This window comes from Cervus canadensis, chromosome 5 (genome assembly GCF_019320065.1).
Source record: "Cervus canadensis isolate Bull #8, Minnesota chromosome 5, ASM1932006v1, whole genome shotgun sequence".
Taxonomy (NCBI): domain Eukaryota; kingdom Metazoa; phylum Chordata; class Mammalia; order Artiodactyla; family Cervidae; genus Cervus; species Cervus canadensis.
In genome coordinates, this window is record NC_057390.1 from 15,727,045 (window position 1) to 15,799,133 (window position 72,089).

Sequence of the window (72,089 nt, forward strand, 5' to 3'; positions counted from 1 at the left end):
GTGAAAAACATAATCAATTATATTCACAAAATTAACAGAATAAAAGAGGATAATAACATCATTTCAGATGTTGCTGTTGTCCAGTTGCTAAGTTGTGACTAACTTTTTGCGATCCTTTCAATAGATGCATGCAAATTAATTCACTTCTATTTGTATTTATGAATGAAAATATTTATGGATATATATTCCACAAGAGAGTTACTACTAAATAAGAAAAGGAAAAGTGTTTACTCAACCTGATAAAAAAGGCATTGGTATAAAAACTATAGCCACCCTCATACTTAATGATGAATTCTCTCTCAAGATTAGAAACAAGTCTCTACTTTCCAAATTCTGTTCTACATTATAAGACTCCAGCCATTGCAACAAAGTAAGAAAAATAAAAGACACACGGATGGGTAGAGAAGAGCAAGATCTTGCAAATATATTTATGGGCAGATAACATCCCTATATAGGTAAAAATTGTGAAGGGCTCTACAAAAAATAAAATAGACCTAAGCAACTAAACAAGGTCACAGGTTTAGAATTTCAACACAAAATATCAAATGGATTTCTATAAAAGCAATTAAAATTTGAAAGTAGAAACAAAATGTTATATAAAATACTATAAAACATGAACTTTGATGAGCATATTAAGAGCATATTTAAAAATGTAGTCAAAATTTATATATGAAAACCATAAAATACTTAAAATACTATTGAAAGTAAATCTCTAACTAAAGGGAGATATATGCTATGTTGATAGATTAAGAGATTCAATATGTTTACCATATCAATTTTTATAATTTTAGAGCAGTTCCAATAAATATAGCCCACAAGGTTCTTGAAGAAACTAAAAATCATATTTTGAAATTTATATTGAAATATAAACTTTTAAAAGAAACTGGGATGAAAAATAACTCTCAATAAAAGGACAAAATTGGAAAATAATTCTACCAAAATTGAAAACTTAGTATAAACCTCCCATAAACATGTTGTATAGTATTGAAACAAAATAGAATATATATTAAAAATGTAAATGTAGAGATTATTTTTAAAAAGACATCAAGTTAATTCAATGCAAAAGAATAGATTTTTCAATAAATGCTGATTTTTCACAAGTGATTATTTATTGTGTCAGGTCTAAAATATTGATCTACCTCCACATCAGATGTGTTTGTTCTAGAATTTTTCCAGGCTTAAGTTTAACGTCTAGTTATTTGACTCATTTTGCATTATTTTTTGCATAAAATAGTGGCTGAAGTTCATTTTTTTCTTATATGGACAATCTAGAATATATAATAGTGTTAATTAGCATTATTACTAACAAAATGTAAAGATTTCTTTTATAGGTACGTTGTGGAGAAGGAAATGTCAACCCACTCCAGTATTCTTGCCTGGAAAATCCCATGGAAAGAGGAAGCTGGTGGGCTACAGTTCATGAAGCTACAAAAAGTTGAACACTGCTGAGGACAGACACACACACAGGTACTTTGTATATATATGCTATATACATATATAGCATATATATATATCATGTAAATATATTTATGTATAAAAGTTTATGCACACAATTTTATATACTACATAAATTTGTGTGTGTATGTGTGTGTGTGTGTGTATATATATATATATATATATGTATATCTGTACCTATATCTAGAATATATAAACCATCTTTACAACAACTTAGTAATAAGAAACTCAGATATCATTCTTAAATCATGCAAAAAATTTGAAAATAAACTCCCAAGGGCAAATAAACAGATACATGAATGGCCAATAGAATATTTTTTTAAAATGTTCAACATCATTAGTCATCAGGGAAAAGAAACTAAAACCTCAATAATCTACCACTGCACATGTCCTAAAATGACTAAAAGGTAAAAAAAAAAAAAAAAAAAAAAATCACGCAAAGTGATAAGAATGGTGAACAATTCTTGTGTTTGAATTTAGACCTCCCTTCTTGAGCTTTAGATATCTCTCCACATGTTTAATGTTGCCTAGGGTTCCATAATGACCAACACAAGGATTCCTGAGATGATTTAACTGGAGTCATTTATAGTTTCTGTTCATTCTATAAGTACTATGATAATTGCAAAAAACTGGTTTGACATCAAGTGTTTTAAAACCACTGCCATAATTACGTCCTCATTGCTTTTGGCTGTCTTGGCAATGGATACCAGGTTTCCAATAATACCTTAGTATGGATTAGACAAAAGTTTTCTTTCCAAAATGAGTGCACAAGTTAACTACATCATAGGCTGCCAGGCTGGAATTAAGCCATCCTTGCTATTCACAGGACATCAGCCTTCCTAGAAAGCTTGGTTCAGATAGAATAAGAGGACTCACATGTTTTGGTTGCAAGTGCAGGGAATACAATTCCCCACTCAGGAATGAAAGTTTTATAAATGCATGTCTCCAGAATACCTGCTTCTAAGACAAAGCTTTAACAGCAAAACAGATAATTAATTCACTGGAGAGAAAATAGCATCTACAAGACAAGAACATTTATGGAAATCTCTTTAAATATTCATGCATCACAAATGAAAATATCTTTTCTGTTTTCATCTTCAGAGCAAGATTCATCAAGTGTGCAACGACACATTTGCATATGTTTTTACCACTCTTTCTGCCTCTTGTCTGCAGGACTAAAACTACTTGTTTTGGCCATTTCCCCATAATGTTCCAAACTAATGCATTCTAAATTCAAGTCCCAGATTTTCTTTGTAAACTTTATGAGTCTTTAGGCTAGAAGAAAAGACTTAGACTTAAAAAAATGATTATATTTCTACTTTGAATAACCTGAACAGGGTCTTTTGGAATATGTCATATATTTCATACTGAAAGCTACTTATCCCAAGATGAGGTGGGATAATTTGAAAATGGAATTAGTTCTGAACACTTTGAAAATCACTAAATATCATCTAAGACCAAAAGGTAAGTTTTTTCATAGTGTCAATCATAGAGATTGTCATTTTCTGTATACAGTAATCATTATGTTTCAACAGTTTTCAAATACAGTAATAGAGCATTTTAACTTCACCCCATTCTTCAAAAGGTAGTTTGTAAATATCATTAACATAATTTTACAAAAGAAAAAATTATGGCTCATAGAATTTAAGAAATTTTTAAGATATAGGTAAATATCAGATACAGTTCTTTGGCCATGAGATACTTCTTTTAATGATTAAGACTAATCATGTGAATGAAAATAAAGCTTAAATATAATTTACACATATGTAAATAATCATAAATATTAAATGATATAAATGATCACTTGTTCAGTTCAAACATGAAAGTGAAGAACCTTTCCTGGGATTAATTGCTCTGCATAATAAGGGTCTCTATGACTTCATTAAAAGTAAAATTGGAGATGACTCTTCCTCACTTTAATTGGTTAATCTATTTGTATTATTGCACAAAATGTCAATTTTTCTTACTGCTGGGTTCATAAATAGAAGAATAAATGAAATGCCTTTATGTGTTCTCCATAGTGTGGTGGATATATTCATACATGTTTCCTCAGTCACTTTTTATAACAACCTGTGAGGTAGACACTATTGTTCTCACTTGATTAGAGGAAACAAGGATGGAAGCTGCAAAGAAATGTACCCCAGATCAAGGAGTTGTAAGTAGGGGAAAACAAGATTCTTATCTGGTCTTTCTGATTCTCAAAACAACATACTTTACCACTAAGACTGTGATTTTCAACATTTTGCAGAAGAACCTGTGAGATAATATTTTATAGGGGACGTGGAGAGAGAACAAAAAGGCTAAGGGGACACAAAAATAAAATAGATCTGCAAAGAAAGCAGCACCGTATGTTGTTGTTCTGTGTTCAGTTGCTCAGTCACGTCCAACTCTTTGTGACCCCACGGACTGCAGCATGCCGGGCTTCCCTGTCCTCCACCATCTCCCGGAGCTTACTAAAACTCATTAATTAACTAAGATTTGAGGATTCAAAAAAGGTATACTGTGTGTGTATGTGTGGATGTTCTTGTGTTATTTGCCTGATATACACTTGCCTCTAAAGTTATTAAAGTAATTCAAGTCATCATGGTCATATCAAAAGAGTTTACTAGTTAAATACTGTTTATTATGACACAATATAGAACATGAGTTAAAAATCTGAAGCACAGTCAGTATTCACTAAGTTTTAGTTAATGATTATTATTATGACTAAAAGTAGTCTTTACAATTTTTAATCCTGTGCAAAAAAATGAAGTAATACTATCCACATAGCTTGCTATCATGCCATGATGATGTCAGTCATTGAAAGTATGTTCGTTAACATTATAAATTTACTGGAATTAGACAACACATTACTCATTTGATTACAGTAACTGTGTTATTTCATTTCCTTCTCATCAACAATGCTCTGTTACAATTTATGCCACCTATTACAATCAGTCTGATCCTGGGGTTGCCTTATCTGTTCCCCTTCACTTTCCTGAACCTCAACCTGCTTCATACAAGTCACACAAAGACCTCTATTAGAGTTATATCCAGCATTCCCTCTTTCTCAAATGCTTCTTCATCCTTCCACTAGTATTCCAGTTACTTTCCCTGGTTTCTCATTTTCTAAGATTAAAAGGAAAACTCTTTAACTTTGAATTGATAGCGTTTGCATCCACTTTCTATTTCTTTTTTCAGGCTTAGTTGCCACTATACATGAGACCTACTCCTTCTACTAAGGCCCTAAGTCATCTTACCTGATTCAGTGTATACAGATCCCCTCTTGCCTCTGTGTTCACTAAGTTCCTCATGATTCTAAGCATTATCTTCTCCCAGAAAAGAATTTGAGCAATTTTTCAAGATATCAGAAGCTCTTTTTTTTTTCTTTTTTTTTTAAATCTCAAATAAACTCATAAGGTTACAAAACTCCATAGAATTTAGGTATTTATTACCAGAGATAAAGAATTCAAGGTTGCATTATGAAAAAGTGACATTTTTTTCATGTAATGTAATTAACCATAATATGAGATACATGGAGAAAAGGAATAATGTAACAGAGTTTATTCTACTGGGACTCACACAGAATCCAAAGATGCAGAAAGTCATATTTGCTGTGTTTCTGGTCGTCTACCTTGTCTCTATGGTAGGGAACGTGCTCACTTTGGTCACCATCACCACCAGCTCATTATTGGGGTCCCCCATGTACTTTTTCCTGGCTCATCTCTCTGTTATCGATGCCTGCTACTCCTGTGTCAATACCCCTAAACTCATTATAGATTCACTCTATGAGAAGAAAACCAGCCCTTTCAATGGATGCATGACTCAAATATTTGGGGAACATTTCTTTGGAGGTGTTGATGTCATCCTGCTCACTGTGATGGCCTATGACCGCTATGTGGCCATCTGCAAGCCCTTGCACTATACGACCATCATGAATCGGCGGCTGAGTGGACTGCTAGTGGGAGTGGCATGGGCGGGAGGCTTTCTTCACGGAACCATTCAGATCCTCTTCATCTTCAGCTTACCCTTCTGTGGCCCTAATGTCATAGACCACTTTATGTGTGACCTGAACCCCTTGCTCGATCTTGCCTGCACTGATACCCACACTCTAGGGCTCTTTGTTGCTGCCAACAGTGGGTTCATCTGTCTGTTAAACTTCCTCCTCCTGATGGGCTCGTATGCGGTCATTCTGCATTCCCTGAGGACCTACAGCTTGGAGGCGAGGCAAAAAGCCCTCTCCACCTGCATGTCCCACATCACAGCGGTCATCTTTTTCTTTGCGCCTTGCATATTTGTGTACATGAGACCTGCAGCTACTTTACCTATTGATAAAGCAGTGGCTGTATTCTACACTATGATAACTCCCATGTTAAATCCCTTAATCTATACCTTAAGAAATGACCAGATGAAAAATGCCATTTGGAAATTGTTTAGTCAGAAAGCTATTTTAGATGTAATATAGATGTACCAGGACACCAAAGTCAATTGAACAGAGGCAAAGTTCAAAAGTATATTTTTGACCAAAGAAAGCAACTAGTATAAATTATAAATTCTACGAAGTGGGCAGAATAAACTGGTGTAGAAATGGGACCAAAAAACAGGCTTTTGCTAATTTGGAAAACTACCAAATTTTTACCTATTTATCTAACTTCATTAATGTTTATGGATTCAAAACTATTTTTCTAATAAAACAAAAGTAACAAAATATGCTGATATTTATTCATCATTTCAATTACAATCCAAAGTGTAGACATAGTTATTATCACCATATTACAAGTGAGTCAACAAATGGCAAGGAATATGTTTCAAAGCAAAAATACTGAGGAACCAGTAACCAGAACCTATGAACTGTCAGACCACGTTCTTAAATGCTGTGAGGTAGGACCAGGCCATAATGATCAACAAGCAACATAGTTACATTTGTTAACATTTATAGAAACAGTTCTGGTGAAATATATATTGATATAGATATATATTATACCTTAGCATATATACTATCATGTATATATGTATACTTAGTTGTTGTTATATGTGAATAAATGCTAATGATTTTAATTAATAATACTGACCATTTTTTATGTGTCATGGCTGATGGTTTTATGTCAAGTAGTGTGTTATTGTGATGTGTAACTATTCTAGGAATATAAAAGCAATGGACCATTTAATATCTAACTAATAAATGATATACCATATTTCAAAATTTTCTATTGCATTCAGAATCACTTCTAATCACTCATGTAACCATATTATCCTGATAACAAATCAGAAGGACGGATGATTCAAATAAAATACTATTTAATGTCAGATGGGAATTTCAATTTATTAAGTATATAAATAGTCATACTCCATAAAGTACTGCCTACTTGCTAACATTTTTTTACAATTAGCCCAATGTCTGGTTCATAATAAATGCTGAATAAATAATATAAGTGTAAAGAGAGATGAATAACACTAATAAAATGAAGATAAATAAGGTTGTGAAAGAGGTTAGGAAACTTTTTCTACTTTTACATGTTTCAGAGTCTGGGATGAATTCTAGTTTTATCTCCTTGGAAACCACAATTTTTATTTATTCCCACTTACACTATGAAAAAGAAAGAAACTAAAGCTGTTTCTGTAATCAAATGAGCATATTATTTACCTTTTATTCTTTGTGCTATTACCAAGATTTCATTATTGTGTTACTGTGGACTTTTTCTGTTATCTGTTAATCAGTTTGCTTTTGGGTAACATTATATTATGAAAAGTTGTGGGTTTTTTTGTTTGTTTGTTTGTTTTTAATAAGTAGCTTCAGTTACATATGAAGTAATTTCAGCATAAATGTATTCCATTTATCACTTTCATCCTTCATTCATTAAACAATAAATACTTTTTGGTCCAAGGAATGAATAAAGCACATTAGTATCTGCTTGGGTTTCAGTGATAAAGTGGAGAAGGAACGGGCACCCCACTCCAGTGCTCTTGCCTGGCAAATCCCATGGACGGAGGAGGCTGGTAGGTTGCAGTCCATGGGGTCACGAAGAGTCGGACACGACTGAGCAACTTCACTTTCACTTTTCACTTTTATGCATTGGAGAAGGAGATGGCAACCCACTCCAGGATTCTTGTCTGGAGAATCCCAGGGATGGGGAAGCCTGGTGGGATGCTGTCTATGGGGTCGCACAGAGTCGGACACTACTGAAGCAACTTAGCAGCAGCAGCAACAGTGATAAAGAGAAATTCAAGAGATGCCTTCACAAAGTTTAGGACCACTGAGAGACCCCCAAAAGTATAGGTGGTTACAATGCAGTTTTACAAAAAATAAGACAGTGGAAACACGGGATGCCATGAAAGCATGCTTGATGGATATACAACAAAGACTTTGGAATCAGAAAGTTTACAGAGTGAAAAAGATGTCAAAAATGAAACTCAAAGTATGAGAAAATGTTTCCAGAGTAAATAGGCACCAACTGAAGTAAGGGTGTTCTTGGAGATGGAATATATAACAAAGGCTAGAAGGTGAATATAAGAATGCAGGAATCCTGATAATTTTGATAGAGTTGTGAAATCAGCTATTCATTTAATTTTTTTACTGTATTCCTGCTATATACCAGGAAACATGCTGGGCATTTAGCTTATAAAGTGAAAATAGCAAGAGATAGACATAGGGAAGTTAAAGAAGGGTCTCATAATTGTGTCAAGGCCTGATGCTATGTACTATGTGGAAAAGACTGAATGGTCTTTAAGATAGTAAATGATGCAGTTAAAGTTGAGATTTAGATGATGACTCCAGATACAGTACAGAAAATAAAGTGAAGGGAGCAAGACAGGCAGCAGTAGAGCAGTTAGAAGGTTACTATAATTATCTGGGTATGAAATGATAGAGGCTTGAGCTGCAGCGGAACCAGTGATGACACGGAATCTGGTGGCCAAGTTGCACCTGGTCAGACCTCTCTCACTGGGCCAGTGTACCCAGGAGTAGCTGCCGTATGGCTGAGCAGCTAAGAATTCACAATCCCATTCTTTCTGTGCAATTGCACCAGAGAAAATTTGAACTGCTTCACTGGGGATTACTCTCACCATCCCAGGGTCCAACACTGGCCAATAAATGACTGGATTGGGGGTTAAAGGCTGGTCCTCCTGCCTTAAGATGGAACAAGTATCATAGTACAATAAATACTGCAGAAGTCCCAGGGTTCCTGGGTAAATCCAAACACTAACTGAGACTCTATTCCTTTCCCCCTGTACTAGAGACAGCTTCCCTCAACATTTCTCCTTAGAAATTACTTTTATAAATTTCCCTCTCCACATTTGCACCTAAGAAAACCAAAGTAAAATGGAGAAATAGAGAAGGGTTCCAGAAATATTTCAGAGATATAAGCAAAATAATTTCATATATAAAATGAAGATTTGAGAAAGAAGAGTCATGATGAAATCCAGATTCTATCATAGATCACTGGAAGTTTGAGTAACCCAGGAAGAGGGAACAAAAGAAAACCAAGTCTTCTTTGCCAATAGAAGAGATCTCCCCACAGCCAGAGGACCTGACCTCTCATCCGCTATCTGAAGGACTAGCCCTGCATTGGTTGAGGAAACTGCAGCCATTGTGAAAGACAGTGTTACATTCCTGAATAAGTGAAAAATAATATTACCCAATGATCCAGCTTTTCCAGTTCTGGACATATTCCCAAAAGAATTGAAATCAGGAATTCAGATATTTGTAGGGTAGTAGCACTACTCAGAGCAGCCAAAATTGTTAAGGAACCTAAGTATCCATCAACACATGAGCAGATAAACAAAATGTGGTAGACAGTTAAAACAATACGATTCAACACTTAAAAATAATGGGTCTCTGACACATGCTGCAACAGAAAATATGAGGATGAGTTAAAATATGCCATTCATTTTTCATAAACTTTGTATTTTATAAGTGGTTTATGTTTATAGGCAGGTTGTAAAAAATAACATAGTTTTCATATACCCTATATTCAGTTTCACCTGTATTCATCTTATGTTAGTATGGTACATTTGTCACAACTAATTAACCACTGATATTACATTATTTTTAACTAAAATCTGTAAATTAATTAGATTTATTCATTTTTATTGATGCTGTATTTCTCCTCCAGAATCTGATCCAGGAAACCATCTTACATTCAGTTGTTAAGTTTCCTCCAGCTCCTTCAAAAAATGAAAGTTTCTCTGACTTGTCTTGTTTTGGATGACCTTGACCATGGTAGTTTTAAGGACTAGGCAGATACTTTGTATAAAATTTTGCATGGGACCATTAGACCAGGGTTATGGTTATTGGGAGAAAGACCAGAGACATAAAGTTCCACTTTCATCATATCATATCAGTGGGTACATACTCTCAATGTGACTTACCACCGTTGGTGTTAAATTTGATCATCTGACTCAGGTAGTATTTGTCCCATTTATTCATTATAAATTTACTCCTTTCCCTAATTCCATAGTGTTGTCTTTGGAATGAAGTCACTTAGATGTGTGCCCAGCTGACACTGAAAACCTGGAGCAACTGAGTACAAAGTATCTGCATACACTATTTGGAATTTTGTGTATTCTCCTCCATCTAGTAATTGGTACAGTTATTTATATCATTATAACTCATGGGTATTTATTTGATACTTTGGATTATATTTCAGTTGTCTGTTATTTGCTTTGTTGCTGAAATGTTTTTCCAGTTTGGGCATGGGGGACATCTTTTCTTTGACTTCTGTGTTCCTTTGGCTTATTCTCATCACTGTGCAGATGTGTGTGCTTTAGCATTTCCTTACTTTCTGTTGCTGCAAGATGCTCTGGTTCATGTTTACATTCCTTGCTGCAGACCTAGAATCTGCCAGTTTTTTTAAGAAGTCCTAATTCATTACTTGAAGAATGTTATCAGTAAACAAGACCTGTGTTCTGGATGACCATCTTTGTTTTAATTCTAGTCCAAAGATGACACTTAGGGCCCATGTAAACATCTTTAATTGAAGGTATAAGCCATATTTTTTCCATAGGTAATAAGACAAATTGAAAATTAAGTTGTTTATCACATGTGGTTCATTTCTCTTAATTGGAAGGGAAGGGACACTTTAGGGAATCACCTTCTGCAGAATTCTATATTTTGCATCATACATATTTATGTACTCCTCCAAGGAGGCAAAAGAGAAGTACTTCCCTGGTCAAAGTCTTGTGTGAGAGTGGCTTTCAGAAAGTGTGGGATGAATCTGGAATCCACTTAGTCTGTCTTTTGGCACACTGGCAAGGACCTAAGTCTCCTTGTGAGATCAAAGAATTCCTGTTCCAGATGAACAGGTTTTTAAGATCATTTAAAATGATTTTTCATTTGAGTCAAGGGTGTCCAAATTACCTTGGGATGAAAAAACAACAAATGAACATCCTAACTTCTGCATAAATTCCTACAAACATGGTAAGATCTTAAAAACCTCAATGGCATCTGAATATAGTATAGTGTGAAACACTACTAGACTGTATGTATAGGTTATTTTCTTAAAGCTTCCATTCACTTAACAGATACTGGTTAAGACCCTACTCTTTTCTAGGCACTCAAATTCAGTTGTTTATGAACAAAAATTCCTGTCCTTACTTCACACTTAACTTCCTAGCATACAGTGCTGTTGTCTTATTTTGTTTATTTTAAAATGTATTTTTTGATGTGGACCATTTTTTAAATGTTTATTGAATTTGTTACAATATTTCTTCTTTTTTTTAATGTTTTGGTCATGAGACATACAGGTTCTTAGCTACCTGACCAGGGATAAAACCCCCACTCCTTGCATTAGAAGTCAAAGTCTTAACCACTGGACCACCAGGGAAGTCCCTGTTATGCTCCTAATAATGGGTTAACCAACAATTGGTATAAGTAAAACTGCCACCTCTTATTTATTCAGTTCCCGTCACATATATTTTAAGACCATTCTCATCTTTTGCTCTCAGAGAAAAGGTTGTAATGATGGTCTTTGATCCTGTGAGTAAAAGTATCTGTAGGCAACGGAATCACTAGACCCATATGCTGAGTGCAGTTGTGATATTATAAATGTTGAAAATTATCCCCTAACTAGTACAGCCACTATGGAGAACAGTGTGGAGATTCCTTAAAAAACTGGAAATAGAACTGCCATATGACCCAGCAGTCCCACCTCTGGGCATACACACTGAGGAAACCGGAATTGAAAGAGACACATGCACCCCAATGTTCATCACAGCACTGTTTATAATAGCCAGGACATGGAAGCAACCTAGATGCCCATCAGCAGATGAAGGAATAAGAAAGCTGTGGTACATATACACCATGGAATATTACTCAGCCATTAAAAAGAATACATTTGAATCAGTTCTAATGAGGTGGATGAAACTGGAGCCCATTATACAGAGTGAAGTAAGCCAGAATGAAAAACACCAATACAGTATACTAATGCATATATATGGAATTTAGAAAGATGGTAATGATAACCCTGTATGCGAGCCAATAAAGGAGACACAGTTGTATTGAACAGTCTTTTGGACTCTGTGGGAGAGAGCGAGGGCGGGATGATATGGGAGAATGGCATTGAAACATGTAAATTATCACATGTGAAACGAATCACCAGTCCAGGTTTGATGCATGAGACAGGATGCTCAGGGCTGGTGCACTGGGATGACCCAGAGGGATGGAATGGGGAGAGAGGTGGGAGGGTTCTTCAGGATGGGGAACACATGGACACCCATGGAGGATTCAAGTCAATGTATGGCAAAAACCAATACAATATTGTAAAGTAAAATAATAAATAGATTAATTAAAAAAAGAAAATTATCTCCTAAGAGACTGAGCCCTCTTAGCCTTCTACCAAAAATGTGTAGATTGACTACAACCCACAACTTGTCAGCACTATACATCAACAGACTGCAGCACAAAGATTGCTTTATTCAAAAATGGGTTAAAATGTTATTTAATTTGAATGTATTTAACTATGAATGAAATTAAGCATATTCATCTATATTTAGTTGTATTTCACAAGAAGAGCCTTTGTTAAAATGGATTCTTTTGCTCATTAATTATTTTACTGTGCTTTTCTAAGATTAATAAATGAAATCTATTTATACTTAAAATTATGCTTAGTCTGGCATGTAAGTTGTAAAGATACTTTACCAGTTGGACATATATAATTTGTTACTGACTGCTTGTTTGGAGACTATAAAAACACATAAGGCAAATTTTTCAGTGATTCACATATAGCCAGATATGAAAAAATGCTCTCTTTATTTTTGTCTTCCTTTACTTGAGGTAACAATATAGGCCATTAAAAATATATATTACAAGAATTCTACTGAAAAGTTACAGGTATTGCTTGTAGCTTTCTGGGTTCACTTTATAAATTCCTAGTACTTAACCATAAGCCTGAAATATTTTTAAAAAGTTCTGAATATGGCATATGTTCATTTTTGAAATTTTTCCTTCATTTAAGAGACAGTGAATCTCTGAGTTCAAATTTAACTTTGAACAGCATAGTATAATTTAAAAACTAAAATTAAAATACATAAATAAATAAGAGCTGAATTTAAGATTGTCAACATCTGGGGACTTTCCTAGTGGTCCAGTGGTTGAGATTTTGCCTTCCAAAATAGGGGATGTGGGTTCAATTCCTGGTCAGGAGCTAAGATTGTAAAAGCCTTGCAGCCAGGAAAAACAAAACAAAAAACAGAAGCAATATTGTGATAAGTTCAATGAAGATTTTAAAATACTAAAGAAACCACATTAAAATTGAAAAATATTAAAATTGTAAACTAGACAGGTTTAAGAAGTAAAGTAAAAATTAAACTTAGTCAAGGCAACAGATTCAAATAAATGTACTGATAGGCTGGATCAACTGGCTGTGTACTCATTGCTAAAATTTTATGCTCTTTTTTTCTTTCCACTCAGTCTGTCACGTGTGTCTGTGTGAATGCAGTGTGTGCGTGTGCATGTATTTGTGTGTGTGCTCTGTTGTAGTTCAAGCACTGAGTTATATCCGCCTCTTTACAACTGCAGGTACTGCGGCACACCAGGCTTCCCTGTCCTTCTCTATCTCCCAGAGTTTACTAAAACTCATGTTCTTTGAGTCCGTGATGCCATCTAAGCATCTCATCCTCTGTTATCTTCTTCTCTTCCTGCTTTCAACCTTTCCCATCATCAGGGTCTTTTCACTGAGTCAGTTCTTCTCATCAGGTGGCCAAAGTATTGGTGCTTCAACTTCAGCATCAGTCCTTCCAATGAATATTCAGGACTGATTTCCTTTAGGAATGACTGGTTTGATCTCTTTCCTGTCCAAGAGATTCTCAAGAATCTTCAGGTTTTATTATGAAAGACATTCTGGAATGTTTAGACAATCATTACTCAAAGCAATATTGACTAGAAGAGTATTTTATCACTGGACATTTTGTTGAAGATGTGATAGCATATTGAGTAAATCAGGTAAACTGTTTCTCTACTTCTGTAATAGGGAACATTAATATCAATATATCCTTGATAGAAATTGAAGATAACCTTCAGCTGAAAAAGTTATTCACTCTTGTGAAATAACTCAAATTAATATTCATGGCATCTGAAGAATTATTTACTTATTCTTTTCAATATCTTATATTATTATTTTCAGATGCATTTAAGAAACAGGTTGAATGAGTATTATGAATTCCATTTAATTCAGATAAAGCATTGCATTGCAGTAAATGATTATGCATTGGAAGGTGGCAGTCCATGATCATGTGTACCTATTAGGGCTCTATCACGCTAGTGGTAAAAAAAAAAAAAAAACCCACCTGCCAAAGCAGGAGACAGACACTGGTTCAGTCCTTGGGTCAGGAATATCCCCTGGAGAAGGAAATAGCAATCCATTCTAGTATTCTTGCCTGGAGAATTCCATGGACAGAGGGCCCTGGCTACAGACCATGGGATCACAAAGAGTGGGACATGACTAAAGTGATTTATCACGCATGTAGCATTCATGCCATTTTCTTTCTTCTTTTCTCCTTTGCAGATACTTTCTCATCAGAGCTTTGCCCTCACCACATGAAAAAATGCAGCAAAATAACAGTGTAACAGAGTTCATACAGTTAGGATTGACTCAAGATCCTAAGAGACAGAAAATGGTATTTGTAATCATCTTCATTTTCTATGTAGGAATGTTGATGGGTAATTTGCTTATTATTATGACCATAATATTCAGCCGGACACTAGGGAGCCCCATGTACTTCTTCCTATTTTATTTGTCTTTGGTTGATACCTGCTTTTCAACTTCAATAGCCCCGAGATTAATCGTGGATGCCCTGTTTGCAAACAAAAGCATATTTTACAATGAGTGCCTGACTCAGGTCTTTGCACTGCATTTATATGGATGCACGGAGATCTTTGTCCTGGTCCTCATGGCCATGGATCGGTATGTGGCTATCTGTAAGCCCTTGAATTATACAACCATCATGAGCTGGCAAGTCTGCATCATCCTGATTGTTCTTGTATGGATAGGGTCTTTTACACCTTCTACGGCTCAGATTATTCTGGCCTTGAGATTGCCCTTCTGCAGATCCAATTTGATTGATCACTATTGCTGTGATATGCAGCCACTGTTGAAACTTGCATGCATGGATATTTATGTGATGAACTTACTGATGGTGATTAATAGTGGAGCACTTTGTGCAAGTAGTTTTATAATTCTGATGATCTCTTACATTGTTATCTTGCATTCACTGTTGAACCACAGTGCAGAAGGGAGGAAAAAGCCCCTCTCCACTTGCACTTCCCATGTCATTGTAGTTGACTTATCATTTGGTCCGTGTATATTTATACATACTTGGCCCCCAACCATATTCCCCATGGACAAAATGGTGGAAGTATTTTACATGATTGGAACACCCTTCCTCAATCCACTCATCTACACACTGAGGAATGCAGAAGTGAAAAATGTCATGAGAAACTTATGGCATGTCAGAATTACCTCAGAAAGCAAAAGATGAATTGTGGGCCTGGATTGATTGTTTATTGAGTCATGGTTTTAGTGAATCTGCACAAATTATCATATATGACAATGCTTGACTTTTGTGGGAATAGCATAAATAAAATCAAAGTATGCTTTGCTTTATTTTTTTTCTTCTTAATTCACAGGCAAGATGAATATCAAGGCTTCTCATTCTTACATGGACCAAACTTGCCAATTCTAATCATGATCCCCTGTCACAGTTTGTTTTTCAATCAGTTCAGTTCAGTTAAGTCACTCAGTTGTGTCCAACTTTGCAACCCCATGGACTGCAGGACACAAGGCTTCCCTGTACATCACCAACAGAGCAAAAACAACATTTTTTTTTCATTTATTTTTATTAGTTGGAGGCTAATTACTTTACAATATTGTAGTGTTTTTTTGCCATACATTGACATGAATCAGCCATGGATTTACGTGTGTTTCCCATCCCGATCCCCACTCCTGCCTCCGTCCCCATCCCATCCCTCTGGGTCTTCCTAGTGCACCAGCCCTGAGCATTTGTCTCATGCATACAACCCAGGCTGGTGATCTGTTTCACCCTTGATAGTATATTTGTTTCATTTGTAATTTTTGGGACATTGTAAGTTCAGTGTCTAAACTGGCAACTCAAAAGTTTAATATGATGCATTAGGAGGCCCATAGGTATAAAACAGAATAGAAGTGTCATAATTTTGTTACAAGCTCATCTAGTCTAAATATCCCTCATGCCAGTACACAAACAGTCACAGACACATACACTTACTATTCAGGGGGTTGTGGTTATTTGTACTTCAGATCATTGAATGGATGAACAAATGTAAGAGATATAAAAGAGAAGAAAATATGCTCACATGCAGATGAAAACATAAATTTTAGATAATAGAACAAGATGTTATACAGGGAACAAAAACTTAGAAGTTTTTATGTGGTTCAGAAGTACTTGCAGCCAAATTAAATAAGGGAAATGGTGTGATTTTAAATGATTTTGGAAGATGCTATTAATGTAAACAGAGTGTATAATTGTGAATAGTCATCTGCCCTCAAAAGTGATTCCCCTAAAGAAGAAACTCTCAATTCTAAGTATACTTTCATTTCTCTCAGAAAGAAGTAGAATTCCTGATACATTTCCAGTCCCTTTTTTGCTATCTCAGCTATGTCTCAAATGTATTATAAAGTGGAATATGTCTTTCAAAAGCACAAATAGAAAATTCAGAACAAATAGCAATTCTCTGAAGTTCCTGGAGTAAACCCATCCTTGAGATTGTTCTGCTGAGAAATATAAGAAATATAAGAAGGAAGGTTTCAAAACAGTTTCATATGTCTTCCTTATCTCTAATACATAATAAATGCCTCTAATGCACTTTATTTAAACATCTGCAATGTGAACTAAAACACAGGAAACATTAGGAATTAATGAAGTGGTCATGAACTGGTTTTATTCTAGCTTTGAAATGGGGAGTAGAATGTAATGATTAAGAGCATTAGCTTTGGGTTCAGTCATTATGATTCCAAATCCTTGTTCTATCACCTCATAGACCTGAAACTTCAGGAAAGATAGATGGACTTCTAGGCCTCAATGTTTGTCTATAAAATGGAAATTAAAATAATCTCTATGTTACTGGCTTGTAATAAGGGTTCAAGATTGCATTCATAATGAAATCTAGTATGTGCTATTGCTATCATAAATGAATATTAAATATACTTACTAAAATTTCTATTTTTAATTAATGGCCACCACATATGTTTGCCAGCAATATTTCATTTTATTCAGAGAACACAAGTTACAGTTATAATGGAAGGAAATCAAACTGAAGATATACATCAGCATTAGTTTTGTGTGTGTGTGTGTTTTGTTTTGACATTTTAAAATATATTGGTACGTTGTCAATTTACAATGTTCTGTTGGTTTCAGGTATATAGGAAAGTGAATCTGTTATGTATATACATATGTCCTAGTATGTGCTATTGCTATCATAAATGAATATTAAATATACTTACTAAAATTTCTATTTTTAATTAATGGCCACCACATATGTTTGCCAGCAATATTTTATTTTATTCAGAGAACACAAGTTACAGTTATAATGGAAGGAAATCAAACTGAAGATATACATCAGCATTAGTTTTGTGTGTGTGTGTGTTTTGTTTTGACATTTTAAAATATATTGGTACGTTGTCAATTTACAATGTTCTGTTGGTTTCAGGTATATAGAAAAGTGAATCTGTTATGTATATACATATGTCCACTCTTCTTGTTTAGATTCTTTTCCCCTATAGGCCATAACAGAGTATTGAGTAGTTCCCTGTGTATACAACAGGTCCTCTTTAGCTATCTAGTTTATATATGGTAGTGTGAACATGTCAATCCCAAGCTCCCAAATTATCCCTACCCCTCCTTATTCCCTGGTAAACATAAATTTATTTTCTACATCCACGACTCTACTTCTGGTTTATACATAAGTTCATTTATACCCTCTTTTTAAAAATCCCACATATAAGTGATATCATACGATATTTGTCTTTGTTTGACTTACTTTACTCAGTATGACAATCTCTAGGTCCATCCATGTTTATTCAAATAGCATTATTTTGTTCTTTTTATGACTGAGTAGGGCTTTCCTGGTGGCTCAGGCAGTAAAGAATCTGTCTGCAATGCAGGAGACCTGGATTCGATCCCTGGGTTGGGAAGATCCCCTGGAGGAAGGCATGACAACCCACTCCAGTATTCTTGCCTGGAGAATCCCCTGGACAGTGAAGCCTGGTGGGCTACAGTCAGTGGGGTTAAAAAGAGTCGGACAGGACTGAGCAACTAAGCACAGCACAGCATGGTTGAGTGACATTCCGTTGTATATTTGTACCACAACTTTTTTATCCATTTCTCTATCGATGGGCATTTAGATTGCTTCCATGTCCTGACTATTATAAATAGTGCTGTAATGAACATTGTGGTGCATGTATCTTTTCAAATTGTTTTTTCCTAGAGGTATGCACAAGTGTGGGATTGATGGGTAATATGGTAGTTCTATTTTTAGCTTACATCACGAGAAACGCTGAGCTGGACAAAGCACAAGCTGGAATCAAGATTGCCAGGAGAAATATCAATAACCTCAGATATGCAGATGACACCACCCTCATGGCAGAAAGTGAAGAAGAACTAAAGAGCCTCTTGATGAAAGTGAAAGAGGAGAGTGAAAAAGTTGGCTTAAACCTCAACATTCAGAAAACTAAGATCATGGCATCTTGTCCCATCACTTCATGGCAAATAGATGGGGACACAGTGGAAACAGTGGATGACTTTATTTTGGGGGCTTCAAAATCACTGCAGATGGTGATTGCAGCCATGACATTAAAAGACACTTACTCCTTGAAAGGAAAGTTATGACCAACCTAGATAGCATGTTAAAAAGCAGAGACATTACTTTGTCAACAATGGTCCATCTAGTCAAGACAATGGTTTTTCCAGTGGTCATGTATGCATGTGAGAGTTGGGCTATAAAGAAAGCTGAGCGCTGAAGAATTGATGCTTTCAAACTGTGGTTTTGGAGAAGACTCTTGAGAGTCCCTTGGACTGCAAGGAGATCCAACCAGTCCATCCTAAAGGAAATCAGTCCTGGATATTCCTTGGATGGACTGATGTTGAAGCTGAAATTCCCATACTTTGGCCACCTGATGTGAAGAGCTGACTCATTTGAAAAGACCCTGTTTCTGGGTAAGACTGAGAGCAGGAGGAGAAGGAGACGACAGAGGATGAGATGGTTGGATGGCATCACTGATTCGATGGACATGGGTTTGGGTGGACTCTGGGAGTTTGTGATGGACAGGGAGGCCTGGCGTGCTGCGGTTCATGGGGTCACAAACAGACATGACTGAGCGACTGAACTGAACTGAAGGAAACTTCATACTCTTCTCCATAGCTGCTGCATAAATATACCTTCCTGTCAACAGTGTTGGAGGGATCCATTTTCTTCACATCCTCTCCAGCATTTAAACAGAGATCAATGAAAGAAGAATAGAAAGCACAGAGACAAACCCATGCACTGTGGTCCCCTAACTTATGACAAAGTAAGCTAGAATATATAATGGAGAAAAAAACAGTCTCTTCAATTAGTGGTGCTGGGAAAACTGGACAGTTGTATATAAAACAATGAAATTAGAACACTTCCTAACACCATACACACAAATAAACTCAAAATGGATTAAAAACTTGAATGTAAGGCCAGACACTATAAAACTCTTAGAGGAAAACATAACCAGAAAACTCTGACATAAATCACAGAAAGTTCTTTTTGGATCCACCTCCTAGAGTAATGAAAATACAAACAAAAATAAATGAGTGAAACCTCATTAAATTTTAAAGGTTTTGCACTACAATGGAACCCATAAACAAAATGAAAAGACAACCCTTAGAATGAGAGAAAATAATTGCAAGTTTATATATATATATGTATATATATACATATATTTGGGGTATATATATATTTTTCATATTGTTAGAATTATAGTTAATGAACATATATATACATTATATAACTAATTAAATGTATGAATATTTTTATATGTGTGCACATATAAAAATATATATACATATACAACATATATATGTGTGTATATATGTATATGGACAGGGAAATGGATAGATAGTCCATCAAGTCCCTATATCAATAAATATTGATTAGTATAATTATGCTGCCTTTCAATCATCATTGCCTTGGCCATCTCTCACAGCACTTAAGTGCATGATCTGAGATGTCAGTTAGATTCCGGTTACATGTTCTTCAATATTTCTGTTTTGGAATGCACTCCTTTCATTTGTTTCAGTTCAGTTCAGTTCAGTCGCTCAGTCGCATCCGACTCTTTGCGACCCCATGAATCACAGCACGCCAGGCCTCCCTGTCCATCACCAGCTCCCGGAGTTTACTCAAACTCATGCCCATTGAGTCGGTGATGCCATCCAGCCATCTCATCCTCTGTCGTCCCCTTCTCTTCCTGCCCCTAAGCATCAGGGTCTTTTCCAATGAGTCAGCTCTTCACATCAGGTGGCCAAAGTACTGGAGTTTCAGCATCAGTCCTTCCAATGAACACCCAGGACTGATCTCCTTTAGGATGGACTGGTTGGATCTCCTTGCAGTCCAAGGGACTCTCAAGAGTCTTCTCCAGTACCACAGTTCAAAAGCATCAATTTTTCAGCGCTCAACTTTCCTCACAGTCCAACTCTCACATCCATACATGACCAGTGGAAAAACCATAGCCTTGACCAGATGGACCTTTGTTGCAAAGTACTGTCTCTGCTTTTCAATATGCTATCTAGGTTGGTCATAACTTTTCTTCCAAGGAGTAAGCATCTGTTAATTTCATGGCTGCAATCACCATCTGAAGTGATTTTAGAGTCCCCCAAAATTAAGTTTGACACTGTTTTAACTGTCTCCCCATCTATTTACCATGAAGTGAATGGACCAGATGCCATGATCTTAGTTTTCTGAATGCTGAGCTTTAAGCCAACTTTTTCACTCTCCTCTTTCACTTTCATCAAGAGGCTTTTTAGGTCCTCTTCACTTTCTGCCATAAGGGTGGTATAATCTGCATATCTGAGGTTATTGATATTTCTCCTGGCAATATTGATTCCAGCTTGTGCTTCTTCCACCCAGCGTTTCTCATGATGTGCTCTGCATATAAGTTAAATAAGCAGGGTGACAGTATACAGCCTTGACGTACTCCTTTTCCTATTTGGAACCAGTCTGTTGTTCCATGTCCAGTTCTAACTATTGCTTCCTGACCTGCATACAGGTTTCTCAAGAGGCAGCTCAGGTGGTCTGGAATTCCCATCTCTTTTAGAATTTTCCACAGTTTATTGTTATCCACACAGTCAAAGGCTTTGGCTTAGTCAATAAGGCAGAAATAGATGTTTTTTTCTGGAACTCTCTTGCTTTTTCAATGATCCAGCTGATGTTGGCAATTCGATCTCTGGTTCCTCTGCCTTTTCTAAAGCCAGCTTGAACATCTGGATGTTCATGGTTCATGAATTGCTGAAGCCTGCCTTGAAGAATTTTGAGCATTACTTTACTAGCGTGTGAGATTAGTGCAATTGTGCAGTAGCTTGAGCATTCTTTGGCATTGCCTTTCTTAGGGATTGGAATGAAAACTGACCTTTTCCAGTCCTGTGGCCACTGCTGAGTTTTTCAAATTTGCTGGCATATTGAGTGCAGCACTTTCACAGCATCATGGTTCAGGATTTGAAATAGATCAACTGGAATTCCATCACATCCACTAGCTTTGTTCATAGTGATGCTTTCTAAAGCCCACCTGACTTCACATACCAGGATGTCTGGCTCTAGGTGAGTGATCACACAATTATGATTATCTGGATCATGAAGATCTTTTTTGTACAGTTCTTCTGTGTATTCTTGTCTCCTCTTCTTAATATCTTCTGCTTCTGTTAGGTCCATACCATTTCTGTCCTTTATCGAACCCATCTTTGTGTGAAATATTCCCTTGGTATCTCTAATTTTCTTGAAGAGATCTCTAGTCTTTCCCATTCTGTTGTTTTCCTCTATTTCTTTACATTGATCACTGAGGAAGGCTTTCTTATCTCTCCTGGCTATTCTTTGGAACTCTGCATTCAAATGGCAATATCTTTCCTTTTCTCCTTTGCTTTTTGCTTCTCTTCTTTTCACAGCTATTTGTAAAGTCTTCTCAGACAACCATTTTGCCTTTTGGCATTTCTTTTTCATGGGGATGGTCTTGATCCCTGTCTCCTGACAATGTCACGAACCTCCGTCCATAGTTCATCAGGTTCTCTGTCTACCAGATCTAGTCCCTTAAATTCATTTGTTTACCCATCTGTAAAATAATGATAGTATTAGTGCTTGCCTTTTCATATTGCTGTAAAGATTACTGCTGAATATCACTGTTTTTGTTGTTGTTTTTTGTTTGTTGTTTGTTTGTTTGTTTTTTTTTGCTTATCTTTTGTGCATTTATTTTTGATTAATTAATCTTTGCTACTTTGCAACTTTATTGCTGTGTGTGGACTTTCTCTGGTTGTGGTAGCCTGGGACGACTCTTTGTAGTAGTGTGTGGGCTTCTCACTGTGATGGTTTCTCTTGTTGAGGAGCACGGGCTCTAGGCACTTAGGCTTCAGTAGTTGTGGTGTGTAGGCTCCATAGTGTGGCAAGCAGCCTTAGTTGCTCTGCAGCATGTGGAATCCTGCTGGACTGGGGTCAAATATTGTCCCCTGCATTAGCAGTCACATTCTTAACCACTGGACTACCAGGGAAGCTTCATCACTATATTTTTAAAGAACAGACTTTTGGACTCTGTGGGAGAAGGCGAGGGTGGGATGTTTCGAGAAAACAGCATCAAAACATGTATATTATCTATGGTGAAACAGATCACCAGCCCAGGTTGGGTGCATGAGACAAGTGCTCGGGCCTGGTGCACTGGGAAGAACCAGAGGGATCGGGTAGAGTGGGAGGTGGGAGAGGGGATCGGGATGGGGAATACATGTAAATCCATGGCTGATTCATGTCAATGTATGGCAAAAACCACTACAATATTGTAAAGTAATTAGCCTCCAACTAATAAAAATAAATGAAAAAAAAAATAAATTTCTTTAATGCATTTTCCTGGGATGAAATCTTATGACTACATATACAGTAATCAAGCTTGTAAAACTAGGTCCCAATTTGGTTTTAATAAAGCATCAAATATTTAAGAGTTGTCCTAGACTGTTTTTGATTTATGACATTAGGGTCACAGAAGGGTAATCTCGTGATAAAGAGGAGCTCTACGGTTGAATGAATAAAGCCTTCCATCCATGTTGCTTCCACTAGCAGTCCAGTCGCCAGTTTATGATGGTCGTATAGTGCAAGGGCTTGCAGATGGCCACACAGAGGTCACAGGCCATCACGGTGAGCAAGGGCTTGCAGATGGCCACACAGAGGTCACAGGCCATCACGGTGAGCAGGACGACATCAACACCTGCAAGTACATGTTCCCCAAAGATCTGCATCATGCATCCATTGAAAGGGCTGATTCTGTTTTCTTAGAGTGAATATATGATCAGTTTGGGAATAGTGACATAAGAGTAGCAGACATCAACAAAAGAGAGATGGGCCAGGAACTAGTACATAGGTTAACCAATAAAGAGCTGGTGGTGATGGTGACCATAGTGAGCACACTTCCTAACATAGAGACAATGTAGATGACCAAAAACACAACAAATATGATTTTCTGTATCTTTCGATTTTGTGAGAGTCCCAGTAGAACAGATCATGTCATATTGTTTCTATTATACCTATATCTCAGGTCATGATTAGTTATAGCAATGTATGGCCCTGGCTTCTACTTGGATGGATAGGAAGAAGTACTTTAGGATTCTCTTATGCTCAAGGCCATTTGTGCACTAACTTAGTTATGACCTCAGGAATCTTGCCATTATATGAGCCTGATGGACAAAGAGATCAGTATTTCACTGGTATTTAACATCTATTTTTATGCCTTCATGAGAATGGAAAGATGTAATTGCCTATATGGAAACATTTTCAGAATTCACATATAAGGCCTAGAATGACAGTAATCAAGCCACAAACTTACTGAATTCTAGAATCTCTGTGAGAAAGAAATGGCAACAAACTGCAGTACTCTTGCCTGGGAAATCCTATGGACAGAGGGGTCTGGTGGGCTACAGTCCACACGGTCACAAAGACTCTGAATTGACTGAGTGAGCAAACCCACAGGAACACGATAAGAAAACTAAATTACAGAAATCATATGGCCATATCCAGGGGGAACTTGTGAAATAATTCAAACGCAATGCTGTATTTTATACCAGATGAATCCTACAATACAAAGCATTTACTAACCTACACAGAAAATCAGATTTCTGGGTTAAGTGATCCATTTCCTAGTCTTGTTGATTTTTTAGAGATTTGGTTTGGTCTGAAAGCTCATGGTAGAAAATCATTTTCAAAAAAAGATTTACCTAAATTCAAGACATAGTATAAAATTACCACAAAACAAGTAATGTGCTATTTAAACATATTAGAATGTTCATAAAATCTAAATGTATGAATTTCCCAACAAAGATATCAAAGAAATTCAGTGTGGAAATAATGGATCTTTCAACAAATGCTGGATCAATATGATACCCGCTTGCAAAAAAGTGAACCTCAACAATACTTCACTCTATACACTAATATTAATGCAAAACAAGTCAGTGAACTAGATGTAAAATCTAAAACCATAAAAATTCTAGAAGAAATATTTTTATTGTGAGGTCGTTGTTCAGTTGGTAAGACTTGGACTCTTTGCGACTCCATGGCCTGCAGCGTGCTAGGCTCCCGTGTCCTTAGTGGGACAAACTCCAGAGGTTTGCTCAGTTTCACCTCTGTTGAATCAGTGATGCTGCCTAGCTATCTCATTCTCTGCTGTCCCCTTCTCTTTTTGCCTTCAATCTTTCCCAGGATCACGGTTTTTTCCAATGAGTTGTATTCTCGCATCAGGTGGCCAAAGTATTAGAGCTTCCCCATCAGTCCTTCCAATAAATATTCAGGGTTGATTTCTTTTAGGATTGACTGGTTTGATCTCCTTGCTGTTCAAGGAACTTTAAAGAGTCTTCTCCAGCACCACAATTTGAAGGCAATGACTCTTTGGCCTTCAGCCTACTTTATGATCCAACTATCACATCTGAACATGAGTACTTTAAAACCAAAGCTTTGACTATATGGGCTTTTGTTGGCAAAGTGACGCCTCTGCTTTTTACATTGACTAGATTTATCATAGCTTTCTTTCCAAGGAGCAAGTGTCTTTTATTTTCATGGCTATAGTCACCAACCACAATGACTTTGGAACCCAAGAAAATAAAATCTGTCACTGTTTCCGTTTTTACCCATCTATTTGCCATGAAATGATGGGACCAGATGCCATAATCATAGTTTTTTGAATGGTGAGTTTTAAGCCAGCTTTTTCACTCTCCTCTTTCACCTTCAACAGTCACTGTAGCTCCTCTTCACTTTCTGCCATTAGACTTGTATCATCTGCATATCTGAGCTTGTTGATTTTTTTTCTCCGAGCAATCTTGATTCCAGTCTGCGATTTGTCAGCTCAGATTTCTCATGATGTGCTTGCATATAAGTTATACCAGCAGGCTGGCTGGTATACAGACTTGACATACTCCTTTGCTAATTTTAAACCAGTCTGTTCTTCCATGTCCAATTCTAACTGTTGCTCCTTGACCTGCATACAGATTTATCAGAAGACAGATAAGGTAGTCTGGAGGAGGGAAAGTCTAATTACTCCAGTATTTTTGCTGTGAGAACCCCATGAACAGTAGGAAAAGGCAAAGAGATCTAGAGGTTGATCAATATTTATTAGATATGACATGAGAAGCATGAACCATAAAACTACCAAAAAAAAAAGAAAGACTTTAAAAAATTAAAGAAAATTCACAGACTAGGAGAAAAATGTGTTTGTGTATAACAGATCAATCTTGCATAACATTTGTATACAAATACCTCATACTTTGTATATGTATAATAAGTATGACAAAACACATATATCTGGAATACATAAAAACCATTAACAACTAAGTTAAAAATACTGACTCAGTGGACATGAATCTGAACTGTGGGAGACAGTGAAGGACAGGGAAACTGGTGTGTTACCGCCCAGTAGTTGCAAAGAGTCAAACATGATTTGGGGACTGGACAAAAAAGATACACAAAACTCATATTTTTAAATTATACAAATAACCTGAAAAGAAATTTCCCAATGAAAGCACATACCCATAAAAATAGTTTCTAAAAATGCTCAAAATCGTTAGTCATCAAGAAACGCAAACAAAAATTTTAGTAATTTATCGCTTCATAACTCTTAGCATAACTAAATAGAAAAATAATACATAGTGATCCCTTCTTGTGCTTTAGATATCTCTTCAGATGTTTAATGTGTTTCATGCTGACCATCATACATGTCCCAGATATTAATCATCTGGATCCTATTAGAGTTTCTGTTTACTTCCATTACTCTCTGATGAACAGGGAATAAAAGGTTTTGATTTCAGGCACTTTTAAATGGTTTCCACTAATTTTATGCCCTCACTGCTCTAACTTACAAGCAATCAGTCCTAGATTTCCATAAAAGTTTAATATTGATAAGAAAATAGAAGTTTTCTCTTTGAGATGAGCCCACAGTTTAACTATACATCACAGGTACCCATGCTAGAAATATGCCACCCTTTCTATCACATGCCATTAAATTTTCTTTGAAACCCAGATTCATATACAGATTGTGGACTCACATGATTTGGTTGCAGGTGCAGGGAAAATGATTTTCCACTCTAGAATGGATGTTTCTCAAGTATGTCTCTCCAGAATGCCTGTTTCTAAGACAAAATCATTCCATCAAAAGAAGTAATTAATTCCCGGGAGAGAAAGTGTCCTTACAAGACATGCAATACAAGGTCCTTGAATGTTTGGGAAAACCTTTTTAATATCCATGCATTTTATGGACATTTTCATGAATTTTTGCTGTTGTTGTTGTTTTCCTCTCTAGTGCAAAGTTCGTCAAGGGTAGATAAACCATTTGAAAGTGTATTCACCACGCATTCAGCCTTCTGCCTATGGAACCAGAACCATGTATAGAAGATCATTTCTACATCGTGTTATGAGTGAATGGATTCTAAATTCAAGTCCAGGGTTTTCTGTAGAAAGTTTTAGAGGTTCATGCTAGGAGAAAATAGACTCATGAAAAGACTTACTTCTCTCCTGTTGATTTGATACAAATTATCTGAACATTCTCTTTTAAGTGTGCCGTATTTTTCATATCAAAAGTCACTTATCCCAAGAAGGGGTCAATCGGAAGACAGGATTATTTCCGAACACCCTGAAATATCACTAAGATGATCTAAGACCAGAAGGTAAGCCTTTCAATAGTGCCAATGCTTATTAAAGATGGTTATACAGCTGTTCTTAATTGTTACTTTCCATATAAAGCAAACTTGATGTTCCAACATTTTAAAATAGAGTAATAGAGCATCTCATCTTCAGGTTTTGTTCACAACATGGTTGGTAAATATCATTAACCTAACTTGACAGATGGAAAATTTTGAGGCTCATAGAGATAAAAAAATTTAGAAGATACAACTCTCTAATACAAAATACAGTCCTTTTGCCATGAGATACTTAAGATTGATCATGTGAATAAAAAGAAAATTTGAATACCCTTTACACAGAAAAAAAGTAACATGAATATTAAGTGATATAAATCATCATCTGTTTAGACCAACAGGAATATGAAGAACTCTTCTTGGGATCAGTCACGGTGTATAACATGGGTCTCTGTGGCTTCTTTAAAAGTAAAATTGGAGATGACTGTTCTTCAGTTTATTGCATGGCTAAATGTCTCTTTGTATTGTTGCTCAAAATGTCTATTATTCCTACAACGAGGTGCACAGACAGTCAAAAATAAATGACGTTCCTTTGTGTGTCCTCCAGGGTATGGTGAATATGTTCATATATGTTTCTTCTTCAATTTTCATAACTGCTTCTAAGCAGTTACAAAAGACATCAATCTTCTCACTTGATTGTAGAGGAAACAAGATGTAAGGTGCCAGAAATATACTCAAGATCAAGAAGTTGCAAGTGGAGAAGCACCTGATGATATGGCCTTTCTGATTCTCAAAACAACATGCTTCACTGCTGCACCAACATTTTTGTTGTGCAGGAGAGTCTGCAGGACTATTCATTGCAGGGGAATTGAAGAAGGAGAAATTAAGGTGAGGAAAATAAGAGGAAATGAAACAGCAGTGGAAGGAGTGCCACATAGTTATTGATGTTAAAGAGTTCAATATATTATCCTGTGTAAGTGTGGTGTGTGTGATTATATGTGTATTTGCATGTTGATGAATTTGCCTCATAGATATGTTTCCAAGTTATATTGAAGTAACTATGGTAATTATGATCTTATCCAAAGGAGTTTACTAGTTAAACATTGCTTATTGTAGTATAACAATCTAGACAATGGGTTAAGAATACAGAGAAAAAAATCTAATAATATTCAGGTATTAAATATCTGTCTAACCTTGCACGAGATCCTTAACTTTTCTAGGTTTCTATTCCTTAATATGTAAAGTAAGTATAAAATGACAGTAGTGATCAGATCACAAATTTGCAATGAGAATGGCAACCAATTTCTGCAAAGAAAAATTAGAGCACTGAGAACACTGAGGAAGTGTTCAGGAAGTTTTAGCCGATATTAGTATTACTATTATTTACATCTAACATAATTTCCTGAGATTGTTTTTCATCTGCAAGAGGAATGAAATAATAATACACACACATGTTGCTACCATACCATGCATATAACAATCAATCATTAAAAGTATATGCATTAGTTATTTTAAAGTCATTGCATTTAGGTGATATGCGTTATCAAATATATTGTGGTAGCTCTGGTATTCTGCCATTACTTTCTATTCAATATATATTAAAGTTTAGGTCAACAATTATAAAAATCTGGTATCATGGTTTCTTTTCTCTGGCTTCTATCTCCATACAGAACCTCAACCAGCTTCATCAAGATCACACAAAGATCTTTACTAGAGTTTAGAGTTAAAGCCAATATTCTCACTTTTTCAAACCTCTCTTTATCTTTACACTCATATTCTAAATTATATTTACTGGTTGGCCATTTCCTAAAAATAAAAGAGAGATTGCCTAGCTTTGAATGCATATCCTCTGCATGCATTTTCTACCTCTCTTCAGGTTTAGCTGCCACTGTGTGTGAGATTTACCGCTTCACCTTAGGCTGTGAGTCATCTCACATGCACAGATCATCTCTCACTTCTATCTGCATATTTTCATGTCTGTACTTTAAAAAATTACCTTCCTGAGCAGAGAATTTGAATAATCACTGTCTTTTCTTGAACGATTACTGTCTTTTTTTCTATCTCATACAATTCATAAGAATCAAAACCCACAGAATTTAGGCATTCATTATTACATTGGCAAGATTAATTAATTCAAGGTTGAACTAATAAACTGTGACTCTTTTTCAGGTAACATAATTAATCATAACCTGAGATACATGGGTAACTGAAACAATGTGACAGAGTTTGTTCTACTGGGACTATCACAGAATCCAAAGATGCAGAAAATCATGTTTGTTGTGTTTTTGGTCATCTACGTCATGTCTATGATAGGAAATGTGCTCACTATGGTCATCATCAAAGCCAGTCCACTGTTAAGGTCCCCCATGTGCTATTTCCTGGCCCATCTCTCTTTTGTTGATGCCTGCTATTCCTGTGCCACTACCCCTAAACTGATCATAGATTCCCTCTATGAAGAGAAAACCAGCCCTTTCAGCGAATGCATGATGCGGATCTTTGGGGAACATCTGTTTGCAGGTGTTGATGTCATCCTGCTCACTGTGATGGCCTATGACCGCTATGTGGCCATCTGCAAACCCTTGCACTATGCAACCATCATGAATTGGTGACTCTGTGGGCTGCTAGTGGGAGTGGCATGGATGGAGGCATTATTCATTCAACCATACAGCTCCTCTTCATCATCAGATTACGTTTCTGTGGCCCTAGCATCATAGATCACTTTACGTGTGACTTAATATTTTTGCTCAATCTGGCCTGTACTGACACTCACCTTCTAGGACTTTCTGTTCCTGCCAACAGTGGTTTCCTCTGTCTGTTAAATTTGCTTCTCTTGATTGGCTCCTATGTGGTCATTCTGTGTACCCAGAGGACCCATAGCTGGGAGGCCAGATGCAAGGCCCTCTCTACCCGTGTCTCCCACATCACAGCAGTCATCCTGTTCTTTGGGCCCTGCTTATTTGTGTACCTGAGACCAGCGGTTACTTTGCCTGCTGATAAATCAGTTGCTGTATTCTACAGTATGATAACTCCCATGTTAAATCCCTTAATCTTTACCTTGAGAAATGACCAGATGAAAAACGCCATTAGGAAATTGTGTAGCCAAAAAGTGATTTCAGGTGATCAATAAGATGTCTGTGAAGCCCCAAGTTCAGTCAACTGATGCAAAAATATCATTGTTGGTGACCTCCAGCAAAAATACCTATGAGATATAGAAAAAAAAATAATAACCCTTATGATCATAGATTCTGAAAGGGGAAAAGAAGAGATGGATGCAACAAAAGAGACAAAAACCTAGCCTAGGACTATTCTTTGAATATTTGAAAAGTTCTACCAAATTGGAGCTGAGTTTTACTGGCTTCATCCATTGTATATGTATTCACAAGCTTTAATCCCAATAAAATTAATTAAAGAAATTTAAAAATATAATGAGGAGCATCCCTGGTGGTCCTGTGGCTAAGAATCCAATTGCCAATACAGGGGACATGGGTTCAGAAAGATCCCCAGGGCCAATGGACAAATAAGTCCATATGTCACCTCTGCTGAGCCTGTGCTCTGAAGCCCACAGGCTGCAACTACTGAAGCCCAAACACCTGGAGCTCGCGCTCTGAAGCAAGAGAGGCCACCTCAGTGAGAAGCCTGAGCACCACAGTGGAGAGTAGCCCCTACTCTCTCTAATCAGAGAAAGCTGACACGAAGCAATGAAGACCCAGTGCAGCCAAATTAGTTAATTAATAAACCTAAAAAAAAAAAATAGTGACAGCAGTAATCCCTATAGCAGTACAAAGAGGTAGGCACTGCTTTTATCCCCATTTTCTAGGTGAGGAAACAAACAGACAGAAGTATGTTTTAAAATAGAAATATTGAAGAACAAGTAACCAGAATCTAACTGAAATCTCAGACCATGTTCTTGACTGTTGTGATAATATGACTGGGCAATGATGACAGAAAATTGCATAATTATGTCAGCTACCACTTATCGATACAGAGACTCTGCTGGAAAATCTACCTTTCTGTTCATATACATACATATATACATACATACATGTGCGCAGTGGTGTGCTCAGTCATGTCCAAATCTCTGTGGCCCCATGGACTGTATAGCCCACCAGATTCCTCTGTCCATGGGTTCTCCAGGCAAGAATACTGGAGTGGGTTGCCATGCCCTCCTCCAGGATACACACACACACACATATATATATACACGCATATATATATACATTCACATATATATTAATACTATTTATATAATGTTATATGTATTAGTATATATACTATTTTATATACATATATCAGTTATATATCATCATAAGCAAATAATTATAATGATTTTATTAACGACTCTGCTTTTTTTAATACACTAGAGCTGATGGTGTTTGTGATATGTTGACTGTAACCCTGGGATATTTAGTTTTTAGGCAATAAAGGCAATATGCTATTTAACCTACAAGGCGTAGGATATTACACCAATTCAAAATTTACTTTTAGCATCAGAATCATTGTGTATTGTTCATGTCACCACCTTAGGTTCATAAATCATCAGAAAGAGTGATGATTCAAATAAAATAATATTATAATGTCAGAAAGTTCAATTTACTCAATAAATGGTCATACTCCATAAACTAATTACCTACTTGATAACAATCATTCTGTAGTAGCACAATGATGGTTCATGATAAATACTGAATGCATAAATGTATGTATAAATGAAAACAAAAATCCATTAAAACACACAAAAAAAGTAGCAATGTAGACTTGGAAATTTTTCCTACTTAACCTTTTTCAGAATCAGAGAATTCTGTTTCTGTTCTTGGAAATGACAATTTGCTTTATTCCTGCTTAAACTAGGACATAACTGAAGTGATGTAGCATGTAAGCTAGGAATTTTTAAAAAAAAAAAAAAAAGAAAATTAAAGTACCATTATAAGAACAAAACCTCTACCTTGATATTCCATCTGCTCTTGGAAAGATTACATCTTCATAAAGATACTGTTGGTTTTTGTTATATTATTCTGTTAATAACTTTGCTTTCTGGTAACATTTTCTTAGGAAGAGTGTTTTTAAAAGTAGCTCTGTCTAAAAAGAAAGAAGGAAAATTCAGTGTAAATATATTCAAATCATCTTATTTATTCTTCATTCATTAAAAAGCAAATATTTTTGTATTCAAGAAATGTATCCAGCACATTAATAGTTGCTGGGATTCAATTGTGAATAATGAGAAAGAGAAATGAAGCTTTCACAGTACTTAAATCCATTGAGAAATCCCAAAGGGGGGAAGAAAATTATAATGCAGATGCATGGGGCATGTCAAGCTACTGCTTTGAAGCTGAAAATATTGTCTTCACTTGTCTGCTCCTGGGCAGGAATCCCTTAGAAGAAATGGAGTAGCTATCATAGTCAACAAAAGGGTCCAAAATGCAGTACTTGGAATGCAATCTCAAAAATGACAGAATGATCTCTGTTCTTTTCCAAGGCAAACCATTCAATATCATGGTAATCCAAGTCTATGCCTTGACCAGTAATGCTGAAGAAGCTGAAGTTGAAAGGTTCTATGAAGACCTACAAGACTTTCTAGAACTAACACCCAAAAAAGATGTCCTTTTCATTATAGGGGACTGGAATGCAAAAGTAGGAAGTCAAGAAACACCTGGAGAAACAGGCAAATTTGGTCTCAGAGTACAGAATGAAGCAGGACAAAGGCTAATAGAGTTTTGCCAAGAGTATGCACTGGTCATAGCAAACACACTCTTCCAACAGCACAAGAGAAGACTCTACACATGAACATCACCAGATGTTCAACACCAAAATCAGGTTGATTGCATTCTTTGCAGCCAAAGATGGAGAAGACTTACACAATCAGAAAAACAAGACCAGGAGCTGACTGTGGCTCAGATCAAGAATTCCCTATTGCCAAATTTAGACTTAAATTGAAGAAAATAGGGAAAACCACTAGACCACTCAGGTATGACCTAAAGCAAATCCCTATGATCATACAGTGGAAGAGAGAAATAGATTTAAGGGACTAGATCTGATAGACAAAATGCGTGATGAACAATGAACAGAGGTTTGTGACAATGTACAGGAGACACGGAGCAAGACGATCCCTAAGAAAAAGAAATGCAAAAAAGCAAAATGGCTGACTGAGGAGGGCTTACAAGTAGCTGTGAAAAGAAAGAAGCAAAAAGCAAAGGAGAAAAGGAAAGATACCCATTTGAATGCAGAGTTCCAAAGACTAGCAAGGAGAGAAAAGAAAGCCTTCTTCAGTGATCAGTGCAAAAGAATAGAGGAAAATAATGGAATGGGAAAGACTAGAGATCTCTTCAGGAAAATTAGAGATACCAAGGGAACATTTCAGGCAAAGATGGGTTCAATAAAGGAGAGAAATGGTATGGGCATAACAGAAGCAGAATATATTAAGAAGAGGTGGCAAGAATACACAGAAGAACTGTACAAAGTTATTATGACCCAGATAATCATGATGGTGTGATCACTCACCTAGAGCCAGACATCCTGGAATGTGAAGTCAAGTGGGCCTTAGGAAGCATCATTATGAACAAAGCTAGTGCAGGTGATGAAATTCCAGTTGAGCTATTTCAAATCTTGAAAGATGATGCTGTGAAAGTGCTGCATTCAATATGCCAGCAAATTTGGAAAACTCAGCAGTGGCCACAGGACTGGAAAAGGTCAGTTTTCATTCCAGTGCCAAAAAAAGGCAATGCCAAAGAATGCTCAAACTACCGCACAATTGCACTCATCTCACACGCTAGCAAAGCAATGCTCAAAATTCTCCAAGCTAGGCTTCAGCAATTCATGAACCATGAACAACCAGATGTTCAAGCTGGTTTCAGAAAAGACAGAGGAACCAGAAATCAAATTGCCAACATCCACTGGATCTTCAAAAAAGCAAGAGAATTCCAGAAAAACATCTATTTCTGCTTTATTGACTATGCCAAAGCCTTTGACTGTGTGTATCACAATAAACGGTGGAAAATTCTGAAAGAGATGGGAATACCAGACCACCTGACCTGCCTCTTGAGAAACCTGTATGCAGGTCAGGAAACAACAGTTAGAACTGGACATGGAACAACAGACTGGTTCCAAATAGGAAAAGGAGTATGTCAAGGCTGTATATTGTCACCCTGCCTATTTAACTTATATGCCGATTACATCATGTGAAATGCTGGGCTGGAGGAAGCACAAACTGGAATCAAGATTGCCAGGAGAAATACCAATAACCTCAGATATGCAGATGACACCACCCTTATGGCAGAAAGTGAAGAACTAAAGAGCCTATTAATGAAAGTGAAAGAGGAGAGTGAAATGTTGGCTTAAAGCTCAACTTTCAGAAAACTGAGATCATGGTATCTTGTCCCATCACTTCATGGCAAATAGATGGGGAAACTGTGGCAACAGTGGCTGACTTTATTTTGGGGGGGCTCCAAAATCACTGCAGATGGTGACTGCAGCCATGAAATTAAAAGACCCTTGCTCCTTGAAAGAAAAGCTATGACCAACCTAGACAACATATTAAAAAGCAGAGACATTATTTCCCAACAAAAGTCCATCTAGTCAAAGCTATCCTTTTTCCAGTAATCATGCATGGATGGGAGTGTTGCACTATAAAGAATGCTGAGTGCTGAAGAATCAATGCCTTTGAACTGTGGTGTTGGAGAAGACTCTTGAGAGCCCCTTGGACTGCAAGAGATCCAACTAGTCCATCCTAAAGGAAATCAGTCCTGAATATTCATTGGAAGGACTGATGTTGAAGGTGAAACTCCAATACTTTGGCCACCTGATGCCAAGAACTGACTCATTTGAAAAGACCCTGATACTTGGAAAGATTGAAAGCAGTAGGAAAAGGGGACAACAGCGGGTGTGATGTTTGCATGGCATCACCGACTTGATGGATGTGAGTTTGAGCAAACTGTGGTTGGCAATGGACTGGGAAGCCTGACTTGCACAGGTTCCATAGGGTCTATGTGGTCTATGGGGTCGCAATGGGTCAGATACAACTGGGCGACAGAACAGAACTGAACTGATGATGTATGTAGGTTACACCCGGAATACAATATTGTTTAAAATTAGAAACACAATCAATTATATTCACTAACTAAACAAAATAAAAGTGAAAATTACCATTTCAATAAATGCATACAAATGCATGCATTACTATTTAGATTTATGAATAAAAAATGTTACCAAATAAGGAATGAAAATTAACATACTCAACTTGATAAAAGAGCATCTACATAAACCTATAGCCCATACTTAATGGTGCTTTTCCTCTGAGATTGGAAAGAAGACAAGACTTTCCCATGCAAATTCTGCTCTGGATTGCACTGTTGCAATTGTACCAGCCATTGCAACAACAACAACAACAAAAATAAAATAAAAGAGTTACAGATGAGAAAATAAACAGGCAAAATTTTACACATATATTTATGCCAGATAATATCAATGTATAGGTATAAAATATTAAGGACTGTACAAAAAGAGAAATACAGTTAAGCTGTTAAATTAACATGTTTACAGGATACAATGTCAACACAAATATCAAATGAGTTTCTATAAAAACAATTAACACTGAAATTAGAAACAATGCACTATGTAAAACACTATTAAACACAAAATTTGATGGATATATTTTTAAAATATTTTTAATATTTGTACATGAAAAACAGAAAATAATGTTGAAAAACTAATAAGTAAAGGTAGAAATATACTCTGTTGATAGATTAAGAGACTGAATATATTCACCTTATCAATTTTTCTATTTCAATGTAATTCCAGTAAATATATCACAGGATACTTAAGAAACTGACAACCATATTTTAAAATGTATTAATATATGGAAATGTACAATGTATTAATATATGGAAATGTACAATTTTATACGAACCTGCTGTAGAAAATCACTCTGAGGAAAAAAAGCAAAGCAAAACACAGAGGACTGATTCTACCCTTACTCAAGACTTACTATAAGACTCCCATAAACCATGCTGTGTAGTACTGAAACATAATAGAATGTTCATAAATAAAAGTAAATGTAAGATCTTTTTAAAAGATATCAAGGCCATTCAATGCAGGAAAAACAGATTTTTCAACAAATTCTGGTTCTGTTTCATATACATATATAACAACAACAACAACAAAAATGAACCTCAACCACTGCCTCACACTGTACATTGAAACCAATACAAAATGAGTCAGAGGTCTAGATATTAAAGTCAAGGCTGGAAAAAGTCTAAAAGAAATACATTTGAGCTTGAATTAGATCAAAAATTTAGACATGACACCATAGCCCAAGCCATAAGAAAAACTGAAAAATTAAAATTTGTTAATAACTTAAATCTTCTGCTAGTCATATTTTGTCCCTTTTAAATGAAAAGGAAATCCACAGGCTATGAGAAAAAGAATGTATGCACACATACATATACATAAGTGAAAGTGACTCAGTCGTGTCCGACTCTGTGACCCCATGAACTATACAGTCCATGGAATTCTCCAGACCATAATACTGGAGTGGGTAGCTGTTCCCTTCTCCAGGGGATCTTCTCAACCCAGGGATCTAACCCAGGTCTCCCACATTGCAGGTAGATTCTTTACAGCTGAGCCACAAGGGAAACCTACATATATATAATATATACACAAATTTATACACTGAATAGAAGAGAGATCTCACAAATAAACCTACACACTTATAGTCTATTAATCTTAAATTATACATTAACATAAGAGGCAATAATATACATTAGAGAATAGACAGTCTCTTTAGCAATCAGTATTGAGAAATTTGGAAAGCCATGTGTAAATCAATGAAATGCTGGGGCCCTGGGTTCAATCCCTGGTCAGGGATCTAGATCTCAGATGACACAACTAAGACTCAGTGCAGCCAAAAAATGAATGAAATTAGAACATAACTTCACACTATATACAAAAATAAACTCAAAATGGCTAAAGACTGAAATATAAGACATGTCACCATAAAACTTCTAGAAGAGAATATAAGCATAACATTCTCTGACATAAAGTGTGCCAATGTTTTCTTAGGTCAGACTCCCAGTGTAAAAATAAATAAATAAATAAAATAAAAGCAAAAATAAGCAAGTGGGATCTAACCAAACTTACAAACTTTCATAAGCAAAAGAAACCATAAAAAAGCAGAACCAAACCCAACAGAGAACCCAGAAATAAACTCACACACACATGGTCAATTAATCTTTGGTAAAGGAGGAAAGAACACACAACGGAGAAAAGACGTCATACCTGAAACTAACATAACATTGCTAATCAAGTATGCCCCAATATAAGATACTTTTTTTTAAGGACAGTCACTTAATTAAATAGTTCAGGAAAAACTAGATAGCTACATGGAAAAGAAAAAAATTAGGACATTCTCTAACATCATATACAAAAGTAATACCAAAATGAATTAAAGACCTAAATGTAAGATTAGATACTATAAAAATTCTAGATGAAAACATAGGCAGAATGTTCTTTGACATCAATTGTAGCAACTTTTCTTTTTCATCTGTCTCCTATAGGAAAGAAAATCAAAGCAAAAATCTCAATAAATCTTAGAATAGTTATATAAGCTTAGGTTTTACAAGTGGTGTGAAACTTAAATATCCATTAATCACCAGAGATGAAAAATGGATGATCAGACTGCAGTATTACAGCATTTTTAAATTCTTATGAAAGCAAATACATTGGTTTTTGGAAAAGCTAGGATTAGGGAGGACAAAGAGAACAAACAGAAGACAGCTACCATTCAAATACAGATTATATAGAGAGTAACTGTCGTAAATAGAGTAAATAGATCAATAAGCTGCAATATCAGGGTAAGAACAAGTTTATTCATTTTCAGGGATTAAAATTGATGGAACTGATTGTTGGGAAGTAGAGTATAGAAAGGAATGATAAAGGAATAGATATCCATACACAATTTAAGGCAGAAACAATATATCATAAGCTAAGAATCTAATGAAAATTTCAGAAGAAATCAGCACTAAATGTACACTGGAACTTTTATTCAGTTTTAATTTTCATTTTTAAAATAAAAATCCTTTATTTTTCTTTTATGACACTTCAGTTTTGTAGGTTACATAGGCTCAGTGAAAATGTTTGCCAATTCCTCTCCATGATACACAAGTCTATATTCTAAAAGTTTCCTCTGGATATACTTCAGACAACCTCTTACATTGATCTACTTGTCTATACTTATAAAAAAATCACAACTAGACCACTGTAGATTTATAATAACCATTTAAATTAGGTAGTGTAAGTTCTTCAAATATTTTTTAATAAGGTAATGTGGGCTAGACTATATCCCCTCTATTTCAATATAATAATTAGAATATTCTTTTGAATTTCTCTCATACACGTGTATATAGGTTCTGTTCTGATTTCTTGAAGGGGGTTTCTTTCAGAGTAATTGAAGGAAGATAGATTTTTTAAGTGAGATCTAGTCTTTTGATATATAACATGTATATACTAGCTCTCTAGTATTTACATCTTCTATACTTTTTATAAAAAAAAATTCTCTGAATTAATGTACATTTACTACATGTTTTGGGGGAAATTTATTCCTAAGTAATTCATATAGTTGATTCCACTACATATGAAATTTAAAATAATGTATTGTTGATTATTTATTACTGGTATAAAAGTATTTTTTATATTGATTTCATAAGTTGAAATCTTACCAAATTCAATTTTTGCCTTTCTATAGTTAGACTCAATGAACATGAGTTTGAGCGAACTCTGGGATATAGTGAACACAGGGAAGCCTGCCCTGTACAGTCCGTGGGGTCTTTCAGTCTCAAAGAGTCAGACACAACTTAGTGACTGAATAGCAACAAGAAATAGACTTAAAAAAAAAAATCACCCAGACTAGAAAATAAAACAAAATGATCTTTATTCACAGATGATATGACTGTCTCTGTTGAAAAATTTAAAGAATATGCAGATTTTGTAGAAAAACTACAAAAGTGGATAAGTATAAGAGAAATACTGAACTCAAAGAGTGAATTCAGATGTAATCTTTTATGTTCCATTTTTGTCTAGTTTTGTTTAGAATAGATGCTATTTCTTTTTAAATTTCTTTTAGAATTTTAATGAAAGTATATGTACAGTAAATTTGTTTATGAAGACTGGAAATTGGAAATTCAATTTCTTTAAAACACATAGAGATACTGATTTTGTCTATTATTTGTTTTAATATGTTTCATTATTTTATATAATTCTTGGAACTTCTCATTTTATATAAGTTGTATTTATTGGTCTTAGTGTGTTCATAACATGCCCTTATTGTCCTTATAAAATGATATAAAGTATTGCAAGTGAACCTCTACCATTAAGAAATAAAATATTTTGATAATAAATGACCTAAGTCACCTAGTTACCAAAACCTGAAAATTTGAAAACAAAATAAATCTAAAAATATTGATATATGATACTATAAATCTAGAGAATGAAATCAAACACATAGTTAAAAACCCCTAAGTAGAAAACAAGACAAAAGTCAAAAGTCTTTTTGTTGAAAGGATTAATAAAAATCAGAAACCCATTTACACCCATGGCTGATTTATGTCAATGTATGGCAAAAACCACTACAATATTGTAAAATAACTAAACTTCATTTAAAATAAATTAATTAATTTAAAGAAATCGATCAAGAGAAGAGAGATAAAATAATAAAGCTACCAATATGAGGAACAAAATATTTTATATAACTGTAAGTAGTGTAGATTTATAAATACATTTTGAAACTTTTTTTGACAAAACCCACTAAAGTGGCCATGGCTTATGATCTGACAATTTACTTCTAGGTAGTGATTTATGATACCATAAATTTGAATGACTTTCCCCAATATATCTTCAATTAAAGGAGTAGATACAGAATTTAAATAGTTTTAGAAGAAAGAATAATAAAATGAGCATATGTCTTTCAGAATTAGAGCACCTGATATTGTTTACAATAAATGTCAAAGAAGAGATGAAGAAATTAAGCTCAATTATGGAGACATGAATTGCATTTGGCCTTAATGAGATTATATACCCATTTTAGAGTGAGCAACCAAACACTTTAAGGCAAAATGGGAAATCTAAAGAGCCAGAATTTCATCTGCAATGGACATTTTGTTTCAGGGAAGACAATTTTTGCAGAGACTGAGATATTATTTCTCAACATTTCATGTGATATAGTTTCACTATGGAAGTTATAATACTTTCATACCAAATAGCACACTGATAATGTCTCATAAGTCAGAAAAAGAAAATATCCTCCAAACAAATTATAGCTTAATTATTATTTGTGAACAAAGAATGCCTCACGCCATTTAAATAAACAAAGGATGTTGCCAAGTCACTCATCACTGCAGTGACCCAAAGTTGTGCCCTAAGGGAATTCTGGATAGAGAAAAATAGGATACTGGTTGTGGATAACAAAGATGCATATCAGAGTGTGACTTCAATAAACCCAGACTCTTGCTCCTTTTCATACTTAGAAAACATTAAAATTATTAACTTATAATTACTGGTGATATTTTTATTTAGACTATAATTTGTTGCTGTTGTTGGGTGAGAATCACCAGACTCATCAAGGGGGGAAGAAAAAAGGAAGAAGACTGAAAACAATAAAATTAGAAATGAAAATGGAAAAGTTACAACAGATATTGCAGAGATACAAAGGATCATAAGAGACTACTACCAATAATTCTATGCCAATAAAGGGGACAACCTAGAAGAAAGGTACACATTCTTAGGAAAGTACAACCTTTTAAGACTGAACAAGGAAGAAATAGAAAACACAAACAGACGTATTATAAGCACTGAAATTAAAACTATGATTAAAAATCTTCCAACAAAAAAAGCCCAGGGCTAGATGGCTTCACAGGCAAATTCTATCAATTATTTAGAGAAGAGCTAATGCATATCCTTCTCAAACTCTTCCAAACAATTAGGGAGGCACACTCACAAACTCTTTCTATGAGGTCACCATCATCCTTATGCCAACAAAGATATCAGGGAAAAAGATTACAGACCAATATCACTGATAGATGTAGATGCAAAAATTCTCAACAAAATACTATCACTAGCAAATAGAATCCAACAATACATTAAAAGGAACATATGCCATGATCAAATGGGTTTTCTTGAACCACTTGAACCAAGTTCTCTTGAACCAAGTTCCCTTGTACCGGACCAGTCTAGACAGCAAACTGATGACCTCAAACTCACCTTACAATAATGCTCTAACAGAAAAGAAACACACACATCAGGATTAAAAATAGAGGATATCAGAAGTAGATAGCTATCCCAAAATTCTAAATCTGATCTATGTGATTATGATAAATGTTTTCTTGACTTCTTGGACTTTTGTTCATGAATCTAAGGTTTCTGTATCTTAGTCACAACCCTGTGTAAATTTTAAAAACCAAATTGTTGGCTTTGTGGTCAATTGCCTACTTCCAGTACTTCTGGTTTGCTTTGGTGGTTTTTTGTTTGTTTGTTTGTTTGTTTGTTTTTCCAAGGCTCTGAATAGATGGTTCTTTCAAAAATTTATTTTGTAGGAAAAAGTTATATTTTTGTCTAGGCCACTACTGCTATTAGTAGATAGTCAACCAGGGTACTTATTCTGACTCTGGCCATAAATAGGAGTTTTCCTTTAGTGTTATTCAAGCTCAATAAGACTCATAAGCTAAATTTCAGGCAAAATTATAACTTCTCAATGATTACAAGTGTCCCTCTCTCAGCTATTGGATTAAATAAATCCAATATATATATAGCTAAGAGCTGGCTATGGTCATTTACATTTAACCCCTCCACTCATGCTGGGAATATATATACATATATATGTATATGTATATATAATATATAATCAGTGTAATAAATATAATCAGTATACTAAATATAATCAATGACTGTTGAGCATCACTTGGACCACAAGGAGATTAAACTAGTCAATCCTAAAGGAAATCAACCCTGAATATTTATTGGAAGGACTGATGCTGAAGATGAAACTCCAATACTTTGGCCACCTGATGCGAAGAGCTGACTCATTTGAAAAGACCCTGATGCTGGGAAAGATTTAAGGTGAGAGGAGAAGGGGACAACAGAGGATGAGATGGTTGGATGGCATCACCGATTCAACAGACATGAGTTTGAGCTAATTCTGGGAGATAGTGGAGGACAGTGGATGACAAAAAGTAGGACACCACTTAGTGAACTAGGTAATTAGGCTACATGCCTTGTGAAAAATTTTAATATATAATGTCTCTGAAAGACAGTGATTGGTATGGGACAGACTGAGTCATACTGAAAGTGAAAGTTGCTCAGTCGTGTCTGACTCTTTTTGACCCCATGGACTAGTCCATGGAATTCTCCAGGCCAGAATACTGGAGTGGGTAGCCTTTCCTTTCTCCAGGGGATCTTCCCAATCCAGGGATCAAACCCAGGTCTTCCCCATTTCAGGGGGATTCTTTACCAGCTGAGCCACAAGGGAAACCCATGAGTCACGCTTCTAGAAATATGATACTTGGTTGCATCTAATGGAACTCAATGGTTTTGATGCACTGATCTATGCCCCTGGCTTCTGCCAGGAAAGATAGGAAGATATACTTCGTGATTCCCTTGTGGTCATAGCATCTTGTGTGCTAATTTAGTTACTACTTCAGGAAATTTGTCATCAGTGTGAGACCAATGAACCAAGACGCCTGTATTTCACTGGTATAATGACTTAACAGCTAGTTTTGTGCCTTCAGTGGGATTGGAAAATGCAATTGTACACACAGAAATCTTGACAGAATTCACCCAGAAGGCCTTAAATGACAGTAACTAGGCTACAAAAGTACTAAATTCTGGAGTTGAAATTATGAGGAAAACTATATTACAAAATCGTGTGGCCCTCAATAACCATATAGCATTTCAAGGGGGCACCTGTGCTGTAATTCAAATTGAATGCTGTTTTTGCTTTTAATACCAGATGAATCCTACAATATTAAGCATTTATTGACCCACACACAAAATCAGATTTCTGGCTCAAGTGACCCACTTTTTGGTCTTGCTGGTCTTTTAGAGACTTGTTTTGGTTCTGAAAGTACATGGTGTAAATCTCTACTTATTTCTTTATTAGTGTTACTAGCTTTATTTCTTATATCCTGTCTGTTTTGTAAGATAATTATCTCTTGCATTATTCGGTGTGTAACCAAGCCTCTGGCAAAATTAATAATGGCTAAATATCTTGAGGTGGTTCATTATATATATATATATGATATATAATAAGATATATATATATCTTATATATATAGAAGATGGTAATAGTGCAACTCTAGATATGAGAATAATCAGAAAGGAAAGTACTTCTTAGATAATAATAGACTAGTAAAATAGGCAATTCAGAGAGTTTTAAGTTATCAACATTGCCTACTCCAAAAATTAGTAGTTTGAGTGGCTTCTCAGCACAATCCTCAGCCACAAGGATGTGGCTTCCTAGTACCAGATAGAAAATTGATTATAAAATGCTAACCAAATGCTGATTTGAATTTATGACCAAAAAGAGGTACTGTGGACAAAGAATGTTGTCTGTCATGTTGATAGACAAAGGATCTTGGGGATATGTCAGCCATCAGCTGCTGCAGTCATTCCCCACATGGTGGACCATGAGGGAAATAGGATACCCATCCTAGATCAATAAATGCATATATTATATCATATAGATGACCAGGTAGAGAGGTGGATAGATAGGCAGATGATACATTATGTATTATTGCCATGATATTAATGCAAATATGTTAGAAAATAATGTTCAATATCAATGACTAAATATTACTACTTATAGAGTCATAAAAATGAGAGAATTGGAGAAAATTAAGCAGAAAGTAGGTTGACTATAGGAAATGATAAGGATAAGAAAAAATCAGTGAAATATAAAATGAAGAATAATACCAAAATCAATAAAAGATAAATCAGATTATTTGAAAACATCAATAAAACTGATAAGCCCTTATTAAAAGTAGAAGTGGGAGTAGAAGGAGAAAAGGTGAAAGAGAACAAGAGAGGAAGAAAAGACATATTTCTCACTTCAAGAATGAAAACACAGAATTACAGATTCAGATTCTACAGATATTAGTAGAAACGTAAGAAATATCATGAACAAATTTGAGCCAGAATATTTGACAACTTAAAAACCACTTTACTGTAAAAATATAATTAAAGGTGTAATTATAAACCTGAACAGTCCTTTATTAGTGAAAGAGATTGAATTTGTACTTCAGAGCATAGTCAAAAATAACTCCAGGTACAAAAAATTCAATTTCTAAATTCCATAAAATATGTTAAAAATAAATAAAGCAATTTCTACACAAAGTTTTTCAAAAAATAGAGAATAGTAAGCATATCATTTCATGCAGGCAGGATTTCTTAAGTAACAAATTGCATTACAAGAAAGAAAATGACAAATATCTCCTATCAAAATATGCAAAAAGATATTAAGAAACATACCCATATATGAAATATGCATGCATTTTAGTTTTTATCAGAATTAAAAGCCTTTAACATTCAAAAGTGTTCATTAAAATAAAAGACTAAAGGTGAAGACTTATAATGCCACTTCAATAGATACATACGAATTCATTCAGCTCATTTCAGTCGCTCAGTCATGCCCGACTCTTTGCAGCCCCATGGACTGCAGGATGCCAGGCTTCCCTGTCCATCACCAACTCTTGGAGCTTGCTCAAACTCATGGACATTGAGTCCATGATGCCATCACAACCATCTCATCCTCTGTCATCCCCTTTTTCTCCTGCCTTCAATCTTTCCCAGCATGAGGATCTTTTCCAATGAGTCAGTTCTTCACATCAGGTGGCCAAAGTATTTGAGCTTCAGCTTCAGTCCTTCCAATGAATATTCAGGGCTGATTTCCTTGAGGATTGACTGGTTGACTCTCCTTGCAGTCCAAGGGACTCTCAAGAGTCTTCTCCAACACCACAGTTCAAAAGCATCAATTTTCTGGCTATAGTCCAACTCTCACATCCATACATGATACTGGAAAAACCACAATTTTGATTAGATAGAACTTTGTTGGCAAAGCAATGTCTCTACTTTTTAATATGCTGTTATAGGTTGATCATAGCTTTACTTCCAAGGAGCAAGTGTCTTTTAATTTCACGACTACAGTCATCATCTGCAGTGATTTTGAAACTCAAAAAATAAAATAAAGTCTGCCACTGTTTCCATTGATTCCCCACCTATTTGCCATGAAGTGATGGGACCAGATGCCATGATCTTAATTTTTTGAATGTTGAGTTTTAAGCCAACTTTTTCACTCTCCTCTTTCACTTTCATCAAGAGGCTCTTTAGTTCTTCTTCACTTTCTGCCATAAGGGTGGTGTCATCTGCATATCTGAAGTTATTGATATTTCTCCCGGCAATATTGATTCCAGCTTGTGCTTCATCCATCCTGGCATTCCGCATGATATCCTTTGTATATAAGTTAAATAAGCAGTGTGACAATATACAACATTGATGCACTCCTTTCCCTACTTGGAATTAATGTGAGTTAATAGATTTCAGTTCAGATTTATAAATAAAAATATTTTAGAAAATGAAGAATAGAAAATAATTTGTCCAGCCTCATAAAGAGTGTCTGTATACAAACTACAGCTACCATCATACTAAATGGTGAATTGTCTCTAAGACTGTAAACGAACAAGTTAGGCCAGTCTGAATTTCTCTTCTGCAATGTAACCTAGATTCCAGATATTGCAAAGGTAAGAAAATGAAATAGAGGACATAAAGGTGAGAAGAGGCAACAATTAAAAAATATATCAAGGTAGATAGAATTGTTATAAAGGTATATATATTCAGGACTCTAAAAACAATCAAATATGCCTACTCAGTTAATTTAGCAATGTCATAACATACAATGTCAACACAAAATATCAAAATTATTTCTGCAAAAATAGCAATTAGAAACTGAAATTGAAAACGAAATGCTATGTAAAATGCTAGTAAAAACAGTAAAGTTGAGGTATACATTTTAAAAATATATATAGGGTAGCCAAAAAGTTGATTCTACTCTTTCCAAAAGTTGTTGGAGAAATCTGACTAAACAGTTTGACCAACCCAATATAATTGTATCATTTTGTTTTACACTTAAACCTAACAGAAAATTATAAGCCAACTATACTTCAATAAAAGTATAAGTAAAGGGAGATATATGTCCACAGACTATTTGAAGAAACTGACAATTCTATTTTGAAATTTATATAGAAATATATTATTTTTAAAAATCTGAAATACAAAATAATTCTCCATAAAAGAAATTATTCTACCTAAATTCAAGACATACTATAAAATTCCCACAAACCAAGCTGTGTGCTATTGAAACAGAATGTTCATAAACATATCTAAATATATAAATTTTCTAACAAAGCTATTGAAGTAACTCAATGCAAAAATATATATATATATTTTTCAAACAATATTGGATTAATTGGATATTCATATACAAAGAAAAATAAAGAACCTCAATCACTGCTTCACACTATACATAAAAATTCATATAAAATGAGTCCAAGAACTGGATGTGAAATCTAAACTTAAAAATTCTAGAAGAAATGTTTTTGACCTTGAGGTAAAATAGTATTTATGAGGTACAATACAATAAATATGAACTATAAAAAATTAAAAGAAAAATCCTGTTGCTTTCCTGCTCATCAGATGTCACCCCTTTTAAAAAATAAAAGGAAAGCCAAAGACCAGGAGAATAAAAAGAAAACAAATTTGTATATATATTTAATTACATATATTTGCATAACATTTTATATACAAATCTTATATGTATAATACAAATGACAAAATACATATACCCAGACTATATAAAAATCACTTATAGCAAAAAATAAGAACCCAGAATTCAATTTTTAAATTGTATGAAGAAACTTGACAAGATACCCCTCCTCCATAAAGAAGATACACTCATGGCAACCTTTTTAAAAATGCTCAACATCATTGGCCATCAGGGAATACAAAGTAAAACTTCAATAATTTACCATTGCATACCTCCTAGAATAACTAAAAAACGTAATACAAAGTGGCCATTATGTGGAAAACTACTTGTAGTTTGATTTATGGCTCCCTTCTTATGCTTTGGATATCTCTCCAAACGTTTGTTTAGTATTGCCTAGTGTTCAATACTGACCACCATATGGATCCCAGAGATCAATTATCTGTATTCTATTAGACTTTCTGTTTACTTCCATTGCCCTCAGAAGAATGTAAGGGAAATTAAAAAGGTTTTTATTTCAGGCACTTTGAAATGGCTTCCAATAATATTATGCCCTCACTTATCTAACTCTCGAGAAATCAGTACTAGGTTTTCAGAAAAGATTTAATATTTATAAGAAAATAGAAGTTCTCTTTCCAACATGAGGGCATATGTTATGTCACAGGTCCCCATGCTGGAAGTAAGCCATCTTTTCTAGCCACATGTCATTAAGTTTTCTTAGAAATCCAGGTTCAGACAGAGAAAGGGGACCTGCGCATTTTGGTTGCAAGTGCAGGGAATACTGACTCTTCAACTGACTTTTTTGAAAAGACTCTGAGGCTGGGAAAGATTGAAGGTGGGAGGAGAAAGGGATGACAGAGGATGAGATGATTGGATGGCTTCACCAACTCAATGGACATGAGTTTGTGTAAACTCTGGGAGTTGGTGATGGACAGGGAGATCTGGTGTGCTGCAGTCCATGGGGTCTCAAAGAGTCGGACACGACTGAGTGACAGAACTGAAATGAACTGCGGTGAATACAATTCCCCACTCAAGAATGAGTGTTTCTCAGGTCTGTCTCTCCAGAATAGCTGCTTCCAAGGCAAAGCCTTTCTATCAAAAGAGATAATTAATTCCTGGGAGAGAAGACAGAATCTACAAGAAAAGTCCTTGGACTTTTGTGGAAACTGCTTTAAATATCCTTGCATCACAGGCGAAAATGTCTTTTTTTGTTATTTACATTCTCCAGAGCAAGATTCATCGAGGTTGGAGTGACCCTTTTGAATGTGTTTCCACCACGCATTCTGCCTTCTGCCTATGGGACCAGAGCCATCTACAGATGATCATTCTCCATAGTGTTCTGAGCGAATCCATTCTAAATTCAACTTCCAGGTTTTCTGTGAAATTTTTTTGAGGCTGTAGGCTAGAAGGAAAGTTTTAGACTCATTAAAAGACTTATCGACTGTGAGACTGAATATTCCGTTTTGAATGCATCATATTTTTCATGTTGAAAGTTACTTAGCCCAAGAGGAGGTCAATTTGAAGACAGGATTATTTCTGAACACCCTCAAATATCGTTAAATAATTTAAGACCAGAAGGTAAGCTTTTCAATAGAGCTGATGCTTATTAAAGATTGTTACTTACCATATACAGTAATCATCATATTTCAACTCTATTTAAATAGAGTAATAGAGCATATTATCTTCACCCCTTTATTCAAAAGGTAATTAATTGGTAAGTATCATTAATCTAAATTGCAGATGAAAACATTTGAGGCTTACAGAGATAAAGAAATTTACAAGATCCAGCTCACTAATACCAGATACTCTTCATTTGCCATGAGATACTTATTTAATAACTAAGACTGATTATGACAATGCAAACAAAATTTAAAAACACTTTACACACACAAAGATATAATGTGAATATTAAATCATAATCTGTTTATTTCAAACACAAACATGAAGAACTCTTCCTGGGATAAATCACTGTGCCTAATATGGGTCTCTATGGCTTCTTTAAAAGTAATGTTGAAGATGATTCTTCCTAAGTTTAAAGCATGGTTAAATATTTCTCTGTATTATTGCTCAAAATGTTGATTTTTTTCCTATTCCTGGGTGCACAGGCAAAAAAAAAAAAAAAAAGTCAAGTTCCTTTGTGTGTCTTGAACTGTGTGATAGATATGTTCATAAATGTTTCCTCAATCACTTCTCATAACAGCCTGTGAGGTGGTAATTAATGTTCTCACTTGATTTTAGAGGAAACAAACTGTAAGGTGCCAAGAAATATACCCCAGATCATGAAGTTGCAAGTGGGGAAAAACAAGATTCTTACCTTGTCTTTCTGATTATTAAAATAATTTGTTTTTACCACTGGGATTGTCATTGTCCATACATTACAAGAGAGTCTGTGGGATTATGTTTTTTATTTAATTGGAGAGAGAAGAGAATTGGAATTGAAGAGAAGAGGATAAAGTAGACCTTCAATGAAATAAATGCCACATGGCTATCAATAGTAGAGGCTTACCTCATAGCTCAGTCAGTAAAGAAGCTGCCTTCAATGCAAGAGACCCAGGCTAGATTCCTGGGTCTGGAAGATCCCCTGGAGAAGGAAATGGCAAACCATTCCAGTAAGCTTATCTGGAGAATCTCCTGGGCAGAGGAGCCTGGCAGGTTACAGTCCATGGGGTCGCAAGAGTTGGACATGACCTAGTGAATAAACCACTACCATCAATAAATTATACTGTGTGTGTATCTAGTGTTTGTGTGTGTATGTGTATCTGTGTTTGATGATCAATTTCCTTCATATATACTTGTCTCTTATGTTGAATTGAAATAATTATAGTTATTATGACCATATCAAAAGGAGTTTAGTAGGCATTGTTTATTATGGGTTAAGGATGTGGAGGAAAAAATCCAATCATGCTTCTGTTATTTATTATCTGGTTGATCTTAGGATTCTTAAATTATCTTTGCTTCATATTTCTTAATGTGTGAAATAAGCATAAAATGAGGGTAGCAATCATCTCATAAGTTTTTAATAAGAATTAAAAAAACAAATGCCTACAAAATACCTGAGAGTAAAGTAAGTGTTCAGGAAGTTTACAGTAATAAGATTTTTATTATTACTGTCATTATTATTATTATTAACATGGCTTTCTGAGATTTTTCTCATCTGCAAAACTAATGAAATAATAACATCCACACAGGTTGCTGCCATGCCATGCATATGGAAGTCAATCATTAAAAGTATGTAATTAGCTCTTAAAAAGCTGTTGGATTTAAGTGATGCATGCTTGCTCAGTTGTGAATGAGTTCAAACTCTTTGTGACCCTACAGACAGTAGTCCACCAAGCTCCTCTGTCCAAGGGATTCACCAGGCAAGAATACCAGAGTGGGTTGTCATGCCCTGCTCCAGGGGATCTTCCTGACTCAGGGATCGAACCCGAATCTAGATGCATCTCCTGCATTGCAGGCAGAATCTTTATCACTGAACCACCGGAGAAGCCCAGATTTGGGCGATATGCTTTCTTAAATGTATTTCAGTAGCTCTTGTATCTTTTCATTACTTTCCCATTAGCAATACACTGTTATACTTTATGTCAACAATTACAACTAATCGGTTGCCAGGAGTTCTTTTCTCTGGCTTCTATCTCCAAACTGAACCTCAAGGCCCTTCATTCAAGACATACAAACACCTTTACTAGAGTTATACCCAAGAATCCCTCTTTTTGAATCCCTCTCTCTCTTACACTCATATTCTCAATTACTTGTGCTGGCTTCCCATTTCCTAACAGTAAGAGTGAAATTCCTCAGCTTTGAATTCATAGGCTTTGCATGTGTTTTCTGTCCCTCTTTTCAGCCTTTGTTGCCACTCTACATGAAATCTACTGAATCACATTAGGTTATGAACCATCTCACATGATTAATGGCCTAGAGATCATCTCCTGCTTCTGTCTGCATAGGGGTTTTCATGTCTATATATTAAAAATCACCTTCACTCAGGAGAGAATTTTAATAATCTTCAAAAGATCAGGACTTTTTTTTTTCCTGTCTTAAAACATATTATTAAATATCAGAACTCAATAGAATCTGGGCATTTATTATTTTTTACACTGACACTCTTAATTCAAGATTGAGCTAATAAATTGTGACTTTTTTCAGGTAACATAATAAATAATAACCAAAGATACATGGATAATGGAAACAACGTGATGGAGTTTATTCTACTGGGACTCACAGAATCCAAAGATGCAGAAAATCATATCTGTTGCCTTCATTGTCTCTGTGGTAGGAAATGTGCTCACAATGGTCACTATCATCACCAGCCCATTACGGGGGTACCCCATGTATCATTTCCTGGCTCATCTCTCATTCATTGATGCCTGCTATGCCTGTGTCAGTACCCCTAAAGTGATCATAGATTCCTTCTATGAAAAGAAAACCAGCCCTTTCAATGAATGCATGACCCAAGTCTTCAGGGAACATCTGTTTGCAGGTGTTGATGTCATCCTGCTCACTGTGATGGCCTATGACCGATACGTGGCCATCTGTAAGCCCTGGCACTATACGACCATCATGAATTGGCGGTTGTGTCAGGTGCTAGTGGAAATGGCATGGGTGGGGGGCGTTATTCATTCAACCATACAGATCCTCTTCATCCTCAGTTTACCCTTCTGTGGCCCTAACATCATAGATCACTTTATGTGTGATCTCAACCCTTTGCTCGATCTTGCCTGCACAGACACTCACATTCTAGGATTCTTTGTTCCTGCCAACACTGGTTTAATCTGTCTTTCAAACTTTCTCCTCTTGATCGGCTCCTATGTGATCATTCTGTGCTCCCTAAGGGCCCATAGCTTAGAGGCTAGACGTAAGGCCCTCTCCACCTGTGTCTCCCACATCACAGCAGTTATCCTATTTCTTGTACCCTGCTTATTTGTGTACCTGAGACCAACAGTTGCTTTACCTGTTGATAAAGCAGTTTCTGTATTCTACACTGATAACTCCCATGTTAAATCCTTTCATCTATACTTTGAGAAATGACCACATGAAAAATGCCATTAGGAAATTGTGCAGTAGGAAAGTGATTTCTGGTGATGCATAAAATGTGCATGGAACCCAGCATTCATTCAACTTATGTAAAATCCGAAGGACATTATTGATGACCTCAGCCAAGAATACCTATGAGATAAAGAAGAATAAAACTGCAAATGATTGATTCTGCAAAAAGAGGAGAAGAAATGGAGTCAACAAAAGAGAGGAAAAACATAGCCTTGGACTGCTGTTTGCATATTTGAAAAGCTCTGCCAAATAAGAGTCTAGTTTTACTGTCTCCATTATTGTATAAGGATTCATAAGCTTTCATCATAATAAAACAAAATAAAATAAATGTTAAGATACAGTGATACTTAGCAGTAAGCTTTTTAACAATATGGAAAGGTAAGCACTACTATCATCCCCATTTTGCATGTCGGAAAACAAGCAGTAAAGAGTTTGTTCCCAAGCAGTAACATTGAAGAACCAGTAACTAGAAAGTATCTGACCTCTCTAACCATGTTATTAATGGCTGTGATATATATAGCTAGGAGATGGTGATAGAAGTGTAGCAAAATTATACCAGTTACTATTTATTAATACAGGGATTGTTCTTAACTATTTGTGTATCTTTCTGTCCATATACATACAAATGTACATACATATATGTATATATATTTATACATATGCAATATATATTATCAATATTATATACTAAATTAATTATATATTAGTATTAATATATATGCTACTTATGTGCATATATGTTTTATTATATATAAGTAAATTCTAGTGATTTTCATTAAGGCTTCCCTGATAGCTCAGTTGGTAAAGAATCCACCTGCAATGCAGGAGACACCAGTTCAATTCCTGGGTTGAGAAGATCTCCTGCAGAAGGGAAACACTACCCACTCCAGTATGAAATCAATTAGTATTAATACATATGCTACTTATATGCATATATGCTTAATTATGTATAACTAAATTTTAGTGATTTGAATTAAAAACCTGCTAATTTTTATACATCATGTTTGCGTGCATGCTCAATCACTTCAGTTGTGTCTGACTCTGCACCCTATGGACTGTAGCCTACTTGCCTCTTCTGTCCATGGGATTCTCCAGGCAAGAATATACTGGAGTGGGTTGCTGTGCCCTCCTCCAGAGGATCTTCCAGACACAGGGCCTGAACCCAAGTCTCATGTTTCCTGCATTGGCATGCAGGTTCTTCACACTAGTGCCACCTGGAAAGCCCTTTATGCATCACAGTCACTGGGAATATGTTGACTGCAATACTGTGTATGTAATTACCATAGGAATATAAAAATAATGAAGTATTTAACCACTAAGGGGTAAATAACAAATGTAACACCATTTACAAACTCCCTTCAGCATTAAAAATCATTCTGTAAAGGTCACGTCACCAACTTAGGCTCATAAACCAACAGAAAGAGTGATGTTTCAAATAAAAGAATGTTTTAATGTCAGGTAGGATATTCATTGTATTAATTCCATGGTCATACTCCATTGAGCACTTGACTTCATGATAAATTCTGCAAATAGCACGAGGTCGAGTTCATGATAAATATAAGCATAAATGAAAATGAAAACGTTCACTAAAATACAGAAAAAACTATGAGTGGAGACTAGGAAATTTTTTCTACCTTATCTTTTAAAAAATCAGAGACAAATGTTTTTTTCTTTTGGAAGCCACAATTTGTTTTACTCCTGCTTATTCTAGGAAAAAAAAAAATTGAAACCTAGTATGTCATCATATGAGCAAATATTTCACCCTGATAGTTTCCCTGTTCTTAGGAAGACTTCATCATCCTATGAACTATTTTTTTTTTCCTTTAGGAAGTTTACTTTTGAAAGGCTGCTGCTGAGCCATGAAAGACACCGGGATTCCTGGCCTCCGGAGGAGAGAAATTCAATCCAGGGCCAGTGACAAGGCTTGGTTGCTCAGAGCTTTTGTGTAACAAAGTTTTATTAAAGTATAAAAGAGATAAAGCTTCTGACATAGACATCAGAAGGGGGGCAAAGAGTGTCCCCCTGCCAGCCTTTAGCAGTATGTTATATACCTATCAGAAAGCTGTTAATTAGAGAAAGGAGATGTCTCAAAGCTCAGAGTGGCACCAGGCCCCTCACCCACAGTACGCATTTTGAGATAACATTGGCACCAGGTGAGTCATCCCAGGCCATAAAATGATGGACATAAATCTTGAAGAAAGGCAGGTTTCCAAGTAAATATATAGTTTCATTAACATAGATTAGGAGAACAATGCAGCAGTGAAACATACAGGTTTGTTGAACCCTTATCTGTTCTGAGTCTTAAGCTGAACCAGCTTGAAGAAAGACAGAGTCTAGGGTAAACACATAGTTCATTAACATAACTAATGAAAAACATTTCCATAAGAAAAAGGCATTGATTAGCTCAAGGTTTGAGAAAAGTTAAGTTTAGGTGGAGCCAGGTGTCATTATGGCAACAGAATTTTAAGAGAAACCTCCTTTTAATTTTGTATAGAGAAGGGAAGAAAATCTGACACTTGTAGTTTGTCTCCTCCTGCCACTTAAGAGAGAGAGAAAAGCGTCTGACACTTGCAGCCTGTTTCCTCAGTTTGGAGACCCTTAGCCTTCCTGCCTGTTACCCTCTCACTTTCATGTAACACATAGCTCTTATGAAAAGCAGTGTGAAAAGTATGTAGCCTTGTCTTACAAAAGGCGATTTTATTCTAAATATAATCCATTCATCTTGTTTGTTCTTCATTCATTAAATAACAAGCATTTCTGAACCAAAGAAATGTAACAGATACATTGATAGTTGCTGAGGCTTTGGGATGAATAAAGAGAAATCTGAAAGATGTGTTCTGATCCACTGAGATCTGATAGACAGAGTGCTTGAAGAACTATGGACAGAGGTTCATGACATTGTACAGGAGGCAAGGATCAAGACCATCTCCAAGAAAAAGAAATGCAAAAAGGCAAAATGGTTGTCAGAGGAGGCCTTACAAATAGCTGTGAAAAGAGGAGAAGAGAAAGGCAAAGGAGAAAAAGAAAGATATATCCATTTGAATGCAGAGTTACAAAAAATAGCAAGGAGAGATAAGAAAGCCTTCCTCAGTGACCACTGCAAAGAAATAGAGGAAAGCAATAGAATGGGAAAGACTAGAGATCTCTTCCAGAAAATTAGATATACCAAGGGAACATTTCATGCAAACATGACCTCAATAAAGGGCAGAAATGTTATGGACCTAACAGAAGCAGAAGATATGGAAAGAATATACAGAAGAACTGTACAAAAAAGATCTTCATGACCCAGATAATCACAATGGTGTGATCACTCACCTAGAGCCAGAAATTCCTGGAATGCAAAGTCAAGTGGGCCTTAAGAATGAACACTATGAACAAAGCAAGTTGAGGTGATGGAATTCCAGTTGAGCTATTTCAAATCTTAAAAGTTGATGCTGTGAAAGTGTTGCACTCAATATGCCAGTAAATTTGGAAAACTCAGCAGTGGCCACAGGACTGGAAAAGGTCAGTTTTTATTCCAATCCCAAAGAAAGGCAATGCCACAGAATGCTCAAACTACTGTGTAATTGCACTCATCTCACACGCTAGTAAACTAATGCTCAAAGTTTTCCAAGCCAGGCTTCAATAGTCTGTGAGCCATAAACTTCTAGATGTTCAAACTGGATTTGGAAAAGGCAGAGGAACATCTGCTGGATCATTGAAAAAGCAAAAGAGTTGCAGAAAAAATATCTATTTCTCCTTTATTGACTATGCCAAAGCCTTTGACTGTGTGGATCACCACAAAATGTGGAGAATCCATAAAGAGATGGGGATATGTGACTACATGAACTGCCTCTTGAGAAATCTCTATGCAGGTCAGGAAACAACAGTTAGAACTGGGCGTGGAACAATAGACTGGTTCCAAATAGGAAAAGGAGTACGTCAAGACTATATATTGTCAACCTGCTTGTTTAACTTATACACAGGATATATCATGAAAAATGCTGGGCTGGATGAAACACAAGCTGTAATCAAGATTGCCAAGAGAAATATCAGTCACCTCAGATATGCAGATAACACCACCCTTATGGCAGAAAGAGAAGAAAAACTAAAGAGTCTCTTGATGAAAGTGAAAAAGGAGAGTGAAAAAGTTGGCTTAAAGCTCAACATTCAGAAAACTAAGATCATGGCATGTGGTCCCATCACTTCCTGGCAAATACGTGGAGAAACAGTAACAGACTTTATTTTCTTAGGCTCCAAAATCACTGCAGATGATGACAGAAGCCATGAAATTAAAAGACTTTCTTTGGAAGAAAAGTTATGACCAAACTTGACAGTGTATTAAAAAGACAAGACATTACCTTGCCAAAAAATTTCCGTGTAGTCAGGTTTTTCCAGTAGTCATGTATGGATGTGAGAGTTGAACTCTAAAGAAAGCTGAGCACAGAAGAATTAATGCTTTTGAACTGGGTGTTGGAGAAAACTCTTGAGTGTCCCTTGGACTGCAAGGAGATCCACCCAGTTCATCCTAAAGGAGATCAGTCCTGGGTGTTCATTGGAAGGACTGATGCCAAAGTTGAAACTCCAATACTTTGGCCACCTGATCTGAAGAACTGACTCATTGAAAAAGACCCTGATGCTGGGAAAGGTTGAAGGCGGGAGGAGAGGGGGATGACAGAGGATGAGATGGTTGGATGGCATCACTGACTCAATGGACATGTGTTTGAGTAAACTCTGGAAATTGGTGATGGACAGGGAGACCTGGCGTGCCACAGTCCATGGGATCGCAAATGGTTGGACGTGACTGAGTGACTGAACTGAACTGAGAGACACTCAGAGTAGAAAATTACAACACAGTTGTACAGGGCAGATGAAACTATCCCTTTTAGGGTTAAAAATACATCTTATGTCTGTTCCCTATTATAACCAAAGAAGTCACACAATGTCCAATGGGCCTCATTGGGATTTGGAGACAGTATATTTTTCATTTCAGTAATTTTCTTTGGTGCATTCATCAGCTGACTCACAAAACTGCCAGCTTTGAGTGGGGCCCAGAAAAAGAAAAAGCTTTACAACAGGGTCATGCCATCTGTAAGCTTCTCTGCCATTCTGGACAAATGATCCAGTAGATCCATGGTGCTTGATGTGTCAGTGGCAGACGAGGATTCTGGAGATTTGGCAGGCCTCCACATGTGAACTGCAGTGCAGGCACTTAGGATTTTGCAGCAAAATGTTGTCATTCTTTTTAGATAGCTACTCTCCTTTTGAGAGATAACTCTTGACCTGCTAGTGGACCTTACTAGGAATTGAACATTTCACCAAAACCCACTAAGTACTAGGCAAGGTGAGCTGTCCATCTTTAACCTGCTGGTATCTGACCCATGAAAGCCATGATACTGGGTGTACACAGCAGTACTCCATCCTCACATGGGAGTTCTACACATGGATCTGGTCCAAGTAGCACCTGAAGGAAATTTCCATGGAAAAGTACAAAATGTTCATAGTCCCCACTCTCATTGCTCTGGCTTCTCTCTCCCTGCCTGGACTTATGGATTCATTAACTATGATTAATTGATAAAGAAGCCTCGGGACTTGTATATGGAGAATCCTGCAGTGGTAAGCAGGCATAACCTAAAAGCGGGGAGCTGTCGGACTACAGCCTCATTATGAAAAGTCCCTGAAGGTCAGGAAGGATGGTAATCCTCCCAATGGGTACAAGTTCAGGCAGTTCACCTAGTTGCTCACTTTGCTTGAAAGTAGATACATTCAGATGTGTAATGCATACTGAATCATGGGTTTTGACCAAATATTTGTCTGGATGCTTAGGGACCTGGAAGGAACATAGTTGAGAGGTTAGCGAAAACAAATTTTGTCAAAACCCAGAAACTCTTTGTCAAAATCCAGTCATTTATAACTCCTTAGATGGGACATGTGTAACACTTTGATGAGAAATAATCTCAGGAAAATGAACAGATCAGGAATTAACGGAGTACAATGTACCAGAGACAATACTTTGCCAACAAAGTTCTCTATAGTCAAAGCTATGGTTTTTCTACTAGTCACATAAGAATGTGAGAATTGCACCATAAAGAAGGCTGAGTGTCAAAGTACTGATGCTTTCAAACTGTGGTGCTGGAGAAGAATCTCAAGAGTCCTATGGACTGCAAGGTGATCAAACCAGTCAATCCTAAAGGAAATCAACCCTGAATACTCACTGAAAGTTCTGATGCTGAAGTTGGCCAATACTTTGGCCACCTGATCTGAAGAGCTAACCTATTGGAAAAGACCCTGATGATGGGAAAGATTGAGAGCAGGAAAAGAAGGGGTTGACAGAGAATGAGATGGTTAGATACTGGACATGAGATTGAGCAAACTCCAGGAGGTAATGAAGGACAGGGAAGCCTGGGGTGTTGTAGTCCATGGGGTCACAAAGATTCAGACACAATTTAGTGACAGAACAACAACCAAAGCAAAAAATAAACAAAGAATATGCCAGAAGCCTATTTGCAATGGGCCCAAGGATTTTGTAGTGAAACCTTTCAAGATGGATTCTAAATTTAATTAAATTATACGTTTACATGGAAGAATTGGAGGGAGAACCTGAAGAAAGCATTTATGCATGGGGAATAAGAAGTAGCTTTAAAAAGAGCTACTTGTAAAAAAAGAAGGCACTTTCAGGAAAGTCTGAATACAGTAACAAATTATTTGCAGTTGGAAGAAAACAACTTTAAGTAAAATATATTGTGTTCTGCCCATACTTAGGATTTAGGCGTGACTGTGGAAAAGCTGCGGAGAAGGCAATGGCAACCCACTCCAGTGCTCTTGCCTGGAAAATCCCATGGATGGAGGAGCCTGGTGGGCTGCAGTCCATGGGGTCGCTAAGAGTCAGACACGACTGAGCAACTTAACTCTCACTTTTCACTTTCATGCATTGGAGAAGGAAATGGCAACCCACTCCAGTGTTCTTGCCTGGAGAATCCCAGGGACGGGGGAGCCTGGTGTACTGCCGTCTATAGGGTTGCACAGAGTCGGACACGACTGAAGTGACTTAGCAGCAGCAGCAGTGGAAAAGCTGAACCATTATACATGCTATCTCACAAACTTATCATATAAATTATCTTCTGGAGGGGGAAGTTCAGAACTACACAAAATTGTTGAGAATTAAAAAAAAAATCAGGAATAAAGAAATTAGGGAGCATAAAATGGTAATGTTACTTGGGAATTCAATCAGAAAGAACTTGGTCATATGAAGGAAGGCATAACAGGCAGAACTCGAGAACATTCAGTGAAAAAAGAGCCAGCACAGGAGGCAAGGCAAACAAAAAAAATTTCTTCCTTCCTTCTAAGAAAAATGTGAAGTTAGGGAATATGCTTGCTCCCAAGCGAAGAGTTCCAGGCAAAGCTATAAATACTTTCAGAGAGAAAAATCACCAACAACTACCTCTCCCTTTATCTCTCAAAATTTGCCCTTTATACTGAGAGTTATAAAAGATTATTTTAAGGAAATTAAAAAAGACCTATAAATAGAAACATATCTCAGATGCATGGATTAAACAATTAGTATAACTAAGATGACAATACTCCAGTAAATTAATTGCAGGTTCAGTGCAATTCCTATCAAGACACTAATTGTATTTTTTGGCAGAAAGAAAAAGCCAGTCTTAAAATTTGTAAGACACTCCAAGGAACCCCATAGAGCTAAGCAGTCTTGAAAAATAAAGGAAAAAAATGAGAGGACTCAGACTTCTCTATCTGAAATTATTAACTGCTACAGTTAAAACAGTACTAGAATGAGAAGACAGAAATAAAAAGAATTCAAGACCCAGAAGTAAACACATACATCGACTGTCAACTGTGATTTCACAAGGTTGCCAGTACCACTCAATGGGAATTGAACAGTCTTTTCAACAAGTAGTGCTGAGAAACTGCTTTCAAAATACAAAAAAAAAAAAAAAAAAGAATTCAGCACTGTACCTTACACCATATGTGTTAATTCACTAAAAATATATCAGGGACCAAATGTACAACTAAAAACTCTTAGTGGAAAACTTAGGGAGAAATCTTCATGGTGTTGGATTAATCAGTGGTTTCTTAAAAATGGCAACAAGACCACAAGCAGCAAAACTTAAATAGAAGAATCAAATCCCATCAAAATTAAAAATTCTTGTGCATCAAAGGACACAATCAGGAAAGTGGAAAATATTGATGGTGGGAATATAAAATACTGATAAGTAGCGAGGACACAGTTGATATTTCTCAAAAGTAAAATATATAATTGCCACATGATCCAGCAATTCCTCATCTAGATAAATACTCAAGAGAATTACAAAGATCATTCCAAATAAATGTGTGGAAATGTTCATAGTAGCACTATTTATAATGGCCATAACAATCCACATTTCTAATAATTGATGAATAAATAATGAAAATGTTGTATACCAATATAATAGACTATCATTCAATTATTTTTTAAAAATGAAGTACTAATACATGTTCTAACATAAAGTTTGACAACATGCTAACTGAAAGAACAATGTACATTGTTTGGTTTTGTGTATATGAAATGTCCAGAATAAGCAAATTCAAAGAAATGGAAAACTGATTAGTTGTTTCTGGTTCCTGGGGTGAGAACGAAATGGTAATGCAGTAATTGATTGACAAGAGGTGACAAAAATATTCTACAATTAATTGACAAGTTGACAAAAATATTCAGCAATTAGAAAGTTATAATGTTTACACAACATTGTTAATGTATCAAAAGTCAATGCATTGTACATTTTTAAATGATTTCAATGAAGAATTTTATGTTATATGAGTTATACCTTATTTAAAAAAATAACAAATAAAAATTTTAGCATAAATGAATAACATATCTGAAGTTCTGGAAATCAGTATAATCCATGCAGGAAAAAATTATATATATACATATATATATATGGGGCTTCCCAGGTGGCTCGGCAGTAAAAAATCCTCCTGCCAATACAGGAGACTCAAGACACAGATTCTATCCCTGGCTCAGGAGGATCCCTTGGAGTAGGATATGGCAACCCACTCTGGTTTTCCTGCTGGGATCATCCCACGGGCAGAGGAGCCTGGCAAAAAACAGTCCATGGGGTCGCAAAGAATTGAACATGACTGAGTGAGCACACATACAGATATATACACACACATATCTCATACATATGAAAAATGTTATCTGATATATATAATATTCAGTACATAATACATATTGCATGTGATATATTCATCTAGTACACATGTATGGTAGAAAATAAAGTCCAAAATCAATTATCAAAGGTTTCGACTTATAGAGAAAAATTAAATAGGAAAATTAAACTGAATTAAGTCAAAGACAGAAAACCATGAGAAAATAATAAGAGAAAATGAAAATGAAAAAAAAAGTTGTCTCAAAACATCGATAAATCTGATACAGCCTTAGCAAGAAAAATAAAGGGAAGTGAGAGTAGGAGGAATAAAAGAAGAGAGAAACCAAAAGAGAAGAGACACATTTTCCATATCAAGAAAGAAAACACATATGGCAGTAGAGATTCAGATTCTATAGACATTAATCAGATAATAAGAAATATCATGAACATATCTGAGCCAGGAGATTTAACAATTTACAAATCAACTCATTGCAAAAATACTGCAGAATCCAATTAAAAAAGAAATAAAAAAAAAAAAACTGAATTGCCCAACACTTGTACACTGTTGGTGAGAATGTAATTTCATTCAGCCACCTAGAAATGTTAGAGAGATTTCTCAAAAAACTCAAAATGGAAGTACCACGTGGCCTAGCAATTCTGTCCCTAGGTACATGAACTTGAAAAGAACAAAACACTAAAATGAAATGATACAAGCACTCCAAATCCAAATGTTCAAAACAGCATTATATATAATTGTCAAGATGTAAAACAGCTTAAGTGTCCATACACACACACACACACACACACACAAATACATACACACATACATAAATATATGTTTATATTTATATAAATACACACACACAACAGAGTATGGGTCAGCTCTAAATAAGGGGAAAAAATGCCATTTGTAAGAGGATGGATGTATTTGGAAGACTACGCTCAGTGAATTTCAGACAGAGAATGATAAATGATGCATGATAACACAGATGTGGAATCTAAGAAATAAAACAAACTAATGAATATAACAGCAAAAAAGCAGCAGACTTGCAGGAAACAAGCTAGTGGTTATCAGTGGGGGGGGGGGGGCGGGTATAGAAGTGAGGGTGTGGATTGTACAAACTATTGGGTGTAAAATAGATTTAATGAAGAATTGTACAACATGAGGAATATAGCCAACATTTTCTTTTTTTAATTACTCCAAATTATGTTTTGTTAAGGCAAGCTCTTTTTTTACTGGAGAATAATTGCTTTACTATGTTGTGGTGGCCTCTGCCATACATCAGTGCCATTCTGTCATAAATAAATATATATATATATATTTATAAATATATATAATATATATATTATATATAATAAAATAAAAATAAATAGTCTTATACTAGCTGAAGAAATTAAATTTGTACTTAAAATTCTTCTAAAAAATAATTCTAGGCCCAAAAGTACAAATTCTGCATCCACAAAATTTTTTTAAATAAAAAATATAAATTCTACATAAATTGTTTTGAAAATAGGAAATAGTAAGCACATCATTTCATGCAGCAACATTGCCTAAATGTCAGATCACATGAAAAGAAAGAAAATGACAATTATCTCTTACGAACATAGGCACAACTATATTAAACATGTTAAATGAAATTTGTCAATTTATTTAATAATAATTCACCATGACCATGTGTGAAAAGTAATTGAAAGTGTTAATCACTCAATCATGTCCAAATCTTTGCAACCCCATGAACTGTAGGCTCCTCTGTCCATGGAACTCTCCAGGCAAGACTACTGGAGTGGATTGCCATGCCTTTCTCCAGGGAATCTTCCTGACGCAGGGATTAAACTTGAGTGTCCTGCATTGCAGGCAGATTCTTTACCATATGAACCACCAGGGAAGCCAAATGGGTTATACCAAAAATAAACCATTGCTGAAAATAAAAAGAAAAAAAATAATCAAATATATTCACTCTGTGTGTGTGTGCATGTGTGCTCAGTGGTGTCCAATTCTTTGAGATCCCTTGGACTCTAGCCCTCCAGGCTCCTTTGTCCACTGAGCTTTCCAGGCAAGAATACTGGAGTGAGTTGCCATCTCCTTCTTCAGGGGATCTTCCTGACCCAGGGATTGAACCCACCTCTCTTGTATCTCCCACATTAGTAGGTGGATTCTTTACCACTTTATATTCACTAAACTAGTAAAATAAAGAAGAAGAATAGCAAGATAATTTCAATAGATGTTTACTAGTTACTGTAGTTCTATTTAGATTTATGAATAAAAAAAAAAACATACCAAGTGGGGAAAGGGAAAATTACTCAGTCTGATAAAGAGCATCTGTTTAAAACCTAAGGCCATCATTACAGTTAAAAGTTAATTCTAAGACTGGAAATAAGACAAGTCTCCCCCTCTAAATTCTCTTTTGCATTGTACTCTATATTCCAGTTGTTAAATTTTAAATAAAGCCTCAACAAAATACTCATTAATTAAATCCAACAACACATTAAAAGGATTATACATCATGATCAAGTGGGATTTATCTGAGGAATGCAAGAATTCTTCAATGTATGGAAATCAATCAATGTGATATAGCATATAAAGTAATTGAAGAATAAAAAACATATGGTCATCTCCAAAAATGCAGGAAAAAACCTTTGGACAAAATTCAACAATCGTTTACAATTTAAAAAATCTCCTGAAAATGGTCATAGAGGGAATATACCTCAACATAATGAAGGCCTTATACAAAAAACAAACAAACAAAACACAGTAAACAGCATTCTCAGTGATGAAAAACTGAAAACATTTCTTCTCAGATCATTAACAAGACAAGGATGTCCACTCTCACCACTATTATTCAACATAGTTTTGGTAGTCCTAGCCATGACAATCAGAGAGAAAAGAAATAAAAGATATCCAAATGGAAAAAAAAAGAAAAACCATGACTGTTTGCAGATGATTTGACACTGTACATAGAAAATCTACAAGATGCCAAGAGAAAACTATTAGAACTAATCAATACATTTGGTAAAGTTGAAGGGTACAAAATTAATTCACAGAAATCTCTTGCATCCGTATACAGTAACAACAAAAGATCAGAAAGGGAAATTAAGGAAATAATCCCACTTACTACTGCAACAAAATGAATGAAATAGCTAGGAATAAAAATACCTAAGGAGGCAAAAAACTATACTCAGTAAAGTATAATATATTGATAAAAGCAATCAAGATTCACAAACAGATGGGGAGATACACCATATTCTTGGATTGGAAGAATTAGTATTGTGAAAATAGTTATACCACCCAAAGGAATTTTCAGATTCAATGCAATCTCTATCAAATTACCAATGTCATTTTTCACAGAATTAGAAAAAAAATAAATTTTCAATGTGTCTGGAAACACAAAATGCCTTGAGCAACCAAAGCAAACCTGAGAAAGAAAAGCAGAGCTAGAAGAATCATGCTGCCTGACTTCAGACTACACTACAAAGCTACAATAATCAAGACAGCATGTACCGGCACAAGGAAGAAATATAGATCAATAGAGAGTTAAACCCACACAACCATAGTCACTCTACGATAAAAGCAGGCAAGAATATGCACAACAGAGAAAAGAGAATCTCTTCATTAAGTGGTGCTAAAACTGAGGAACTTCATGTAAAAGAATGAAATCGGAACACTTCTTAACACCATACACAAAGATAAACTCAAAGTAGATCAAATACCTAAATGTAAAGCTAAACACTATAAAACTCTTTGAGGAAAATATAGGCAAAACATTGTTTGACAAAAATCACAGCAAGATCTTTTTTGACACCCCCCCCCCGCCAAGATTAATGGAAATGAAAACAAAGCAAACAAACAAACAAACAAAAATGCAATCTAATTAAACTTCAGTTTTTGCACAACAATGGAAATCATAAATAAGATGAAAGGATAAAATCTCTCAAAATGGGAGAAAATGTTTGCAAATGAAGCACCTGTCAAAGGATTAATCTCCAAAATACACAAAGATCTCATGCAACTCAATATCAAAGAAACAAACAACTCTATCCAAAAAATGGGCAGAAAAATTAAATATATATTTTTCCCAAGAAGACATACAAATGGCCAACACACACGTGAGAGGTTGCTCAACGGCACTAATTATTAGAGAAATGCAAATCAAAACTACAATGAGTTCTCACCTCATACTAGTCAGAATGGCCATCACCTAAAAATCTACAAAAAATAAGTGTTGGAGAGGATGTGGTGGGAATGTAAACTGATGCAGCCACCATGAAGAATAGTGTACTGGTTCCATAAAAATCTGAAAATAGAACTACCATAGTAATCGTACTCTTGGGCCTATACCCAGAGAAAACCGTAATTCTGAAAGACACGCACTCCAATGTTCTTGCAGCACTATTTACAATACTCAGGACATGGAAGCCCATCAAAAGAAGAATGAAAAACAAGATGTGGTACATATCTACAATGGAATATTATTCAGCCATAAAAAGGAACAAACTTGTGCCATTTTCAGAGACATGGACAGGACTAGAAACTGTCACATAGGATGAAGTATGTCAGAAAGAGAAACACTAATATCATATAATATTGCTTATGAGTGTAATCTAGGAAAATAATACAGATGAACTTATTTGCAAAGCTGAAATTGACATACAGACATGGAAAACAAACATACAGATACCAAGGGGGGAGGGGATGGTGGGATGAATTGGGAAATTCAGACTGACATATCTATATTAAGTGGAAAGGAAATCTAAAAACAAATAAATAAATAAAGAGGGTATATATGTATATGCATACCCAATTCACTTTACTGTATAGCAGAAAGCAACATGATGTTGTAAAGCAACTACTCCAATTAAAAGTAAATTAAAGAAACAAAACCAATGCCATTAATTTTATGCCCTCACTGCTTTGGCTCGCAGGTAGTAGATACTAGTCTCTAATATGGATAAGACGGAAGTTATCTCTCTGACATGAGTGCACAGTTTAACTATATCACAGGTCCCCATGCTGTAATTATGCCATAATTACTTTTCACATAACATTCAGCCTTCTTGGAAAGCCTGGTTCAGATAGAGAAAGGGGACTCACACATTTTGGTTGCAAGTGCAGGGAATACAATTCCCCACTCAAGAATGAATGTTTTTCAAGTATGTCTCTCCAGAATACTAGCTTCTAAGACAAAGCCATTGCATCAAAGGATATAATTTATTCCTGGGAGGGAAAATAGAAGCTACAAGACAACGTTCTTGAACCTTAATGGAACTTCTTTAAATATCTATGCATTGCAGGTTAAAATGTTTTGTTTTGTTTTGTTTTGTTTTGTTTGACTGTTTACATCTATATAGAGAGATTCATCACAGATGGAGTGATCCATTTGAATGTGTTTTCACCACACATATTACCTCCTGCCCATGGGTCCAGAGTCATCTATGGAAGATCATTTCTCCTCAGTGTTCCAGATAAGCCCATTCTAAATGCAAGTCCAGGGTTTTCTGTAAAAAAAATTTTGAGGCTTTGGGCTAGAAGAAAATATTTAGACTTACAAAATGACATTTTTCAAATGTTGATTTGATATGAGATTATCTAAATATCTTTAGATGACTCCAGGCATTGGTGATGGACTGGGAAGCCTGGTGTGCTGCAGTCCATGGGGTTGCAAAGAGTCAGACACAACTAAGCAACTGAACTGAACTGTCTAAATACTGCAAGTTACTTATCTCAAGAGGATGTCAGCTTGAAGATGGGATTATATTTGAGCACTCACAATTATCCGTAAGTTCTACCACTAAAAGGTAAGATTTTCAATAGTGTTGATGACTATAAAAGATTGTCAGTTTTCATACAGAGTTAGCATTATGTTTCCACACTTCTCAAATATACTAATAGAGCATTTTACCTTCAAGAAATAGTTGGTAAATGTACATAAACTAATTTGACAAATGAAAATGTTGGGGCTCATAGAGATTAAGAAATTTATAAAATCCAGCTCCCTAACACCATATACCTTTCTTTCATCATAAGATACTTCCTTTAGTAACTGAAACCAATTAGCAGAATCAAAAGCATGTAAATACAAAAAATATTTTCACACACAAAAATATATAATGTGAATATTAAATGATAGAAATCATAACCTGTTTATTCGAAACCCAAACATGAAGAACTTTTCTTGAGATCAACTACTATGAATAGTATGGATCTCTGTGGCTTCTTTGGGGCTTCCCTGGTGGCTCAGAAGGTAAAGGATCTGCCTGCAATGTGGCAGACCTGGATTCGATCCCTGGGTTGGGAAGATCCCCTGGAAGAGGGCATGGCAATCCACTCACTCCAGTATTCTGCCTGGAGAATCCTACAGAGCCTTGTGGGCTACTGTCCACAGGGTCACAAACTGTTGGACACAGCTGAGTGAAAAGTAAAATTGAAGATGATTTTTCCTTACTTTGTTGCATAGTTAGATGTTTCTCTGTATTATTTATCAGAATGTCAATTATTCCTGAGTGAATAAACAGTCACAAAAATAAGTGAAGTTCCTTTGTCTGCCCTCACCAGTGTGGGGGATATGTTTCCTCAGTCAGTTCTCATTATAGCCAGTGAGGTGGATACCATGCTCACTTTATTTTAGACAAAACAAGGATGTAAAGTGCCAAGAAACACATCTTAGATACAAGAAGTTGAAAGTGGGTAAAAGCAAGATTCTTATCTGGCCTTTCTGATTCACAAAACAACACACTTCAGCACTGAGATTGTCATTTTTCATATTTTGCAGAAAAGTTTGTAGGATCATGCTTTGGAGGGGAACTGGAGAGAGAAGAAATGAGGTAAAGGAATACAGAGATAAAATGGACCTACCACAAAAGCAACACCGCATGGTTATTAACAGTTGAGGTTAAACATTATGCTGTGTGTGTGCATGTGTATGGGTATTTGTGTATCTGTTGATGAATTTGCTTCCTAGATACTTGCCCCTGAAATTTTATTAAAGCAATTAGTCAATATGGTCATATAAAATTTAGTTCACTAGTTAAATCTTGTTTATTATGACATAATAATACAGAGCATGGGTTAAGAATGTGGGGGGGAAAAGGTCTAATCATGGTTAAATCTTTATTATTTGCTTGATCTTGGGCAAGATCCTTAAGTTCTCTATGCTTCTATTTCTTAATGTGTAAAATGAGCATAAAATGAGAGTAGTAACTGTCTAAGAAGTTTGTTATAAGAATTAAACACTTAACATCTTCAAAAACTGAAAGCACAGTAACTGCTCAGTAAGTTTCAATTATTATTATTATCATCATGATTGTCTCAGATTGCTTCTCATTTGCAAAACTGTGAAATAATATTGAAAGGTTGTTGCTGAATGATAAGACGCCAGGAGTCTTGGCCTCCGGAGGAGACGAATTCAATCCGGGGCCAGAGATGAGGCTGGATCATTCAGAGCTTTTGTGTAATAAAGTTTTATTAAAGTATAAAGGAGATAGAGAAAGTTTCTGATATAGGCATCAGAAGGGGGCAGAAAGAATACCCCCCTTCTAGTCTTTAGCTGTATGTTATATAGTCACTCACAGTCTGTTAATGAAAAGAAAGGAATGTCTTAGAATTTAGAATGGCACCAGATAATTCATCCCTGGCCATAAAATGATTGACTTGAATCTTGTAGAAGGGCAGATTACCAACAAATAGTTTCGTTTACATAGATTAGGGGAACAATATCTGAGTAAGTAGGTTAGGCCATTTGGCAAGGAACTTAGAGTCTGGGGTAAATGCATAGCACATTAACATAGTTTAAGACAAACATTTCCATAAGAAAAAGAAATGTATTGATTAACTCAAGGTTTGAGAATAGTTAGCTTCAGGTGAAACCAGGTGTCATGGCAACACAGCATTTTAAGAGAAACCTCCTTTTAAATTTGTATAGAGAAGAAAAAAAATATCGCTGGTTTCTTTCCTCCTGCTGCTTAAGAGAGATAAAAATGTCTGGCACTTGCAGCCTATTTCCTCCATTTGGAGACCCCTGGCCTTCCTGCCTGTTACCCTTTCAATATCACACATACGGGTTTCTGCCATGCCATGAATATAACAATCTATCATTAAAATTATATTAGCTCTTACAAACTTGTTGGGTTTAGGCAAAATACTTCATCAAATCTATTGCAGTAGCTCCTGTATCCTTTCATTACTTTCCCATCAGCAATACCCTGGCTTCCCCAGTGGTTCAGTGGTCAAGAACCCACCTGCCATGCAGGAAACATAGGTTCAATCCCTGGGTCAGGAAAATTCGCTGGAGGAGGACATGGCAATCCTCTCCAGTATTCTTGCCTGGAGAATCCCATGGACAGAGGAGCCTGGCAGGCTATGGTCATAGGGTCACAAAGAGTCGGACAACTGAAGCATCTAAGCACACACACATACACACAGCAATAACCTATTACACTTTATGTCAACACATAAAGAGTATGATACTGGGATTGCTTTCTCTGGTTTCTGTCTCCAAACAGAATCTCAACCCACTTCATTCAGTCACATGAACATCTTCTCTAGAGTTATATTGGTGATTTCCACTTTTTCAGTCCCTCTTTGGTTTTATAGTCATATTATCAATTACCATTTCTGATTTCCCCTTTCCTAAAAATAAATGGAAAATTCCTTAGCTTTGCATGCATAGCCTTACACATATTTTCTACCTCTCTTTTTAGTTTCCCACTATGTATAAGATCTACTGTTTCACGTTATGCTCAGAGTCATCTTGCATAATTAAGTGTCCACAGATCAACTCCTGCCTCCGCATCAAGATCTTTATGTCTATACTATAAAAATCCCATTGCCCAGGAGAGACTTTGAGTAATCTTCAAGAGATCAGACCAGTTTTTCTATCTAAAAAAAAAAAGAAAATCATAAGCATTCAGAACTCCATAGAATTTAGGCATTTACTATTTATAACATTGACAGACAATGAATTCAAGGTTGAGCTAATGAAATGTGACTTTTTCAAGTAACATGAATTAATCTTAATCTGAGATACATGGAGAATAGAAGCAATGTGACAGAGTTTGTTCTATTGGGGCTCTCACAGAATCCAAAGATACAGAAAATCATTATTTGTTGTGTTTTTGATTGTCTACATTGTCTCTATTGTGGAAATGTGCTCACTATGGTCACCAACAAAACCAGTTCATTATTGGAGTCCCCCATGTACTGTTTCCTGGCTCATCTCTGGTTCATCGATGCCTGCTATTCCTGTGTCAATACCCCTAAAGTGATCATAGATTCACTCTATGAGAAGAAAATGAGTCCTTTCTATGAATGCATGATGCAGATCTTTGGGGAACATTTATTTGCAGGTGCTGACATCATTCTGCTTACTGCAATGGCATATGACCACTATGTGGCCATTTGTAAGCCCTTGAATTATACTACTATCATGAACTGGAAGGCTTGTGGCCTTTTAGTAGGAGTGTCATGGGTGGGAGGCTTTCTTCATGCAACCATACAGATTCTCATCATCAAATTACCCTTCTGTGGCCCTAATGTCATAGACCACTTTATGTGTGATCTGAACCCTTTGCTTGATCTTGCCTGCACTGATAGCCACTCTAGGACTCTTTGTTGCTGCCAACAGTGGTTTCATCTGCCTGCTAAACTTTCTTCTCTTGACTGGCTCCTATGCAGTCATTCTGCACTCCTCAAAAACCCAGAGTGTGGAAACTTGGCAAAAAGCTCTCTCCACCTGTGTCTCCCATATCACAGCAGTCATATTTTTCTTCTTACCCTGCATATTTGAGTACCTGAGACCAGAAACTAGCTTACCTATTGATAAAGCAGTATTCTACACTATGTTAATGCCCATTTTAAATCCCTTAATCTATACTTTGAGAAATGACCAGATGAAAAATGCCATTAGGAAACTGTGTAGTAGGAAAGTGATTTCAGGTGATCAATATGATGTGTGAGAAGGGGAGGAGCCAAGATGGCGGAGGAGTAGGACGGGGAGACCACTTTCTCTCCTACAAATTCATCAAAAGAATAACTAAACGCAGAGCAAACTTCGCAAAACAACTTCTGATCGCTAGCTGAGGTCATCAGGCGCCCAGAAAAGAAGCCCATTGTCTTCGAAAGGAGGTAGGACAAAATATAAAAGATAAAAAGTGAGACAAAAGAGCTAAGGACGGAGATCCGTCTGGGAAGGGAGTCTTAGGCGGCAATGCTTGGGGTAGGCTCCGGGCCTGAGTGCCCTGAGGACAATCAGAGGGAGCTTCTGTGAGCTGCCAACTTGAACTGTGGGAGACCAAGAGAGAGAGAGTAAATTAACCGGCCCGAACACACTGCCGGCCGTTCGCAGAACAAAGAGACCGAGAAAATCCAGAGAAGAGCTCGCAGGCTGCAGGCTGGCCCAGCCCCGCCGGAGGCAGGAGGCAGGGGGGAGGGGAAGGTCGCGGCGAGACACAGGGCGCAGGCACCCGACCGGCGCGGGGCGGGGACTGGGGCTGGGGACGCGGAGGGCGGAAGGCGCGCGCCCGACTGGCACCAGCGGAAACTGAGACTGGGTCCGTGGAAGGGAGTGGGCGCGCCACACCTGGGGAGAGTGCGCCCACCAAGCCCCTGGCTGCCTGGACCGCTCTGACGGGGAAGGCACAGAGAGCAGGCGCAGCTTTTCTCTCCGCGCTTTTGTGGAGCACCCGAGGGCTGGAGCCTCGCGCAGCGCGGGCCGCGCTCCATATAGAACAGCCGGGAGCCTGAGCAGCGCAGACGGAGAAAGCGGCGTCAACTCCTCCCGGCAGCGCCAGCCCCTCCCGGTGCGCAAGCCCGTCCCCACAGCGCCAGCCCCTCCCCACAGCACCAGCCCCTCCCC

The 72,089-nt window shown here is 36.2% G+C and overlaps 3 protein-coding genes and 2 pseudogenes across 3 annotated transcripts; all 5 read left to right on the forward strand.

Annotated features, from left to right (window-relative positions):
- Nucleotides 1-4,960: 4,960 nt before the first annotated feature.
- LOC122442575 (olfactory receptor 4C13-like) lies at nucleotides 4,961-5,899 on the forward strand. The gene has a single exon (XM_043470437.1). It carries the CDS (start codon nucleotides 4,961-4,963, stop codon nucleotides 5,897-5,899), a length of 939 nt encoding a protein of 312 aa, XP_043326372.1.
- Nucleotides 5,900-14,472: 8,573 nt separating this feature from the next.
- On the forward strand, nucleotides 14,473-15,405 carry LOC122442603 (olfactory receptor 4C11-like). Its single transcript, XM_043470454.1, has one exon. It carries the CDS (start codon nucleotides 14,473-14,475, stop codon nucleotides 15,403-15,405), a length of 933 nt encoding a protein of 310 aa, XP_043326389.1.
- A 14,078-nt stretch (nucleotides 15,406-29,483) lies between these two features.
- On the forward strand, nucleotides 29,484-30,415 carry LOC122442636 (annotated as a pseudogene).
- Nucleotides 30,416-51,304: 20,889 nt separating this feature from the next.
- On the forward strand, nucleotides 51,305-52,099 carry LOC122442588 (olfactory receptor 4C46-like). Its single transcript, XM_043470446.1, has one exon. It carries the CDS (start codon nucleotides 51,305-51,307, stop codon nucleotides 52,097-52,099), a length of 795 nt encoding a protein of 264 aa, XP_043326381.1.
- An 18,160-nt stretch (nucleotides 52,100-70,259) lies between these two features.
- On the forward strand, nucleotides 70,260-71,190 carry LOC122441550 (annotated as a pseudogene).
- The last annotated feature ends 899 nt before the right edge of the window (nucleotides 71,191-72,089 follow it).

What these genes read in the sequence shown, in the direction of transcription:
- LOC122442575 (XM_043470437.1), top strand. Translation starts at nt 4,961, where the DNA reads ATGAGATACATGGAGAAAAGGAATAATGTAACAGAGTTTATTCTACTG.
- LOC122442588 (XM_043470446.1), top strand. Translation starts at nt 51,305, where the DNA reads ATGCAGAAAATCATATCTGTTGCCTTCATTGTCTCTGTGGTAGGAAAT.
- LOC122442603 (XM_043470454.1), top strand. Translation starts at nt 14,473, where the DNA reads ATGCAGCAAAATAACAGTGTAACAGAGTTCATACAGTTAGGATTGACT.